This window comes from Mustela lutreola, chromosome 9 (genome assembly GCF_030435805.1).
Source record: "Mustela lutreola isolate mMusLut2 chromosome 9, mMusLut2.pri, whole genome shotgun sequence".
Lineage (NCBI taxonomy): Eukaryota > Metazoa > Chordata > Mammalia > Carnivora > Mustelidae > Mustela > Mustela lutreola.
The window spans coordinates 20,706,867-20,777,308 of NC_081298.1; the positions used below are offsets into that span (position 1 = coordinate 20,706,867).

A 70,442-nucleotide genomic window follows, 5' to 3' on the forward strand; every position below is an offset into this window, starting at 1 on the left:
GTATAATTAACATATTATGTTTTTGTTTATGGCCTCTCTCTCCCCACTAGAACATAAGCTTTACGGAGGTGGGGATTTGGGGGTCTGTTTTGTTTACTGATATAGGCCAAGTACCATAACAACACCTGGCATATAGTGCAGACTTAGTAAATATTTGTGGAGAGTAAATTTTTTCTCTTCCTCCGTTGGCATGTAGATTGGGGAAATTGAATGTTCTAATGGAAACAAAAAGAGTTTTTCCAAATAATTGAACACGAAAAGAGCCAGCACCACCTGATTCTCTGCCTCAGCACATCTGAGACTCACAAAGGCAGTCAGGGGTGGTCTTGGGGGAGCTGAGCAGCCTGGGACATTGCCCTGAGGAGGACATGGGCACCTGGGAGTACAACTTCCAAGGAACACTTTGGAAGATATTCCTCTCAAAAGGATGCTTGGAACACCTGGGGCTATTTTGGTGCAGTCACTTTAGCATGATCATTTTATTTTTATTTTTTATTTTTTATTTTTTTTAAAGATTTTATTTATTTATTTGACAGAGAGAGATCACAAGTAGGCAGAGAGGCAGGCAGAGAGAGAGGAGGAAGCAGGCACCCTGCTGAGCAGAGAGCCCGATGTGGGACTCGATCCCAGGACTCTGAGATCATGACCTGAGCCGAAGGCAGCGGCTTAACCCACTGAGCCACCCAGGCGCCCAGCATGATCATTTTAAACACCATCAGTATCCTTATCCCAGCTGAAACCCCCCCACCCTTGGGAGGTTGACATTAGGCGCCCAGTTTATGGATAAGGGAAAGAAAGCATGGAGGAGGTGAGTGTATCAGTTTTTGAGTGCTATTGTAAAAAGGATCACAAACTGGGTGGCTCAGACAACAAATATTTATTGCCTTTCAGTGACGGAGGCCAGAAGTCTGAAATCAAGGTGTCCACAGGGCTGCTGCCTCCGAGACTTTGGGGAGAACCTTCCTTACCTCTTCCTAGCTTCTGTGAGCCTCCAGAATTCTTCAGCTTTTGTAACTACGTCAGTTCCAGCTCTGTCTCTGTCATCTGATGGCTGTCTTCACATCTTGCCTCTGTGTGTCTGTGTCTGTGTCCAAATTTCCCCTTTTAATAAGGGCACCAGTCATATTGGATTAGGGCCCCTCCTCATGACCCTATTTTAATTTGATGACTTCTATCAAGACCCTATTTCCAAGTAAGGTCATAGGGTCAAATTTGGAGGTACTTGCCCTAAAATTCAGCATATCTTTTTTTGGAGGACAGAATTCAGCTCATAGCAGTAAGTTGTTTCACATCATGGAATATTAGCATTAAAAGGGACTTTTGTTATTGGAGCCACCCCACTCTTTACTCCCTCTACATGACCTTAACCATGAGTAGGGTATGATCATTCTAATGTGAGATTGAATTTTCTTTGCTAATATTTTGTTGAGGATTTTCACATCTATAATCACCAGAGGTGTTGCCCTATAGTTTTCTATAGAGAAAGCTTTTTGGAGCCACCCACTCTCTACTCCCTCTACACGACCTTAACCATGAGTAATGTCTCCTAAAATGGAAAGTTGTCAAGGGAATTCACCAAAATATTAACAATGGCAAAGGTCATTTCAGTCTACCAGGTCTCCCATCTCTGCAGTCCTCGACTGGCCTCCAAAAGGCAGGCCCTCTGGGTCTTCTCCTGTTTTTTTCTGCCTTGGGTTTCTATCCTCCTGACTTAACATTTCATGACTCATCTCCCTCCCGAGTACCCTCTGAGCCCCAATAGACAGCTTAGAACCATCAGAAAGAGTAGAATGGGGGGAGACACCCTTTGGGGAGCTCTGTGATTTGAACAGGAGAAACATGAAAGTGAAATGCAGGGACTACTGAGCATGTGCAGCACAGGCAGAGGTAAAGATATGGAGATGATTAACAACTGACTATAAATTGGAGGAGCTATGTGAGAAGGGCCTAGGGCAGCCTGTAACTGGGGAAAAGATTGGAGTATTAGGTTCAGTGCTAAGAGACTTCAAATCAAATCACCAGGTACTTATTAAGTGCTCAACTCAGTATTGCAATAAGACATGGGTGACACAAAGACATACAATATCTCTTTCCTGCCTTCAAGGAAATTCTAATTTACTTAAGGAGGTTAGACATAAAACTCAGGAAAAGTCAGACAACAAAATATTTAAATAGTAATCTACAATACACAAGATCAGTTGTTAAATGAACTGTAGAGCTCATAAGAAACTTTTAGAATTCTGAACCAGGAGATATTATTTGCTTACCTATGATCTAAGTAGGTGCATATTTTCTTGCCAGAGAGAGGAAGGGTTAATTGAACAGGGAAAACCAATGAAACAGAGTTTTTTGTGTTTTTTTGAAGCAGAGACCTACAAGATTGATAAACCTGTAGTCAGACTAAGAAAAAAAAGAGAAGACTCAAAATCAGAAATCAAAGAGAAGGCATTACAACAGATGACACAGAAATAAAAAGGATAATAAGAGTACCATAAACAATTATATGTCAGTAAATTGGGTAAGCTAGAAGAAATGGTTATGTTCCTAGAAATATACAACCAACCAAGACTGAATTATGAAGAAACAGAAAATCTGAGCAGACCTATAACTAGTAGGGAGATTAAATCAGTGATCAAAGTTCTCCCAGCAAAGAAAAGCCCAGTACCAGATGGCTTCACTGAGAATTCTACCAAACACTTAAAGAATTTATGCCGATCCTTCTCAAACTCTTCCAAAATACTGAAGAGGAGGGAACACTTCCAAATGCATTTTATAAGCCCAATGTTACCCTGATACCAAAGCCAGACAAAAACAGTACAAGAAAAGAAAACTATAGGGCAACATCTCTGATGATTATAGATGTGAAAATCCTCAACAAAATATTAGCAAAGAAAATTCAATCTCACGTTAAGGTGATCATACCCCATGACCAAGTGAGATTTATCCATGGAATGTAAGGATATTTCAACACATATAAATCATACAACATATTAACAGAATGAAGGATAAAAATTGTATGATCATCCTAATAGATGGCAGAAAAAGCACCAAGTTCAACACTCTTTCATGATAAAAAACAACAACAACAACAACAAAGGAGGAAAAGAAGGAAACTACCTCAACATAATAAAGCACATTGTGAAAATTCTACAGCTAATTGTACTCAATAGTGAAAGACTGAAATCTTTTCCTCTAAGATTAGGGACAAGGCAAAGTTGCCAACTATCACCACTTCTATTCAACATAGTACTTGAAGTCCTACCTTGAGCAATTAGGCAAGGAAAAAAAAAAATTAAAGACATCCAACTCAGAAAGAAAGAAGTAAAATGACCTCTGTTCAAAGATGACATGAAGTTATATGAACCCAAAGGTTCCAAACAAAAAAACCTGTTAGAACTAATAAACAAAATAAGCAAAGCTACAGAATACAAAGTCAACGTACAAAATTCCATCACATTTCTATGTTAAAAACGAAAACTCCAAGAAAGAAATTAAGAAACCAAATCCATTTACAATAGCATCATAAGGAATAAACTAATTAGGAATAAACTTAACCAAGGAGGTAGAAGACCTTGTACAATGAAAACTATAAAACATTGCAGAAAGAAATGAAAGAGGACACAGATAAATGGAAAGACAGCCCAATTTCACAGATGGAAAGACTTAATATTATTAAAATGTCCATACTACCCCAAAAGATCTACAGATCCAATGCAATCCCTACCAAAATCTTAATGGCTTTTTTTTTTTTTTTTTTGCAGAAATAGGAAACAACAACAATAACCCTAGAATGCATATAGAAGGATCCCAAGGATCCCAAATAGCCAAAAAATCTTGAGAAAGCAGAACAAAGCTGAATTCAAAGCAATTTACACTTTCTTAATTTGAAGCATATTACAAAGCCATGGTGATCAAAACAATACCGTACTGGCATAAAGACAGACATCTACACCAGTGGAAGAGGATATAGAGCTCAGAAGTAAACTCATGCCTGTATGGTCAAATGATCTTCAAGAAGGGTGCCATAACTACATAATGGGGAAATTATAGTCTTTAACAAAAAGTACTGAAAAAACTGGGTATCCAGATACAATAGAATAAAATTGGACTCTTTATCTTATACCAGACACAAAAATAAATTGAAAATGGATTAAGGACCCAAATGTAAGATCTGGAACTATAAAACTCCTAGAAGAAAACACAGAGGAAAAGCTTTGTAACGTTAGTCTCAGCAGCAATTTCTTTGATATGGCACAAAAAGCACAGGGGACAAAAAAAATAGACAAATATGATTATATTAAACTATAAAACTTTTGCATATCAAAGGAAACAATCAACAGAGTGAAAGACAGTCTACAGAATGAGAGAAAATATTTGCAAACTATGTATCTGATAAGGAGTTAATATCCAATATATGTTAAGGAAATCCTACAACTCAATAGCAAAACAAAACAAAATAAAACAGATAACCCTACTAAAAATGGGCAAAATTTGAATAGGCATACAAATGGCCAATTAGTATATGAAAAGATGCTCCATATTATTAACCATCAGAGAAATGTAAATGGAAACCACATGAAATATAACCCCACACTTGTTAGGATGACTATTATAAAACAAACCAACAAACCATAAAATAACAAATGTTGGTGAGGATGCAGAAAACTTGTAATCCTGGTGCTCTCTTGGTGGGTATGCTTAATGGTCCAGCCACAATGGAAAACATAGAATTTTTTGGAAAGAGTAAAAATAGAATTCTCATATGATAGAGCAATCTCCTCTCTGGAGATTTATCCAAAGGAATTGAAAATAGTACCTCAAAGAGATATTTACACTCCCATGTTCATTGCAACATTATTCACAATAGCCAAGGGGTGGGAACAAACAAAATGTCCATTGATGGATGAATAGATGAAGAAAATACAGTGTTTACAATCAATGGAATATTACTGAGCTCTGAAAAGAAGAAAATCCTACTATATGCTACGACATGGATCACCTCTGAGGACATTATACTAGGTGAACTAAGACAGTCATAGAAGGACAAATATTGCACAATTCCACTTATTATCTAAAGTAGTCAAACTCATAGAAGCAGAAAGTGGAGTCATGGTTTCCAAGGGCTGGTGGGGAGGGGAAAATTAGGGATTGCAGTTCTTTCCAGTCATGCAAGATGAAACAGTTCTAAGGTTCTGCTGTACAGCAATGTATATACAGTTAACAATACTGTACTATGCACTTAAAGATTTGTTAGGAAGGTAGAATTCATGTTTTGTGTGTGTGTGTGTGTGTGTGTGTGTGCATGTGTATGTGTGTATGTGTGTTTTATCACAATAAAACAAATTTTAGAAACAAAATAAACATCACTATATCGAAGAATGACTGAGCAGGACAATCACAGAAAGCTCTGGATGGGGAATCAGAAGACAACTTGAAGCCTAAGGCGTGTGTTAGCCCTAATAATTGCTCCTGTTTATTGAACCCTGACTGCAGACTCAGCAGTTAACTTTGTACGGAACTCATTTAACTCTGTCAACAGTTTCATGGGTTGCTATTGTTACCTTCTGCAACAATTTAAACCAACTCTAGCGTCTGTGATAGATAAATCCCCAAAGCTCATGCTAAATAGGGCAGAAGTTCATTTCTGCTCTTCTAAAGTCTAAAGGATGGTCGGGATTGGCTCTGCTTCTCTGCTCTATACAATCATTCAGAGACTCAGGCTGCTGGAGGCTCTGCCTCAACACATTTATCTCAAGTCTCCTTGGGTGTCAACATCCAGCTTCAGCTACAGGGAAAGTTGGGGTGGTGGGGGGCGGGGCGGGAAGAGAGAGAGGGAGACAGAGATAGAGAGAATCATATTGGTGGTGCTTTATGGGCTCTGCCCAGAATGGCACACATTACTTCTGCCCCCAGTCCATTTGCCAAATGGTCACACATACTTAAAAGGGAAGCTGGGAGACACAGATGTGTGTCCGGGAGGAAAGATTAATGTTTTGTGGATAGCCATCTGGTCAGACTCTCCCACACCTTCCTTTTTTCAAGGGAGGGAACTTGGACTCAAGGAGGTTCAAGGTCACACAGTGAGTAAAGAGAAGTCAAGAGACACCACTGAAACTAGTTGATGGAGCAACAAAATAAGTTGAGAATATAGTATCTAAAATTATGCACTTTACAACAGAGGAACAAGAAATATTAAGTTACATAACTAGCTTGAGCGACGGCTGGTCGCTCAAGGGACAGTTTCATGAGCTTAACCCTCATGAAGTTGGTAATTTTGTTTAAAATTGGTAAATTTTAAAAACAGAAAATGGAAACATTACTTGATATTTGGAGGTATCCAGAACTAAAACCAAACATTTAAGGAATTAAAAGTTGTTCCTTCTGTGACCATTGCTTCTTATAGAGGCCCTTTTGTACATTTGAGTTTTAAAGCATTTACTCTGTTACTTTGATTGACACGTTTAAATTTATATTTTGACAAAATATAAATAACAATTACTTGTGTAAAAAATTCAAACAATACAAAATGGCACAAGAGGGGAAATCAAGACCTTACAACTTTATAAACCCTTTCTTCCCACTCTCCAGAGGTACCCTCTGTTTCCAGGATTTTGGGTAAACTCCAGGAAGTTTCCCTATACAGCCAAGTATGCGTGTATGTGTCCCTATCATTTTAGATAAAAGAAGATAATACTGTACTTTCTGTCCTATAGTTCACCCTTTTCACTTGCCTTGATATTTTTCATGCTTGCATGCAAAGTCATTCTTCTTAATGCTTTCCTTTGCATGGATGCATCATAATTGGTTTACCAGTCCTAATCAAAGGTCACCTGGATTGTTTTCAGCTTTTGTTCTTGTTTTGCTATTACAAATAATGCCATAAAAAGCAACCTATGCAAGGTGTCCATCTCTGTGTGTTAGATGAATAGAGCTGGAGAAATGGGATTTTGTGCATTAGGAGCCCAAGTAATCAAAGGCACTGTAAGAAGTCTCGTAAATACAGATGGAATCATCTTATGTATTCTTCTTGGAAGCAAAACATACATGCAGAAAAAGCATAGAAACAATAAGTGTATGTTCACAAAGTGAATTCACCCAGCCAGCACAGGGAACAAATTCCAGAGCCCAGGAGACCTTCCTGTCCTAGTCTAGTTACCCATCCTCTCTGGCATGGCACACACTCTTCCTGACTTTCACTTCCATATGAATTAATTTTGTTTTTGAACTCTGTGTCGGTGGAATCACACGGCATGGACCCTTTCATGTCAGGTTTCTTTAACTAAGCCCTCTCTTGGCAGGATTCATCTACATTATTGCCTGTAGTTGAAGTTCATTTGTGTTCACTGCTGTATACCATTCCATGGTTAAATATTCCATAATTTACCAACTGTGATTGACAGACATTTGGGTTATTTTCAGTTAGGGGTTATTAGGAAAGGTGCTTTATCCTGGTAGGTATGTATCGTTTGTTGACCGTGTGAAGGCATTTCCACTGGGCATCTACAGAGGACTGGAATGGTGGGGTCCTGGGCATGTGTACGGTCCACTCTGGGACATCTTTCCCGTGGCTGTGCCAACTTACACTCCCACCAGCAGTGGACATGTGTTCGCGCCAACATTCCACGTTCTTGCCAACACAGATTTTTGTTTGTGTTTTTCATTTGAACCATTTTGTATTAACTTAAAATGATTTTACGCAGGGGCAGGAGCAGTTCATGGAGCACTGCTCATGACTGAATGATAGGGCCTAGATGGCTTGTTAGCAGTGGAGGGGTGGGGATGGAAGAAAGCTGGGCTTTATTGGGTCTGGGGACTCAGGTGATGGCTCTGGGCCTAGCCCAGCACCCCAACACCCCAAGATAGGATGGAGTGACAAGAGCATCCTTGTAAAGATTTTATTTATTTGAGAGAGAGAGAGAGAGAGAGCATGCGCACTTGAGGAGGGGCAGCAGAGGGGAAGTAGAGCGGGGAGAGAGAGGGACAGAATCTCAAGCTGAGTGCAGGAGCCTGATACAAGGCTGGATCTCACGACCCTGAGATCATGACCTGAGCCGAAACCAAGAGTCGGACACTTAACTGACTGAGCTATCCAGGCGCCCCAGCAAGAGCATCCTTTTAAAAACAGCCTTCCCGTCCCTGGGATTTTTGCTGATAGGTCTGCACTAAGGGCCCCAGGAGATCACTTAAGGCGGGAAGAAAGCCTACCCTAAGGGAAGTGGAGATGTGAGCCCTGGATTCTTTAGTGGTCCCGGGTGGGAAATCGGTTTCTTCTGGCCCATAAAGCAGTTGTCTGTTCTGCTGTGTTTTACTACCAGCGTGGCCTGGCAGGCTGCCAGAAGCAGACCCAGGGGCATGTGCTGGGATGTGGGATGTCTGCAATAGACCCCAGGGAAGCCCTCAAGATGCCTTTACAGATGCCTTTGTCACACAGGCCCCATGTACCCCCCAAACCCAGTCAGACTGAGGGGTATGTCCAGCCTGCAGTTAGGGGACAGGTCAGAGTCTCAGGATAGATCTGGACTGAAGACGTAGACGTCAGAGTCATTGCAACCAGTGACGGTCTTCCAGGCAGTGGGGCCTGAAACCCCTTTCCTGCCTACATTGACCAGAGTGGATTCTGAGGTTTGCAGCGCTCACAAGAGCAGAGCTGAAGATGAGTCAGCTGGCAGCTGAAGTGGGGGCCCTCTGGTCCCCAGAACACACCTAGCATCTGAGGCCAGCCGTGTGGCTGGTGGCCCACGGAGCCAGAGAACAGAAGACCCCTTGAGAAGTGAGAGGTAGTGCAGCCCCTAAGATCCCCCTCCCTTCGGACACCCACCGCAAGTTGGAAGGTCCCGGAGACCACCCATAGATTTTGTAACTCGCTAAAGGACTTCTAGGATGCACAGAAACCTATTCATCTCGTATTGACAATTTGTTAAAGGTAAATGATGCCATTTAAAGTCAGCCAAGGGAAGAGGTTCATAGGGCAGAGCCCAGAAAAGTTCCAAACACAGAGCTTCAGTTACCTTCTCCTTGTGGATACTTGGACTGGTTTACTCCCTCCCCCCACCCTTCTACCCCCCGCATCAGTGCATAACAAGGTACCCAAGGTGTTGCCTACCAGGACACTCACCCAAGCCTTGGTGTCCAGTCTTTACCGGGGCTTCATCCGTTGGCACTACTGACCACCTGTGTGGGTGACTGCCTTCTGCCACCCCTTCAGGGATCCAGCTGATGCCACATAACCCAAAGCACCCACCACAGATCACACTGCTCCCCTGGCTTGGTCCAATGCCCCCAGGTAGACAAAGAAACTCTGCTCCGGCAAGACTTCCTAAGGGCTTAGAGATTAGCTCTTGGGCTGAGGACAGAGATCAGACCGCTCTTCAAGCAAGACTGAATTGTTTACTGTAGAAGCCCCCCACTCCACTGCCCGATTCCACCAGTGCTCAGGTCCCAGCTCGGGGTGGGTGGGGGAGAGTGTAAGAGGAGGGACCTGAGCACATACCCATGGGCTAAATGATGGAAGTGTCTCCTTCAATTGTTGCATTCCATTTCTGGGTTTTGATTTTCCAGCTGTATCTGTACATATACATGGAGGATGGACTAAAAGTGATGTTATGGATAAAGCTATCCAATAGCACTATGTGCTGTCCAGAGCTCTGCCGAGCTGGAGAGGGAGCTGAGCTGCCAGGTGTCGGAGATGCTGATCACAGCAACAACAAGCCAAAACAAGCGGGAAGGCTTCAGTCACTCCGATAGTGTAGGAAAGAGGCTCCAGCCGGATAGCACCGAGAGCCCCCTCTGCCCTTCCCCCTTTGAAATGAAATGCTGGTGGATCCGATGGATCCGTGTAGATGTGGGGACCATCTCACAGTTGAGGAAGCCCCCAATAAAAGCCTCTGGCAGTTATATGGACCCTGGGCCAGCGGGGAGTGATGGGGGGGATGGGCTGGGAGGGAAAGTGCTGAGAACTGAGTCATGGTTGGGGAGGAGTGTGTGCAAGGCGACCTCCTTCTCTCCCTGGGAAGGACCCTCCGCAGAGGCACCTAAAGAAGACCGCTGCTCATGGCTTCACCGGGAGAGACTTGGGGTGGAAGATGCCTGGGCCAAGAATGCAACTACGCAAATATGCAAAGAGCAGGAAGGGCTGGAAGCTTCCCCAGATACAACCGGCATTGGCTGCTCCCCAGGTCTGGGAGGGGAGGCCTGTCAGCTATAAAGCCTTTCTGGTTGCCTCCTGTCAGGCCTCAGAAAGCACATGTAAGGTTTGGGTGCAAATGCCAGAGTTTGGTTAAAATGAAGAGGTGGACTCCCTCTTTATAAAAACAAATTACTGGAAACAATGGAAGAGCCCATCAGTAAGGAATTGGTTGGATACATTGTAGCATCTCCCCACCAGGAAATCCTATGCTTCTATAAGAAAGAGGAAGTTGGGGGCGCCTGGGTCGCTCAGTGGGTTAAAGCCTCTGCCTTTAGCTCAGGTCATGATCCCAGGGTCCTGGGATCGAGCCCCGAATCGCATTGGGCTCTCTGCTCAGCAGGGAGCCTGCTTCCCTTCCTCTCTCTCTGTCTGCCTCTCTGCCTACTTGTGACCTCTGCCTGTCAAATAAATAAATAAAATCTTAAAAAAAAAAAAAAAGAAAGAAAGAAAGAGGAAGTTGGGGGCGCCTGGGTGGCTCAGTTGGCTAAAGCTTCTGCCTTGGGCTCAGGTCATGATCTCCCGGACCTGGGATTGAGGCCCGCATCTTGGGTCCCCTGCTCGGCTGCTCTGTGGGGAGGCTGCCTCTCTCTCTCATTTTCTCTCTCTCTTTCCCTCTGCCTCTCTCCACCCCTCAATCTCTCTCTCAAATAAATAAATGAAAATCTTAAAAAAAAAAAAAGAAAGAAAGAAAGAAAAAAGAAAGAGGCCGTTGTCTTGTACATACACAAGCATGCAATTCTGTGTAGCTGTAAGTGGGGGTGGGGTGTGGGGAAGTCAGGGAAGAGGAGAGGGGAACTATAGCTTGCAGTCAAGAGGAGGGTCTCCAGGGGCGCCTGGGTGGCTCAGTGGGTTAAAGCCTCTGCCTTTGGCTCAGGTCATGATCTCAGGGTCCTGGGATCGAGCCCCACATCAGGCTCTCTGCTCAGCAGGGAGCCTGCTTCCTCCGCGCTCTCTCTCTCTCTCTGCCTGCCTCTGCCTACTTGTGATCTCTGTCTATCAAATAAATAAATAAAATCTAAAAAAAAAAAAAAAAAAAAAAAAAAGGAGGGTCTCCAGGGCAGCATCTTCGTTTGGCGGGAGGATGAGGTCCTTAGTGCACTGAGACTGTGGTCTCACGACGGTTCTTTGACAGCTTAGACTTCTGATCATTAATAGCCGAATGTCTTGTCCCAACGCCAGTCCTTCTCGACAGGTCTGAGCTCTCCAGGATCGTCAAATGCCCACAGTCAGACTTCAGGGTTTTAGAACCTGTTACGGGCCAGCTGTGGGTGCCCTGGACCTAGCCCAGCAAGACATGATGACATTCTGTTACAAAATGAATGTGTTTATTCTCACTGGGTTGGAACGACCTTTCCTTGCTTTGTGAATAACAAACGTTTTGTTCTTTTACAAGTAAGTGTTCTTTCCCTGTCTCATAGTAAAATGATTGCCCCATACTCATCAAGGACTTGCCTGGGCTTCCCTGAGTCTTTTCTTGGAGCTATCTCCCTGGGATGTGCTTGCAAACTAGCCTAAGTTTCTTAAAAAGGGAGAACACAGGAGAACAACTTTCCCAGGCATTGTGGCAAACAAGTTTTCTTTCTTTCTAGCACATTCAGGATTTTGAGTTGGTGAGCTCCTACTCCATTGGGGGACCATGTGCAGGCCGTGTCAGAGCCCCACCCAGCTTCCCATAGCCGTGCTCACCAACCTGATTTCTGCTTGCTGGCGCTTGTATTTCTTTGCCTGAGAGCTTTCTGTTGCTGCTAGGGCCCTCTCTTAGAAGACTAGGAGAACCAGAGAACTCAGGTCCACCAGAAGCCCTCCCCACCACCCAGTGAGTGGTGGGAGATGGTGTATAAAGATTCCAGCTCCTGTGGCCCTTGGGTGTATACCCTGAGAAGCAACCTGGGCTGGCTCCCAGAGTTTCCCCAGCAGAACTAAGCTGAAGTCACCTTTGGTTTGATCATATGCCCTTTAAAAGCTGCTTTCTTCCACCCATCCTATTTTCTCTCCTCCAATGGAACTTCCTGGGCTCTTCTTCCAAATAAACTACTTGTACTCACCTCCTTGTACCCAGGGGTGCTTCTGAGGAGCCCAAAGTTAGGCAGGTGATAATCGCATCAGCCGTTGACCAGCACCTAGTATGGCCTGGGCAACCCCGAGGGCTTGATAGGAACATGGAGTCCCCAGTCACCCTGCAGGATGGGATTCCCAGACACAGCTGACAGGTGAGGACACAGAAGTTGCCCAGGGGCTCAAAGCAAGTGCACTGGAGTCCAGGCTGGTTCTTTCCACCAATCCTGAGGCAACACTCTTAAAAGTGGGGACTGAAACTGGGTCCGTGCTGCCTCTACTTCCTCCATGCTGAGTCTACAAACAGGAGATGCTCGAGAAGCACGTCTGACCAATCAGTATCAAATTCCCAGTACGGCTAAGTAAGTCCTTTTGGGTTGATTACCTAATATCACCATGACAACAGGCTCCAGAAGTGGCTACTGTCATTATCATCCTTATTTTATAGATGAGAACCCTGAGTGGGGGGAAGGGACCTGCCCAAGGCCACCTGGCTTGTCAAGGACAAAGCCCAAGTCTGTCACCTGTCTACCATAGGGATGGATGACGGAGGTGGACAAGTGAACCAAAGGAAAGAAGCCATGGCCTGCCTACCCTGCCGACAGCTGGGTGACAGCACATTGTCCCAACTTGGAACGTATCTCTGTCACACACACAGGGTAAATGGGTCTGTTCCCTGTGAATTATCTGTTAGCCGGCAGCTTCATCCAGCTGCTCATTAACACAATAAAAAAAATATCAAACGAGCCTTCTGATTCCCAGTCCCCGGGGCCCCAACTGCGTAACTTGGAAATGACTTTTTAGTAAGTCTGATCAAAGGCTGGTTGTTCAGTAATTAGAAATCATGGCCTCTTCCTCTGGGCTTGGGGCTCATAAACAACAGTTGGATGAACTCTTTATCTGGGTCGGACCAAAAACCTAGAGGGATCCATTTCCTCCTAATTTACACCCGTTTCAATGGGGGCACAGCAGCAGGAGCTTGCGTTTCTGCTCTGGGAGACCCACTGGTTCCCTTGTCTGCAGCAGGCAGGGAGAGAGGGAGGGAGCACACATCAAAGTGAGCCCATGAGCTGCCCATGCACTGAGATGGTCAAGCACCTTCCAGAGGGGGCCTCAGAGCCAGATCCAGGGCTGGGTGGGCCTCTGTGAGACCACGGATGGGGCTAACTCTCCAAAGAGCCCGCAGACAAAAGAGGCCGGGTGGTAAAGAGGTTTAGCTAGAGTACCAAGTGGTTCCTTCATTGAACCATTCAATAAATATTTATTGAGGATCTACTCAGTGCCAGGTATAGAGATCAGATGGTGACTAAAAAAGATGATGCCTGCTTTTAAGGAGGGTACAGGCCAGCCCAGGGAGATGGGGGCTGGAAAGCCCAGGGGCAGAAAGGGTGGGGGTGCACTCGCTGAAGAGGCCCAGGGCACCCCAGTGGACCTCTCCCCCAGAGTTGGGAACAGAGAAGTCTTCATCTCCCCTGGAAAATGCTGCACATATGGAAATACAATTTGCCAGTCCAGCTGTGGGCTCCAAACCCTAGCTGGGTCGTGGCCCTCACGCTCTCTTGTACTGGAGGTTGGTGCCCAGGAACAGGAAATCCTAGGAGAGACAAGACAGGATGGCATGGGAAAGCATTCCTTACGCCACAAAAAAAGACTCATCTCCAGGATAAAGGGAGACCCACGTCTGGGGAAGCGTGAGCTCTGCCAGAAACCACGTCAGGTTATACATCTCAAACACGCCTCCATCCCTAAGGTCTCCATAAAGCACAGCTTTCTCCAGCCACCTTCTCTGACGTGGTGATTTATCTGTCATTTCCCAAGCTGCTGCTTCCAGGCAGGCCCCATATAAATGTCCTTTGTGTCACCTAAATTTTCTCTCCCTCGCGAATAACACAAAATTGTGCACCACTGAGGTTTACATTCCTACCGCCTTAGTAGTTTCCATCACCTGAAAGGGTGGGAACTCTGAACCTGAGCCAAAGTCCAATTCTCTCCCACACTGACCCAGCCCTTGCCTTTGGGAGTCAAACAAATGACCTCAAAAGTCTACTGAACATGAGAGTCTATAATAAATCTTCTGATGATTTCTCATGTGCCCAGCTGAGGCCAGCTGCATGAATTGTCGGTCCTCACTTCAATTAACCAGCTGTCCGAGTCCTTGTAAACTCTCAAGAGTAGGATGTTGAGCATCCTTGGGTCCGAAAGGACATTGGATATTAGTCTTTCAAACAGAGTAGTGGGTCAGTGTGTCCATGTCCCTGACCCGCTGTTGCCCTTCCATGTCTTTTTATTTTTTTTAAGATTTTACTTATTTATTTGAGAGAGAAGGAACACAATGTGGGGAGGGGTAGTGGAGAGGGAGAAGCAGATTAACCTGCTGAGCAGGGAGACCGATGCGGGACTCGATCTCAGGACCCTGGGATCATGACCTGAGCTGAAGGCAGATGCTTAACTGACTGAGCCACCCACGTGCTCCTGCCCTTCCTTGTTTTCAGCGGCTGTTACTTGCTGGAGATTGACAATGTCCCAGACACAGCACAGCATCTCCTTTACTGCTCACAGGGCTCCCGACCCAGTCATCCCTCCTTACAGACGCTATTCCAGAAAGATAACCTGAACCATGGGCACAGACACACCAGAAAATGCTTGATCAGAACCGTGGCGTGGAGAGCAAAGACTCAGATGTATTCCTCGATATGGAAATGGTTCAGTAAATGATGTCTCTGATGGCTCAAACTTTCGGTTCTGTTAATGGTTCTGTTAACCGACAGTTAAGTGTCTGCTTTCAGCTCAGGTCATGATCCTGCTTGTTCTCTCCCTCTTTCTGACGAATAAATAAATACAATCTTAAAAAAAAAAAAAAGAATTTAGAAGAAATTTTCAAAACTTCCAAATGGCTCTCAGAGCCTGTGCTGTTGCCATGACAGTATTTTCAAACTGAGCTGGTGTTGAGGTTCCCTCAGGTCACCCACAGGGGTGGGGACGTGGAAGGCAGTGCGGCACAGGCTGTGTCCAATGCCGGCTGCCCGAGGAGGGGTGCCACGTCTGAAGAACATGTGGGTGGCTGCATGGCATCTAGCGTGCCTGGGGCCTTCCTCCCCTTTCTGAGTGGCAGCGCTGGATTGAGTCCCACCCACTAAGCTGCGGCCTCTGAACCTGGAAAACAAACCAGTTGCCCCCCTCCCCAATTCCTCAAAAGCCCGTCGGAACCCACTGACCTTGTGGATCTCGAGAACAGGGTCATAGAGCTGAATATCCTTGAGCAGCGGAAGGGGGAAGCCTTCTGCCAACTTCTCTGGAGGTTGAGGCATAGCACGGAGAGAGATTTGTAAATAAATAATAATTATAAGTAAAGTCATAGAAAAAAAGAAGCTTCCCTTGTCCAACTCTGTGTACAGTATACTCCCATTTAAAGATTATGAGGTAGATAAGATTATTATTTCCATTTTACCGATAAGGAAATTGAGGCACAGAGTGGCCAACTAACTTGTCCTAGGTCACACAGCCAGAACTGGGATATCAACCCCGGCAGGCTGCTCCAGGAGCTTGAGCTCCCAGCCCTGGTGCTATGTGGGAGGAGTGGGAGGTATGGGGAGGCAGATACTCATGGTAAGAAGCTAGTAGGCACCTGTTCTCTGCCCTTACTCTCATCCTGCTTTCTGTTGCGGCCAAATGAAGCAGGACTTCATGGAAATGGTGTTTAGAGCTTGATGCTTTATTTTCTGACTAGGGAGTTGGCCATTGACTGGAAAATGTGAATTCAAAGATGGGCTGCCCTGTGCCCGCTACTTTAGCTTCATCCTTAGTCTTTTACCTGCCATTTCAGGGCATGGGGGCACACTTCTGTGAATCCCTCCTTCTCTTTTAGGAGGAGGTTTTCCCTGCCCCAAAGAGCCGCCTTAGTTCCTAACCCTCACTAGAGCCCTGGAGGGAGAGGAGTCCACCTTCAAAACTCCCATCTCATTGCCCTCTTTGAAGCTCAAAGAGGGCAACTGACTAACCCAAGGTCACTCAGCCTTCAGGAAAGCCATGTTTCCCATCTCCAAGCTCAGCTCCTTTTCCCTCAAAGAGCACTGTCCTCCTTGACATGGAAAAATCCCTTATGATTCTTACCATTGACCTTGGGGTAGAGGGTGTTGAGAATGTAGTAGTTGAGTAGCGCCTCCAACAGCTCCACCTGGTGGAGAACAGGAGAGATACACAGTGACCACATGTGCCATTTTGCCCACCAATAAACGTCCCCATGTCTGCATGGGGCGACATGGCGAATAAGACTGAAAAAAGCGAATTTCAGATAGATGCCTACAACATGCTACTGTTTTATATTATAAAACTATTTTAAGAAACACCTTTATTTGTGTACAAAAGGATAGAAACCCTTGGAAGATTATTCACCCAACCGTCTTCTCTCTAGGAAGAACGTCAAGGTTTGACTTAGCTTTGTCTTTAATTTTTTTCACAGTTTAATTTTTTTCCACATAATGTTTTCCCAATTTACTTATGTAATAATTTCTTTAAAAAATTTCAAAACAAAAATCATGAAATACAATTTTATAACACTCACCATGTAGATGGTATAGGGCTCAGAACATTACATCTACACCGGACTCAGTTTTCACAATAACCCTTTGAAGTTGATATTACTGCCTCCATTCCACAGACCAGAAAACCGAGGCCCACAGAATGAAAGTGACATTTAGAAATGGGGAAGCTGGGGCAGAATTTGAGTCCAGATTTATCTGATTCTATAGTTCTTGTTTCGGCATTCCATGCTCTGAACACCCGATAAGATGACTTCTTGTGAATCTTTACATATGAATGTTTTACCTCATAGGACACTTATACATGCCATGTACAGATGCAATATTAGTGTGTCATTAGTCACTTCCTCCTTCATTCCCTGGAAGGGGTCATCCTTTGGGATCCCTGTGGGCAACGTCTCTCTCCACAGTTTATGTGGTTGTTTCTACTTCGTAAGTCGGTAAGGGAGGGTCTGGGCAGCGCAGGGCAGGGGGACGCTGGCCAGAGGGGTCAGTGTGGGCAGGATGGTAAAAAGGAAGACAATTATTGGAGGTTAAGGTCATCCATCTCCTCCTTGGCCTGTGAGGAGGAGCTGTCATCACCCCGTCTTCCTTCTTGTCAGAAATTTCTCCCTGATCACATCAGCCCACACTGATGTTCCCACTGTCTTTCTTATTTCAAATAGGGGCCATCCATTTTGCCACTTGTTTCTCCTGGTGGAAATCACTTCTTGGTTCAGCCAGGCCAGCAATTAATTCCTCTTCTTTTAATAACAGAGTCCCAATTTCCCCCTGGGGAACTCTCCTTTCCAATCTCAGTCCATGTGGCTTGGGACCACACATCCTGGCTCCCGGAGTGTAGATGAAACCTATGTTCGGTCAACTGGCCTTGTCTAATTTTTAGCCACAGTGATTGGCTAAAGAATGGTCACATGACTCAGATTCACCTAATGAGAGCTAACACCTAAATTTTTAAAAAATTAAACTACAAAATGCTGATGTTTTCTAGCAGTGGGAAAAATCAGTCAGAGAATGAAGTCAACATGGATGAAAGCAAAGAGGAGAGATGGAGAGAGATTCTTGATGCACTAATTTGAGCACCTAGATCCAGCTATGCCTGAAACCTCATTTTTAATTTAATTTAATTTAAATTCCTCCTGTTGGCTTAAGGCATTTTTAGTTGGCTTTGTATTCTTGTAGTTAAAATAATTCTGTCCAACAGAAGATTTAATTATAACTTATCTTCTATTGCAATGTAACTGTTCCTTGGCCCTTGTTCCATGCCCTCAAGAACTACACTTGTTATGGCAGACAGTAGCTCTTCTCACTTTTCTATTTTCTTCTATAGGTGCCATAGCATTGCTTAGGAAACACACTAAATTATATTAAATAAAAACAATGATTACTTACATTGAACACCCCAACTTTAGATTCTTTCAGTTCCACTTGTATCCTATAACAAATCAGGCAAAAGTCAGAGATGCAGGCATGATACCCATGGGACACCTAAACAATGTGGGGGTCCCCAGAAAGGAGGCTCTGGTTTAAGAAGACACAGAACCAAGGATGGTGTAGTGATGGGACTGAGAAAGATGACTAAGAACCAAATCAGCGATGCAACCTTACTGGGAAGACTCACAGAGGGGACGTGAGTCATGTATGTCAGAAAGTCAATATGGCTAATGTCAAAAATAAGAAAAATCAGTATTAGTAAACTCTTTAGAAATTTGGAAGTAATGGGAATTAGGCAGAAAGGACGTTTGGGAGGCACGACCAGTGGGGGAAGAGAATTGAGCTAACCGAGGTAAAATTTAAGTTTCCTTCTCCAGTGATAGACCCCTAACATTGAGAAGAAGATCTGCTCCCATCCCTACCCCCAGCTACAGAGAATCAGCTACAATGTCCAGATGGAAGGAGCCCAGTTGAATGCCTCCACGGGGGCAGGAGGCTGACTTACTTTCCCGGTTTCAGGAACCCAGTGATCCTGCTGGTGTTGAAGGTCAACATGGCAGAAACATTAGTAGCCTGGAAATTCCAGTAGAAGAAAACAGGTTTAAATGAGAAAGGCAGTCAGGGCACCTGCGTGGCTCAGTGGGTTAATGCCTCTGCCTTCAGCTCAGGTCATAATCCTAGGGTCCTGGGATCAAGTCCTGCGATGGGCTATCTGCTCAGCAGGGAGGCTACTTCCCTCTCTCTATCTGCCTACTTGTGATCTCTGTCAAATAAATAAATAAAAATCAATAAAAAATATTTTAAAAAAACAACTAAATGAGAAAGTCTGTCACATATAGGAAGGATAACTATTAGGACCAGCTGTTTCCTTTAAACAAACAACTTGGTGAGTTAAAGCAGGAACTTGTGCCCTAACTGTGGACTCCCAAAAGGTTCATCATAAGTATTCAATACATGTTTGAACTTGGACTTGAACATTTTTTACTTGAAGTTGGTGACTGTGATAGTGACTGAACTTTGAACAAACAGACTACCAAGAGGTGTAGAGTACCTATCCCTGGAGATCTCTAAAGGGATAATTTCTAGCTACCTCACAGCTAAGAGTCTATCCTAGTGGTGATAATAATAAAAATAATATTAATAATATTTTAAAATTTATAATATATTAATAACAACAAATTTGACAACAATAACAACAATATCAAATTGCAGATATAGCATCTAGGAGCAATTACCCTTCTAGAAATTTGTCTTGTTGAGTTTCCAACCTGACACAAGAGAACAAAGTTCTCCATTCAGTGAGCAGGAACCCAAAAGGACTCAGAATCCCTTCAATGTCAGACAGAGCCCATTGAGAAAGGAGAGAACCCTCTCAATATTTAACCCACAGGGCCTTTGATATAGGGAGGTGCTTACACAAGTGATGGAATTGCTGAGAAGCCAAAGAGAGCTAAGGGGATGACTTAGAGACCAGCAGAGGAAGGAAGCTGCTTCCACCCCAGGACTGAGAGAACAGAGGAGGGATTGGGGTTAAGGGAACCACCATGGAAGTGACAGAATCACTGCCTGAGCCTCGGACCAGGACAAAGACAGAGGAAGAAATATTCAGGCTTCTTCCTTCCTCCCGCCATCTTGACAGTGTTTTCCATTGGCTAACTTTATTAGAAGTCAAAGTCCAAGGGAGCCTGGGAAATGTAGTCTTCAGGGGTCAGATATAGCTGCAGAGCAAACAAGTCCAGGACCCTTATGCCTTCCTCCCAATAATATCCCTGTCTCAGTGTTTTGGAGATACAAACATTAAGCAAATAAACAATTACGTAAGCATCTTTATAATAAATGCTATGCAGGAAAATAATAGCGTGCTTTAAGAAAAAAAAAAAAGATGACAGGGAGCCTAAGGTGGTAAGAGGCAATCAAAAAAGTCCTCTCTGAGGAATGGATACTGAAGTTGAGATCTGAAGGAAGGGGGAAGAGCATGCAGAAAAAGGGAACAGCATTTGCAAAGGCTTTGAGCCTTACCACACCAAGCCGGAAGACAGGCTCCTTGACGGAGCTGGGCAGGAGGACAAAGCCTTCGATCTCCATCAGGGGGGTCGAGGACAGATTCCCAGGACTGAAGTTCAGGGATGGGGCAGAGGCCATTGCTCCCTGGAGCTCCAAGTTCATGTTGGGGTACAGTCTGGCTAACTGGGGGCAGAATGAGAATATTATGACAAGAGAAGGAAACATGCAGGTTTGCCGGGGGAATCCCGAGGGAGTCAGAGAAAGCTGAGAATGCTTTTCGATTGATTTTATTTTCACAAACGCTCTGTTTGCTTTTCTCTTAATGGTGCACCTGGAGATCTTGTCTTGTCAGACATCTGGAGTTTTCACGGCTGCATTGGGTTCCATTGGGCGTGGGCACTGTAACAGATCTAACCACACTGGGCATCAAGTGGTCTCCAAGGTTTTGCTCTTATAATGACCACTCCTGTGAGTACCCTTGGCTATTTTGGGAGGAGGGGGTACATTCCTAGAAGTGGAATTGTTGAGTCAAGAACGGGATGGGTATTGTCAAGCCTTGGATGTTCAACATGACTGCCTGTCCGAGACACATCTGGGGCGGGGGAACTGGGAAGGTGTGGGAGAGGACAGATGGATTTCTGTGGGATTAAATGATGAATTTAGCCCCGTGATGACAGGGTTGCTGTAGCAACTGCTGGAAACAACCACAGGTCCTTCCTGGGAGACTGGCTGAGCCAACAGTGATGAGTCCGTACGATGGCAGGCTGGGTGTTCATGAGAACACAAGTGAGGAATCTTCTTTTCTACTTCTGCAGAGTGAGCTCCCGGGACAGTAAGGCAAAAAAGTAAGGTACAAAATGGTGTGTATGATATGCCTCCATTTGTGTTCAAAAATGGAAAGGATTCACAGCAGTTGTTGGCATATACATAGACTATCCCCAGAAGGAGGTAGGCTATGGATGGGAACTGGGTGGTTAGGGGCCAGGAGTGGATGGGAAATTTTCCACTCTAGAGCCTTTTATGTCTCTTGGATGTTGAACCATGAGCATTTATTATCCTTTCAAAACATAATTTTTAAAGCACCAAGAACTGTGCCTGGTCCCTAGTGTGTCTTCTCTAATTGTCTGATGTTATTAATTAGGGTGCATTTGGCGGGACATGTTGGCATTCCCTGGGATTTTTCAGATATCATTGGTGAAAGACTGGGCGACTCATGTTCCCAGAGACACGAGGCTCAGCCCTCTGTTGGGCTTTGGAGAGAAGGGGCCCCGAAGCCAGCAGCAGGAAGACCTTGCCCTCCCTGGGGGACTCACTGCCAGCCTTCTGACTCTTGGTTAAGCTGAGAGAAGCTCCGTGGTTTTAAAGGGAAACCCCTGGAGGCTAGTGGGGTTGGCTTGCACCTGCCAAGGTCTGAGAGAAGGCTTACCCTGGGGACGAAGGGGCGGAAGGACTTGGTGGTCAGCCGGATGTTAGAGCCCTGGGGAACCTGCAAAGAAACACGAAGTTTTAGGGCGCTCCCACCAGAGAGCTGAAGGTCTGAGAAAGATGGAGAGGTGGGTGGAGGATGCTCAAGACTGCGGCTCTTGACTACCTGGGTTACCATAACAACAGTGAGGTGTCTGCACTCACCAGTTGCCAGGGCCTCAGCTGCTCTCCTGGGACACAGGTGACATGCAGGACGCTTACAGAGGATCCGTGAGAGTGAGATTTGCAGTCATAAGGACCTAGGTATGGTTCCTGGCTTTGTTGCTGTGTGGTCACAGGCCAGTCCCTTCACCTCTCTGAGCCTACCAGGCCATCGCGAGGGCTGATGGGACGGTGTGCACACAACACCTACATGGGACCCAGCGCACAGCTATTATAAAACACAGTCATTATGACCCAGTCTGCTAAAAGAAAGGACTGCACCATTGGAGGGGTGCCTTGCTCAGACATGAAAATAGAAATAAAAGGCGAGAAAGGTGCAAAGGTGAGAAATTACCCAAAAGATCGCAAGCCACTCCCCCACCCACTAGGTGGCATCCCATCTATCGTCAGAGCCAGCTGGACCACACAATGGGGCTGCGCTGTTGCTGTCATCATCCTGACGTTCACGAGGCCTCAGCTTTACAAAAAGCTACAAGAAATAATTTTCTGAAACCCAGGAATATTAAAGAAACTGGAGAATTATTAAAGATGCAATCCACTTAAAAATTTAATATTCCTTATACAAAATCCCGTTTGAGACTCTTGTTTTAGATGTACGTTGTAGAAAGACTGCTTCCTTTCACCACGAATCACTAAATCATGGACCTTTTTCCTTTTGGTTACAAGGTAGTTTCCAAGTAGATATTTTATTTTAAATAAATTCAACTATGGGCACAATGTTTTCATGGTAGTGTTTCACTTTTAACTTGGTTTCATTTCCTATTCAGTATAACTTTATGCATTAAATTAGTGTATCCATTAACCTGCTTCATTTACTAAATTTTTAAGTTTTTTTTTAAGCCTCTACAAACTAAGCATGAGGGAAAATATGAATTAGAACAACAGGTCTAGACAGGGGCAAAAGTAAAACCCAGACAAAGAAGTCACAGTCTTTCTCAGTTCTAATGGAGAAAGGATATTTGACTCGAGCTTCCTGGTAGCTGAAGTGAAAAGGGAAATTGTACTAATTTATATATTTCCTTGTCTGAATCGTTCTTCTCAATAATTTCCTATATCATTGATATAAACGGGGTGGAAAGGAAAGAAGAAAGGATAAGCCACCCTGTCATTTGTGCATGTTTTTCTGTCATTATCCTCACCATGTCATCTGTGATGGAGAAGTTCAGGTATCCGGACTCATGATAAACCAGGCTGGCTGTGTTGAAGACATAATCAGAGACGGCAAAGTAGACCATTCGGTCCTGTTGCTCAGGAAGACTCATGACAGGAGCAAGGAAGGTGACTGGGGAATAGTGATCACGGCTAAAAATTTCACCCTGGAGAGAGAAATGGGATGCATTTGAACTTTTCAAAGTCTACCCCAGTGCTGGACATCCGAGCTAGGCAGTTGCTTATACAGCCTGAGTAGGGGGTTTTGGAAAGTAATTGCCTGAAACTCTACCATTAAAACACAACACATCAAAGTGTTGTGTGTCCAGAATCTGTAAATGAAAAGCTCCCCAGCTTTGGCATTTTTAACCCATTAATACCCTTTGCACCACCTTGCCCAGTTCTGATTGACCTCACCTACGTGATGGTCAAGATGACGGAAGAGAAGAGGGAAGGTTTCAAGGCTGAAGACTTGTAAGACTCCTATTGGAGCCCTGGTTGTTGAAGCACTCCCCACCACTCCATATTGCCCTGCCCTCAACACAGCCCAAGCCACTGGGGAGATGAGGACAGATCTGAAGCCAGAGAGACAGGAGACCCCAAGTACGGGCTGGCCTTGAGGGTATGCTCTGCCGGGGCCGCACCCACCCTCGCCCCTGCTCTAGGACTCTCACCTTAAACATCACGTCCAGCATTTGGGCTGTTGCCCGAGGGGCTTCCATTAAACTGTAATCAATGCCAGCAAAACTGTCGATCTCTGTTGTGACTGTGAGCCAGGAGAGGGGAAGAATTAGAAGCCAGGTGATGGGGGCTCTGACTGATCCACACTCTTGTGACTTTCTTCAGGGGCGCCTGCCCCTCTGCCAAGACCTTCTACCCAGCCCAGCCCTGGAGCAAAAAGATATTCCTTCAAGAAAGAGAGGACAGGGGCGCCTGGGTGGCTCAGCGGGTTAAGCCTCTGCCTTCAGCTCAGGTCATGGTCCGGGGTCCTGGGATCGAACCCTGCGTCGGGCTCTCTGCTTGGTGGGGAACCTGCTACCTCCTCTCTCTCTCTCTGCCTGCCTCTCTGCCTACTTGTGATCTCTGACTGTCAAATAAATAAATAAAATCTTAAAAAAAAAAAAAAAAGAAGAAAGAGAGGACATGTTTCTGTTGTCCCTCTGGTAGGTTAGCCATGAAGGGGGTGGTATGCTCAGCCTGGGACCTGAGTGGTTTCCATGGTCTCTCTCTCTCTCTCTCTCTCTCTCTCTCTCTCACACACACACACACACACACACACACATACACACACACGCATGCACACACATCAGAGGGCAGGAGGAGCCCAGGTCTGGCAGCCCTCCACATCCTCATGCCAAAGAAGCCACAGAATGGGGAGAATTCTCCAATCAAGGTTATTATTTCCCAGTTTCCAACTGAAGCCTTGATCTTCAGGGAAACTTGCCTCTTATCCACACACACCAAATAACCAGGAAGGTCAGGCCATGTCCAGAAGGCCCAGAAACTCCCCTTCAAAGCCCTAGGGGAACGAGAGTCCCATGTCCCACGCACTAGGCTGTCTGTGCCTGCCTGAGCCTCCCCTGAAAGACAGCGGCCAACGAGCGAGTGGGGGGCCCAGGGGCCAGGGCATTACAGAATACCTCAGACACATCCGTATGATGGATTACACATATGATGGAACTACACAGCTACTAAAACGAAGTCTTTTGCAAGCACCTCGGGAAACGGGAAGGATCTGGTCATGCAGAACCCGTAACGGTCACGTGAGCCTGCTGTCCTTCTCCCAGATATACACCCAAAGACATGCGTCCGAAGGTACTAGAACATTCATAGAAGTATCAATCATGGGGCGCCTGGGTGGCTCAGTGGGTTAAAGCCTCTGCCTTCGGCTCAGGTCATGATCTCAAGGTCCTGGGATCGAGCCCTGCATTGGGCTCTTTGCTCAACAGGGAGTCTGCTTCCTCCCCTCTCTCTCTGCCTGCCTCTCTGCCTCCTTGTAATCTCCTGTCTGTCAAATAAAATAAATAAAATCTTTAAAAAAAAAAAAAGAAGTATCAATCATAATGGTCCCAACAATCAAAATGGTCTTCAACAGCAGAATGGGTACGTAAAGGGAGGGACCCCCACACGGTGGAGCGGCGTCCAGCCAGGACCATGAATGAACTCTCACTCTTCATGCAGCACTATGAACCAACTTCATCTTTTAAAGTAGAGCCAAGAAAACTCTCTTCTCTCTTTTTTTTTTTTTAAGATTTTATTTATTTATTTGACAGAGAGAGAGAGAGATCACAAGTAGGCAGAGAGGTGGGGGAAGCTCAATCCCAGGACCCTGAGATCATGACCCGAGTCGAAGGCAGTGGCCTAACCCACTGAGCCACCCAGGCACCCCACTATCTGCTCTTGATAGAAGACCTGAAATACGGCGTGGTGCCATTTACCTACAGCGTGCAAAACTAATCTTTGTTGGAAGAAGTTGGGATAGCGGTTTTCCTTCAGTGGGGACCCGTGGCAGGGGCTCACGTGAAGGAGTTCTGAAAGCCCCATCATGTTCTGTTTCTTGCTTTGGGAGCAGGAACGTGCCTATGCTCAGTTTTGCAAAATTTTTTGAACTGTTCACTTACGACTTGAGCACTTTTCTCTCTCTGTAAACCCCCACAAAACGTTTCTTTTTTTAAAAAAAAGATTTACTTGTTTATTTGAGAGAGAGAGAATGAGCAGGGAGAATGGCAAAGGAAGAGAGAGGGGGAGAAGCAGACCCCTCGCTGAGCCAGGGGTCCAACGCGGGGCTCAATTTCAGGACCCCGAGATCATGACCTGAGCTGAAGGCAGAGGCTGAACCCACTGAGCACCCCCAGGGGCCCCCAAAAGGTTTTTTAGAAAAATGAGATAAATTTATGTGCCCTAATACAGAAAGATGTCCAAGGTACACAAATCACAAAAGAGAAGAAAAGAATGTGTAGAGTGATATATACTCCTAATTGGCATATGCATGTGTATTCATGAACAAAAGGAATATATAATGATTGTATGTTTTTGTATCATTATGTATATTTATATTTTTTCTAATTTTTTAATTTTTTTATAAACATGTAATGTATTTTTATCCCCAGGGGTACAGGTCTGTGAATCACCAGGTTTACACACTTTATATTTATGTTTTTGTATAGGAAAGAAAATATCTGAGAGCTGAAATCCCAGAGATTATTATCTCTTGGAAGAAAATCTGGGGAGAAAAGGATACTTCAATTATGACTTTCTACACTGCTGTCCCATTTAATGTTTTATAAGGCATGCTTATCTGCTTATAAGTATAAATATAAATTAATAGAGTGTCCCCCGCATGGGTGGAGTAGCCTACCTGGCAGAGTTTGGAGATAAGGCTGCAGGTCCGAGGTCACCGAATTCTGGAGCATTTCGCAAACCTGAAAAACACGGAAGGAGAAAGCCTGAGTGGGTCCTCCCCCCACCCCCACCCCCGCCGCTGGCTTTGGTCTGCCACTGTGCTAATTGCTCTAGTCACTGTTTTTCATATATTAGTCCATTGATCGATTCTACAAAAATGTATCAGTGCTCACATGTGCCATGTGCCAGGGAATAGAAATGATCAAAAACATGCAGGTCCTCATGTGGATCTCAATAGGGTCCATCCGGACATCTCCAAGTTGATCCCGGTGTTGGATATCTGAGTTAGTCTGCTACCCAGCCGGGTCGGGCACTTTGGCTGGAGGCACTGCCTGAAATTCACCTTGAAAGATACTTTCTAAATTCCCCCAGAATTTAGACTTGAATAGGAGGAACTAGATGGCCAGTAGAAATAGCCAGCCCATAGGTGTGTACTTAGTAGGTACTTCTGAAATGCCATCCATTCACAGGCTGGCTGGGACCCATCTGTATTTCACGTTTCCTGTGTTCCGGAGGCCACCACATGGTAGGCACACACCCTTCTTGGAGACAACTTGCGTGGCATGTTTCTCAAGAAGAGAGAATATGTGTTCCCAAAGCTGCTGGTTATACATGCTCTTGTAATCGCTCAGAATATTTCTTGTGTAAACCAGTGAAATACGACTGAGAAAACCTAAGTACTTGGGAGAGGTGAGCTGCTTAGAGAAATTTCCCAGTGTGCACAAGAAAAGGCTTAGGAGGAAAAAAAAATCATGAAAATCTAGAAGGATTCTGCACCGGGGATTGCTTTGTAAATGTCTTTGAATTCTCATTGTGGTTAAAGAAAGCTGAGCTGGAATTTGTAGCAGATCAATGTTTCGTGCACGAAAGACAAAGTCCAATGTCAATCAGGAGACTATTTTCAAAGAGCAGTTTCTATGTCAAAAGACGACAAATGGATTTATATTTATATTTATATTTACTATATCTTAAAACATTTGGATTTTCATTGTTCGTGTGTGGACGCGAGTCCCCACGGTCCACAGTTGTTTTAATTAATGGGTCACACCCCCTGTGCGGAGGCATCCATGTATATAAGGAGGGAGAGGTATATGGGGGAAGGAAGGCTCCACAGGTATGGGAACTGGCATTTTAAGGGCAGACAAAAGGGTGAGCTGTCACAAATCAGGCATGGAGGTGTGGGAAGCTCTATGCTGGGGCTGGGCAGGCAAGAGGTGAAATCTTAATCTCCCTTTGCTGCTGGCTCAGTGTGGTGAAGGACAGACACATTTGATTTCATGGGAACCAGGAAACTGCTAGCCTCACTCAAGTCCTCAAGGAGACTAGTCCCTCCTTGCTTTTCCTTCAAAGGCCCACCAGATCTTCCTGAAGAGCCCCCACCCCTGAGCGGACCTGCATGACCGTGGAGGGAAGACTTTCAGCCCTCAGTCCCAGACCCATCACAGGGCCTCCTAGAGAGGCAGGTTAAGGGTGTCATAGGGGAGTTGAACAAACCTGGGTTCAAATCCTGTCCAGTCCCCTACTGGCTGTGTGACCTTTGCAGAATCTCTCCCTGCTTTTGCGTCCTCATCTACAGGATACAAGGCCAAGGCCAAGTGCTTCCCAGGGATGTTTGGGGTGGGGTGGGGGGTGAGGAGACTAAGACAGTGAGTTTATACGGCTCAAAGAGCAAGCAGGCACGAAGTGGTTCTTCTTAGCCTTGCTGGTCAGATACCATCAGTGGGGAATGTGAAAGGGTCTGTACCAGGCTCTTTGTTTTCCTAGAAGAAGGAAATTTCTGAGGACCCATAAGGGTCAGGGATCCAGGGAGGTCTCCATCTTTCCCAAGACACCCAGCCCCTAGAAAGCCTTTGGTACAAGCTGCTCCGCCTTCTAGGAAGTTCGAATGCTAACTCAGCTCCTCACCAGCAAGGTGACCACTGGGCAAGTTTCTCCACTGCTTAGAGCCTTCTCGGTCAAATACAGAAAACGGCACTTTCTTCAAAGGTTGTGGCTAAGCTGGATGACATATTTAGTGGTTGAATGCTTAGCACACTACTCCTGGCCAGATCACAGGCTCAATAAATAGCCGCCATTGTTACAAATAAGAATAGTTATACAGTGATATATTCTGCATCACGTTAATTACATTAATTAATCAAAGCAAAATTAATTGTATATATCAAAATTAGTTGTGATATATTACTATTATTATATAATATTATTGATAATACTTATTTGCACCGTCATCAGCAGGGCAGTAGAAATCCACACCAATGAAGAATATTATGGCCTACTGAGAAAAGCATGGCAACACGGAAATGAGATGCTCAAGAAGGAGGCTGTCATATTTCCTAAGCTCACCTAGACCCCAGGACCCCAGAACAAGACAAGGAACAGAATGCACTCTGCCCCCCTGGTCCGCCAGCTGTGGGGTCTGTCTGCTATTCTCACTTCAACCACTAGGGGCACTCAAAACAAGACCAGTCCGTGGGCCCCAGTGAAGAGAGAGTCTGTGTGTCTGTGTGTCTGTGTTCCTCTTTCCGCCTTCATGAGTTTCTCCATCGACGCTGTCATTGCTACAGACACAGCTCCAGGTCCACGATACCTCAGAAATGGGATTTTTGGGTGAGGTGAGTATTTGTTAACATGAAACCTCTTAGTTGTAGTCAGAGATTTCAAAATTCGGAGATCTCACGTAATTTTTTTAATGGCAAAAAATGACGCTCTGGGGGCACCTGGGTGGCTCAGTGGGTTAAGGCCTCTGCCTTCGGCTCAGGTCATGATCCCAGGGTCCTGGGATCGAGCCCCACATCGGGCTCTCTGCTCCGCAGGGAGCCTGCTTCCTCCTCTCTCTCTGCCTGCCTCTCTGCCTACTCGTGATCCCTGTCAAGTGAATAAATAAAATCTTTTAAAAAAAAAAAAATGACGCTCTGTGCTGCCTTACCCTCCAGGGCAGATGCTTGTGAGCACGCCCAGGTAGGAACCAGAGTTCCAGTCTGGTTCTCACATTTCCCGTGTCCTGCTTGGGGTCTGCTGGCACCTAAGTGCTGATTTCCTTTTTGGCCTTATGGAGCACAGGGCAGTGCGGGAGGGAGGGCAGGGAGACAGTGAGCAAGGTCAAGGAGAGGGAGGGGCAGGAGTCTCTGTTCACCCCCGCTGTTTTACCGTTGCCTGAACATTGAACCATTCTCTGCCTCACTAAACACACTTGGAGTCCAGGGACCTACAATTTGCCCCAGCTTGGCCATGCTCCATGACCTTGGACAAATGATTTGTCCTCTCTGGGCTTTGGGCCTAAATATGTCTGGGCCAGTCCGCCTGGCCATCCTGGGCCAAAGCCCAGTGAGGGCTCCCACCTGGCCCTTGAGTGACACAGCAGATGCCAGCAGCTTGGACATTCCTACCTTGCTCTCCAATACTCTGCGGAATTTGGATTCAATCTGGTTGTGGAAGAGATTCAACAGCCACCTGGAGAGAGGAGCACAGTGGGCGGTGAGTTCTGTGCCACTAAATGCAGGGACAGTGAGGCAGCTGAGAAAGCTTGGCCCTGGCCTTTGACAAGGCCGGTCCCTAAGGGATCCCTCCTCCCCACCGTTCTGGGACCCTGCTGTGTCTCCAAATCCTGGACAGGATGAAAATGCAGAGTTCCAGCCCCCAACACATTTGTTGACTCAGTGTATCTGGCTTCCCAGCCCCCTGTTGCCCCAATCAGATTCAGTGGATTTAGGGGAGAGGCTTGAGAATCCACATACTTCTAATCAAGCAAACTGAGACTCAAAGATATGTACCCACAGACTCGTACATTGTCCGTGCATGCTCCTTCGGCCAAACGCCCTTGTGTTCCTCTAATAGATTTCATTCACCTGATGGTGGTCCCCACCAGTATTCCTGGCTCGAACCTGTATCTGTTAATCTCAGCAGGGTCCCCCAAAGAATGACCTCCAAGTACCTGTGATGTGCCCCTGCATTATACATGGGCATTTGTGCTTATCAGAGGCCAGGCGTTGGGCTGGATGGGACTCGGGCTGCAGGCAGGGGTCAGGCTGGGCAGTGTCCCCGTGGTGACTTACCCCAAACCTCCCGATATGTCCACCTCCACGTCTTGAATATGGCTGCTGCAGCCGGAGGCAGTGATGGTGGGCCTCCCAGAGGGCTCCCTGCCCAAGACAAGACTGACGGAAATGGTAATGCCCTTGACCTGCACATCAAAGGAGCCATGTAGTTTCCTGGAGGAAATAAGAGAAGCAATCAACCATTCCTAGACTAAGATCAGCCACCATGTAGGAGTAAAACATGAAGCTCCATTCTTACCCCAAAATAAGAGGAGCTGGAGCAGAAATTTAATTAGGAAAATTATTACAAAGTAAAGATTTATTACAATTAAAAACATAGATGGTCAGGAAGAGAGCCTGGGTCTAGTTATTGATGGGAATGGGGGACCAAAAGCCTTTCTACATAGAATCCAAGTCTAAGGAGGTTTAAAAGAAATGGTTGATAAACTTGCCAGCATAGAAAATGAAAATTTCAGTAAACAGACAAAAAAGAAACAAAACGAGGGGCACCTGGGTGGTTCAGTGGGTTAAAGCCTCTGTCTTCATGATCTCAGGGTCCTGGGATCAAGCCCCACATCAGGTTCTCTGCTTGGTGGGGAGCCTGCTTCTTCCTCTCTCTCTCTGCCTGCCTCTCTGCCTACTTGTGATCTCTGTCTGTCAAATGGATGAATAAAATCTTAAAAAAAAATACCATATTCAAAGTAAACAAAAAAATAAAGAAAGAAAGAAAGACTCTGCATGGTGAGCTGGCCTAAAAGCTAATTCCTTAATACACAAAGAACAAGCTCATACAAACTAATAAGGAAAAGACAAAGCAACCCAAAAGAAAAAAAAAAGGGGGGGGTATTGAAGATATATAATAGGAAGTTCAATTGGAAAGAAGCATATGAGACATATTAAAATTAAAATATAATTAAAAATAAAAATAACAGTAATGCCAGTTTTCCCCTGTCAGATGGATGAAAATTCTGAATCTTGAGCAGGTGCGTGTAAACAGAGTTTCCAGGGGCTGTGGTGGGGAGATCCCCTCTGGAATATCCATGGCTGGGATCCAGCCTCTCACACACGCGTCTTTGGCCGCGGAGGTTTACTTCTAAGGCTCTACTCTGTGGCCTTCCCGTCTACATATATGCATGGGGCGGTTCACGGAAGCATCACGGGTCACAGCAAAAAGTGACGAAGCATCTAAAGGTCAGCTAATAGGGACAGGTTCAGTTAAGTTGTAGGCATCTATGCTATGCAGGCTTTAAAGAGAATGAGGGTAGGGGTGCCTGCGTGGCTCAGTCAGTTAAGTGTCCGACTCTTGATTTCAGCTTCTGTCCTGATCTCTGCGTCATAGGTCGAGGCCTGTGTTGGGCTCCCATGCTGGTTGCTTGGGATTCTCTCCCTCTCTCTCTGCCCTGCCCTGCCCCTTTCAAAAAAAAAAAGAATAAGGATGAACATGGTCTAACTACACAATGAAATATTACTTATCCTTAAAAAAGGAATAAAGCTCTAATGCATATGGAAGAACTTCAAAAATCTTAGGCTAAATGTAAGAAGCCAGACATAAAATATCACGTATTGTATTATTCCATTTGTATGAAATGTCCCAAATCGGCAAATCCATAGAGAACTAATATAGATCTGTGGTTGCCGGGGGCTAGGGCACCGGAGGGAGGAGGAGGATGGGAACATTCTGGAACCAGAGGGAGGTGGTAGTTGCATATCATTGTGAGTGTATTAAATGCCACTGAATGTCTCACTTTAAAGTGGCTAATTTTACAGTGTGTGAATTTCACCTCAATAAAAATATTATGTTAAAAAAGGTAAAAGAAAAAAAAAAAAAGAATGAGGTAGATTTTCATTTGCTCGTACAAAAAGATCTTTGAGATACTTAACTGAAAAAAGCCCAGACAGAGTGGCTGGCTTGATTCTTTCTGTGGAAATGGAATGAATGTGCCCTACACAAGTGACCTGCATCCTGAGCATCTTTCTCCAGCAAGATGGAAACGGAACGTGAGTCCCATCGGTAATGAAAACATTTTTAGGAGCCACATTCAACAAGGCAAGAAGAAAGAGGTAAAATTAATTTTAATTTTAATAGCGTAAGTTGTCACTTCAACCTAACGACATAAAAATCACCAATGGGGTTTCTTCTGTTGTTTTTCATACCGAACCTTCAAATCTTGTGTTTCACACTTAGAGCGGGTATCAGTTTGGACCAGCCATTTTTTGAGTACACAGTGGAGACACGTGGCTAGAAATGACTGGATTGGACAGTGCAGGTCTAAAATATAAGTAAGATCAGCTCACCCAGGAAAGGCTGGCCCACCGTTCTGTTATGGGCTGAATTGTGAACCCCTCACCCCAGATTCGTCTGGTGAGGGCCTTAACCCCAGGACCTCAGCATGTGACTACACTGGAGGCAGAGCCTTTGCAGAATTGATGCCATTACACTGAAACCATTAGGGGGACACCTGGCTGGCTCAGTCAGGGGAGCAGTGTTCTTGATCTCGGGGTTGTGAGTTCGAGCCCCATGTTGGGTGTAGAGATTACTTAAATAAACTTGGGAAAAAAAAATTGAGGCCATTAGGGTGGGCCAGAATCCTGACTGGTGCTCTTCTAAGAAGAAGACACGGATTGACACTTGGAGTGCCTGCACACGGAAGGATGACCATGTGAGGTCACAGTGAGAGGGCCACCATCTTCAAGTCAAGGAACAAGACCTCAAAAGAAATTAGGCCTGCTGACACCTTGATCTAGGACTTTGGATCTCCAGAAGTGTTGTTGAAACCACCTAATCTGTGATATTTTAGTATGGTGGCTCAAGCGGATTGATCTACCTTCCATCCAAGGATTCTGGAGGTTGAAAACAGTTCAAAATGCTAGGGAGTTCATGCCCCTGGGAGCCAGCTGCCTTTGACCAACGGCAAACAGGAGGAAGGGTCATAATGGCTGAGTTGGGGAAACTCAGAGGTGTGCTCTGCCTACATGGTCTCCTGAGGTCCCCAGTCGGCTGCCCAACTGATTTCCTTCCCTCCCTACCTCCCTTCTCCACCCCCATGGACGTTTCCTTATGTTTTTTCCCAGATAAAGTACTTACACTTGAACTCTTGTCTCTGGTCTGCTGCTGGAGAAAGCAAACTAAAAAGATACAGAATTCTCTCTTTCAGCTCGCCCACAACGCATGAGAAGGGAAGAGAATCAGAATCAACCAAGAGCCAGGCCTCAGATCCCTGTGTGCTCTTCTCATCCACCACCTGGCCTTTCCAATGAGCTAGGAACACGTTGGACCCAAGAAGGATGGGACAAAGGCCAAGGCCAAGGGCCCAAGAGCCTGGGAGCAGAATCTACTTACACAAAGGCTTTGCGCGCCTTCCACTCTCCCTCGACTCTGATGAAGGAGTCAGAGATGCTGAGGCTCAGGCCCTGGCCGGGCAGGGGCCTCAGAGTAGAGCCACGCAGCTCACAGCTGTGGATGCTCAGGCTGAGGAGAGAGACACAGGGAGCACGACGTCAGCCCCAGCTTGGGTCCAGCCGCAGCGGGGCTCTTGCTCCAGCCCCTGCCGCCGCCCCTACTCTCACCCCACGGGGACTCGGCTGGCAGAGCCGGCTCCGGGCCATTGTGAGTCTCCCCCAACTTCCTGAGCACCTGCTGTGTGTTCTGTGCTGACCATGCGGCCATGCTAAATGCATTGTCTCCTCTATGTCACCTGCGCCTCTAGGAGGGACAGCACTGTTCTTGTTCCCTTTTTACAGAGGGGGAAGTAAAACCACTCGGAAGAGCTGCATTTGTCCAAAGTCACACCATCGGGATCAGAGCCCACGAATCTCAGGATCCTGGGTGAGATCTGGAATAGGACACAACAACACGCCCCTTTGGGTTTGTAACTCCTTTTTGGGGCCATCTCTCCCTCAACAGATCCAAGTAGGGGGAACGGATTCAGGGGAGGCTGAGGCCAACCCCAAGAAAAGACACGAAATGCTGGGGAAACAAACCAAGATGACACATATTGTGGGGGCAATCGGTGGGAAAAGAGTGATCAAGTTCCATTTTATATGCCCAGCACATAGTAGGTGCTCAATAAACGTTCGCTGATGGAGTGAATAAAAGAAAGAATGAGTGGAGCCATGAATGGTAGTGGGCAGGGAGGGGTGCTGAGCGGTGACTCTATTGTCCTCCTCCATCTCCTGTTCCTCCACAAGTGTTTTATGCCTTTTTTTGGCATCAGCTGCTCATGTATAATGATCCTTTGAAGACTCAACTCAAATGCCACCACCTCTTGGAAGCTTTCCTGATGGACAAACCTCGGCTCTAACAGTTGGGCTACTATATTGAAAATTTAAGGTCTATCTTCTCTTCCGGACTATAGGCAGGGGCCAGACAGAAGCCTGGATTATCACAGTGTCATCTCCATCTTGCAGATAAGGAAACCGAGGCTCAGGTCACACAGCTAGTATAGGTCTCCGTTGATATTTGCTGGATGAATGAATAAGTCGGGGGGACCTACTTCCCTCCCAGGACTTCGCTCTGAATGTTGTGAGGAATTCTTCCATTACTGGCCCAGAAATGTCCTGGAGAATCTCCCTCTCCTCCCTCCAAAGCCCCACCCCCACCCCCAGTCACCTCAGGGCCCCAGCAGAAGGGAGCCTCACCTGTAGAACTCATAGTGCCCTCGGCCAAAGGGCTTGATTTTGAAGTCCCCGGTGAAGTCAGGCAGTGTGATTCTGAGCAGTTCCTTCTGCAGAGCCACTGACCCCTCCCTGGCCACTGTGGACAAGAAAAAGCTGCAAGTCAGCCTGGCCTGGCTTCCCTCCCCTCTAAACCCTTCAGTGGCTCCCACCTGCTCTAGGGAGAAAGGCTGACTTCCTTGTAAGTATTAACAACAGTTACAGACTATTGAGCTCCTGTTGGGTACAAAGTGACATGAGAAAGAGGTGCATCACTGTGTTTCACGCAGTGCTATTATGTGGGTGCCCAGTTTATGGATGAGGAAACGGTGTCTTTGTCAGCAACCCCACAAGGGGAGGAGTACTGTATGCATGGGTGGCAGGGCAGGTGCTCCTCTGTCCCGTCCTTCTCGGCATCTAGGCTGTGCAGAAGACACTGTAAGCATCTGAGGGATAGAATCCTGGTGTTGGCATCTTCCTAGCTTGGTGACCTTGGGCAAGGCTTCAGCTTCGCCTTCTCCATGGCAATGGCAACAGAACTTTCTTTACTGGGCTGGCATGAAGATTAAAGGAGATATTGCAGAGCAAAAAGGGGGTTGGGGGGAGGACACGCACTCCTAGCTTGGTGCGTGGCCCACGGCAGGCACTGAGCAGATGCCTGGAATGGCAAAGTGGGGTTTATGTTATTAAAAATATGGAAAGGACCAAAATGTCCAACTCTAGCCAATAGGCTAAGAGAACATGGCACAATCAATCACACAGTGGAAAGGAACCAAAGGCAAATTTTGCCTGATTTAGGATTTCAATATAAACAACACTTGCTAATACCCTCTGTTTGTTGGGATACATGAAGGATTCAGGATTCTGCTTTCAGGGAGTGCATGTCTACACAGAAGACCAGGGGACTCCCCTCTTTCCAGCTGGCACTGCTCCCTTGAGAGAATGGCCATGCCAGTCCTTCTGCCAGAACGCTAACCCTTATCCCTGGCCAAGTGTCCCTTATCTTTTGTACCTCTCTGAACCTCCTCCAAGAAGCCTTCCCTGATTTCCTTTCCTCTGCTCCGAACAACCCTACCTGGAGAAATGTTATTACCCCATTGAACAGATTAGGCAGTTGAGGCTCAGGACTGTGAGGAGAGCCCTGGTTCAGTTCCGGGGAGGGTGGTGTAGAAACTCCTCAGCTCCCTACCCTCTGGATGGGCGAATCCTGACACTTTGTTTCAGCATCTTTTTTCAAAAAGTCATCTTACTTTTGTTCATTCTTTCTAGTGGAGATATAACGTACATCAAAGTCCCTGCCAGATAACTTTTGAGTGTTGAAGCAGCCCCCCACCCACCCCCGGAACTGGAGGGGACAGAGTCTCAGGACCCCTGCAGGCTCCCTCCTGCCCTCTCTGGCTCACCACCAGTCTGCCTTCTAGATTTAAGACACATGTTTTCAAACTCAACCAAGAACTTTCCGGTAGAATTGCCCCGGTCAGTGGGACTCATAACACACTTCCCTGTCTTCTGGCTGCTCTCCATCTCCTGCGCCGTATGCTGGAAGTTTTCTCCCAAATTGATTCTTTCTCCAAATCCTTCTTCCTGGCGGCTGGTCACGGACCCCCACTCTGACAAGTAACCTGCCCAAGCAGCACTGGGGGTGGGCACCAAGGTGAGACTTGGAGCCAAGGCTGCCAGACCCTGGCTCACCACCCCGAGGGAGAGTGCCCCATTGGTGTCCCCCGCTGTCCCCAGAGCAGTCTGGCGCCCAGCAGTCCAGCCAAGTGCAGCCAATAGCCACAGCTTCTTACCATACTGTAGGCCCTTGTCAGTGATCCTGGCAACCAGGCCAGGGTTGGTGCCCAGGGCGCCCGGGGTGGATGTGAGCAGCAGTCTCAACAGGAGGGAAGGCAGGGCCCCAGCCAAGGGCTTCATCCTGGATTCCCAGTGCGGTGGCCCAGACGGGGCCCCGCTCCCTTAAGTAACAAGGGGGTTGGGGCAGAGGTGGCTCCTGAGTGGGGGCGGCTCCTGGGATCTGGTTCGTGGCATTGGGAATGGGAGGCACAGAGACTGGAACTGGCTTGCGACATTGCTGGGGTCACGGGTCATGCTTAGAAGCCCGTTGCTGCTGATCCGGGTCAGAGGGTGGGTTGGCCTGGCCCCAGGTGACAATCTCTGTCCACCCTTCCCACAAAAAGACCCCACATTCACTGCTGGCAAGGCCCGGTATTACAGACTAGGAGGCTCAGGGAGGTCATGTCCCTCCCTCAAGATCCTGCACCTGGCAAGTCAGGGAGTTGGGAGTCAAAGCCATGTCTGGCACCAGCCGAATTCTTTTCTCTTTTTTAAAACAAACAGAGTTGAGTATGAAGAAATCTTTCCCCCTTCCCCCCTTGGGAAACCAGGCTTTCTCAAACCTTGCTGGTGGTAACATTTTCTGGAAAGCAACTTGGCAAATCTTTAAACGTTTGCATGCCTGGTAACCCTGAGTTTCTGCCTCTGGAATGTTAAGTACATAATTATGTCAGGGGAAAAATATGTCACTGCACCAAGGTGCCCAGCACTGTACTGCAAGAAGCAGGCAGGGGAGCAGTGGGACCCAACCTAAAGGGTCCAACGAGAGGACGCTGGCCAAATTAATTATGGTACATTTAAAGTGAGGCTGCAGAAACCAATGTATTTCTTGATCTGGAAAGATGCACATGAGGGGCTGGTTCCCAAGGACACCATACAGCAAGGTTCTGTACCCATGTCTGCTAGTCTGGACAATTTTTAGCAAGGAGTTATGAAGGATTGTCTCTGTTTGGATGGCCAGGATTATGAGTGTTTTAAAAATCTCTTTGTTTGTTGGTACTTAAAATTTTTATTTTCTTGGGGGACATATTGTATTCACAGTAAGTAAAGATAACAAAATTTCATGGAGGGAACAAAATTTATAATAAGGATTGTGCCTAAATACAGGATTCCCCCCCCCCCACCCGCCCAGGGATCCTATGTGTGTGAACTTTGTTCTGCCCCCACCTCCAGGAAGCCTTCCCTGATTACCCCCGCAATTCCCTGGATTAGAGGGAGGTCCTCCTCTGAGGTCCCAGAATATCTGCATTTTCTTCATCATAGCATTAACCACTCTGTGGCTTATGGGGTCCTTTTTAAAATATGTCCACAAATTCTTTTACACTCTTCCATCAACAGGTGGAGTCTCTGTATGCTCCCCTTGACGTGGGGTTGGGTCTCTGTGACCACCTCAGCAGACGGAATGTGGTGGGAGTTAACAGTTCTTCCCCAGTGGGCCAGACAAGGCACTGGAATTGAGGTTAAGATCAGAACTCCCCCCTGTCGAACACAGGAAAGCCTACAGCCCAGACCCTTCTGCTTCTCTGTATCCTGTTGTTGATGTTCTTGGGGTTGAGGTTTGTTGAGGTCCCTTGCACACCACCCCCGGTCCCAGCGTGGGTGCTCTTGAGGGCAGGGCTGAGGCTTTGGAATCCTGTGATCCCTGCACGTGGGGCAGAAAGAGGCAGGAAACCAGGAGCTGTGAGCTCCTGCTCTGTGCGGGACCCCGAGCTGGTCGCCCACACCTCTAAGCCCTCTAACGCGGGTCTGTCTTGTCTCATTTTAGCTAAAGGATCTGAGGCTCAGGGAGGTGAAATGCTTTTGGTCACAGTCAGCCTGCAGGGATTTGAACCCAGATCTGTGGCTGCCATTCCAAAACGATAGTCCAGGAAGTCTTCTCAGAAGGGATGTGCTGAGCTGAGACCCCAAAGATGAGTAGGGGCCAGGCTTTGGAGGAGTCATTCCAGGCTTAGCTGAGAGCAAGGACAAAGCCTGGCAGCAGGCAAGGCTTCCCCCTGAGCCAGGGGCATCTGTTTCCCGGACTCAGCCTGTGGAGGTGGGGAGGGTTCCTGGACTGGGAGCTGGGAACCAAGGTTCTGACCGGGCTAAGTCCTGCCTGGTGTGTGACCCTCAGCAAATCCGCGTCTCCTGTGTGCCTCAGTTTGCCTCTGTAAAATGAGGGAGACAGAGCAAGTGACTCCCGTGCAAATTAAGAGAGGACAGTCTGGAGAGTGGGGACCGCCTGGGGACACGGGTGTCACCCCCAGTGCAGCAGTCTGGGGATGTCCCAGACATGGCCGTTGACAGGGGCGGGAATTCCCAAGCAGTGAACTTCGGACCTTACACCTGCCCAGCCAGCCAGCGTGCCTCATGGCCCCAGGCCAGGCCTCTACCCCCATGGGTGTCCTTTTCTAGCTCAAGGTCCCTGATGGTGACCCCGGACCCAGCAGAGGCTCCTGGGGGCAGCATTCTGCTTGGAACCCCTGGGTCTTTCTCCTCCCAGGCTGTCCATCCGTTTTGAATGACAGCTGCCCCGGCGCTCCTGCCTCAATCCAGTCCTACAGCAGTGCTCTCCCTTTGAATAAGAACAGTCTTCGTTGTGTTCTGATTACAAAAATGTTGGCAGAAAAATCCCGAATGTAGAAACCGCAGTGCCTGGAATACTGAGCGGCATATAGGAGACCACTGCTGAGGGAGGGAATAAACATAAAGCAGGAAACAGTGTGAGGTTAAGGGCATGGACTCCAGGACCACCTGGCTTGCGTCGAATCCTGACTTGCCCCCTGTGTGACCTTGGGCACTCTGTGACTCAGTTTCCTCATCTGTAGTTGGACTCAGCTAAAGAGTAATAGGACGGGAAGTCAGAGGTCTGAAAGAGAGAGGGAAGAAGGTACTTCTCAGCTTCCTCCTTGCTTTGGATCTCAGTCAGACAGTAGCCATGTCACTCCCCCCAAACCCCTCACCTGTGGCTCCAGCCCGCCCTGGGCTTGGACACCAGACTCCTTTCTTGACTGCTTTAAGCCAGAGCTAGGGATGCTAGTTCCTGGGTCCCTCAGCATCTTCTGCCAGTGTCCTTAAGCCTGTCCCCCACCTCTATAAATAGCCCCTTAACTCAAATCCCAAGAACCATCTGAGTGGGACTCCTTTTTCCTGCCTGGACCCTGGTGGACGCAATTAGCACAATGAACTTTTCGTTTGCAGCAAATGCCTTCCTCTTGTGGAAAGCTTTGAATTCTTTGCCCAAGTCTGCACAGGTCTTTTGCAGGAATAGTAGACTACGAAAGACAGTACTAAAAATACACAGCAAGCCATGCTGTGCCATCAGGGGAGTTTCTGGGGGCCACCGAGGAAGGCTTTGTGGAGAGGTAGCATCCTGCAGCGTCCTGAAGGTCACGTCGAAGTTTTGCAGAAGGGAGAGCAGAAGGCAGTCCAGGAGAAAGAAGCAGCGTGGGCGAAAACACAAAGCCATAAAGTAGGAAGGATTAACAGCAAGGAAGCCCGGATCCTTGTCTAGGCTTTGCTCCTGGAAGGCTGTGTGACATGGGACAAATCATGCCCCCTCTGATCCTTGCTTTCCTTGTCTGCCAATTACAGACGAAGGCATTAGGCTAAGACAGCATTTCTCAGATCACTAAGGAATCTTGTTTACTTATTTGTAAACTTATTTGGGGGATATAATCAGGGATATAAATCTAAGGTCTACAGTGTGTTGATCTGATACGTTTACAGTTTGCAATATGATTAGCGTTGTAGAGTTAGGTGGCCTTCTATCGGGTCGTGTAATTATCATTTTTTTTGTGTGTGATGGGAAAAATTAAGATCAGTCTCGCAGCAACTTTGAAGTTCATGATACAGAACCGCTGTCTTTCATCTCATTGCTGTGCATTGGGTCTCTAAGACTTACCTACTTGTTCCATGTTTGTCTCCTTAAATGACATCTCCCCGATTCCCGCACCCCAGCCCCGGGTAACAACCGTTCTGCTCCCTGTTTTTATGAGCTTGGCTTTTTTTAGATTCCACAAATAAGTGGTATCACATAGTATTTGTCTTTCTCTGTCTGACTTACTTCACCTTGTGTGACGCCCTCAAGGTCCGTCCATATTGTTGCCAATGGCAGGCCCTCCTCTCTCTCACTGTGTGTGCGCGTGTGTCACATTTGGGTGTGGAGATAATGGAACCCTTGTGCACTGTTGGTCGGAACATAAACTGGCGCGACTAACCTTTTCTAACTGTGGAAGACAGTACGGAGGATCCGTGAAAAATTAAAAATAGAACTACCTTACAATCCAGCAATCCCACTTCTGGGCATATAGTCAAAGAAGATGAAAATGGGATCTCAAAGAGAACTCCGGGTTTCTTGCAGCATTATTCCAGGAGCAAAGACAGGGAAACAATCTAATTATCCATCAACAGGAGAACGATAAAAAATTGTGGTATATATATACCAGGGGTCCTGTCAACAGCAATTCTGATTCATCGGGTTCCTCTGGGGTCCGAAACTCTGCATTTTTTTCTTTGCTTTTATTTTTTACTATTTTGTAAAGATTTTATTTATTTACTTAACAGAGAGAGACGTAGGAGAGAGGGAATACAGCAGAGGGAGTGGGACAGGGAGAAGCAGGCTCCCGTGGAGTAGGGAGCCCCATGTGGGGTTCGATTCCAGGAATGACCTGAGCCAAAGGCAGATGCTTAATGACTGAGCCACCCAGGTGCCCCTTATTTTTTTTATTTATTTTTTAGAAGATTTTATTTATTTATTTGACGGAGAGAGAGAGATTGCAAGTAGGCAGAGAGGCAGGCAGAGAGAGAGGAGGAAGCAGGCTCCCCACTGAGCAGAGAGCCTGATGTGGGGCTTGATCCTAGGACCCTAAGATCATGACCTGAGCCAAAGGCGGGGGCTTAGCCCACTGAGCCACCCAGGCACCCTATTTTTTTAATTTTTTTAAAAGTAATCATGATCATGATCATGACCTGAGCCAAAGGCCAGGTGGGGCTCGAACTCACGACCCTCAGATCAGTTTTGCATGCTCTACGGACTGAGGCACCCTCGAGATTCTGCATTTCTGACAAGCTCCCAGATAGTGCCAGTCTTGGACCGTGTTTCGAGAACAAGGGGCTGAAACAAACTCGGATTTCCCTCCAGGCTCAGCGACTCTAGAACTCTGTTCTAGAACAGAGCACCGGCTCTGGCTGAGAGAGACCACTGTTTCCGGACCCGCCTCTCTGGTTCTCGTGGGCTAGTCTGGAGCTGAGAGTGTGACATTTCTGGCAGCCCCTTCCCTCAGCCCCTTCGCCGGCAGATCTGTGTGCTCAGATTTACAGAAGAAATAGTACTGTCAGTGATGATCCAGTGTGGTTTGAAAACTGTGTCACCTACTCGTGCGGCTGGATTCACAGTCGCTCACCCAGGGGAACTCTGAGGAAACTGAGGATGCTCCCCCATCTCTCTCTCAACCCTCTCTCGGCCTCTGCGATTGGCAGCATCTAAAATCCCAGGCTTAGCCTCCTCTCGCTGGATCTTGATCGCTTTTGGAGGACCCTAAGGAGCTTCTGTGAAAATGAAAACTTCTCAGGAAGGAAAGATTCTTTACCCTTGCCAGAACTCCCTTTATTGGATTCCTTTCCGGGAATTCCAGAGGGCCCTTGCTTTTACGGGGAGACGGGGAGACCGAGACCGAGACTGGGAGAGGGGGAAGGACTGGCCACACCAGGAGTTCCTCATTGAGCCCAGATTTCTGGCCAGCCGGTGGTTGGCTTCTTGGGATTGGGCCTGTGGAAGCAGGCAGGCCCAGATCACACTTTGAAACCCGTGACAGGGTGGCTTTGAGTCACACAAATGTGGATTCAAATCCTAGATCATTAAAAAAAAAAAATCAGTATTTAGGGCGCCTGGGTGGCTCAGTGGGTTAAGGACGCCTTTGGCTCAGGTCATGATCTCAGGGTCCTGGGATCGAGCCCTGCATCTGGGCTCTCTGCTCAGCAGGGAGCCTGCTTCCCGCCTCTCTCTGCCCGCCTCTCTCAGAGTAGCTCAGTCAGGGGAGCCTATCAGCTCAGGTCTTGATCTCAGACTCGTGAGTTCAGGCCCCACATTGGGGTCCATGCTGGTCTTGGAGTCTACTTAAAAAAATTAAAGAAGTGCCTGGGTACCTCAGTAGGTTAAGCATCTGACTCTTGGTTTTGTTGTTTGTTTGTTTTTTGTTTTCTTTTTTTAAATCTAATTTCTTTTCAGTGTACCAGAATTCATTGTTTATGTACCACAACCAATGCACCATGCAATACATGCCCTCCATAATACCCACCACCAGGCTCTCCCAACCTCCCACCCCCAGCCCCTTCAAAACCCTCAGATTGTTTTTCAGAGTCCATAGCATCTGACCCTTGATTTCAGCTCAGGGCATGATCTCATGGGTTGAGAGATTGACTCCCACATCAGGCTCTGCTCTCAGCTTCGGGGGAGGGATTCTCTCCCTCTGCCCCTCCCCCTGCCCCACAAGCACTCTCTCAAATAAACAAATTTTTTTCTCAAAAAAAAAAATTTTTTTTCAAAGTTATTTATTGAGCACCAACTGTCCGGCAGGCATTGGGAATATAACTGGAAAGCCGGACACAGTCCTTACAGTATAGTGGGAAGTGCTGGGTATATTAATAGGAAGAACTTACTTTGATTTCTACTTATCAGGTCCTGTACCCCAGGTTTCACATATGTTTGATTCTCTTTACCACTCAGTGAGGTAGGGACTGCTGTGACCTCCCTTTGCAGGTAGGAAAGTGGAAGGTCAGCTAATTGCCCAGGGTCACACAGCTAGTAAATTGCAGGGTTGGGATCTGAAACCATCGTGTCTGGGACCACGGCTCATGCTCTTAACCACCACTGTGCCACTAATTCCTCTCCAAAAACTCATGCCAAAGAGGAGGGCCAGGTTTTATCTGTACTTTTCAGAGAAAGAGCAGAGAGGTTAAGTAATACTTGGAAAGCTGTGCAGCCCACGAGGGGCTGGGTTGACCTTTGAAATCAGGCTCTGAGCTCAGTGACTTTGGGTGGGCCCCTCCCCCCAACTGTCTACCTTTGGAAGTGGCCGTGAGGATTAAATGAAATCATGAGCGAGAAGACATTGGCAAAATAGGATGAGGCAAAATGGAGAATGTCCTGCTTAGTCTCCCTGGGACCCGCCTCCTGTTCTCTCCCCCAGGAGGGGACACCTCCTGCATATTTAACAAGTTAGCCTTTCCCAGAGGAACCCCCAGAGGCCATGGCTAACCCAGAAAGGAAGATGTTTGAATGGTGAGCTTTTAGGCAGACTGGAATGGCGATTTAAACAAAATTTTTATGGACATATTTTTCAACATACCATCATGTTCACCGCTCAAGGGCATGGTTCCGTGGTCTGCTGAGATTCGTGTCACCATCACCACCAGCTAATTTTAGAGCTCTTTTCTACAGCCCCCCAAAGAAAGCCCATACACTTTAGCAATCATTTGGAGCTGACGATGCTTAGCCTGGAAGATGAAGTCGCTCAGACTTGGTTTTGTCGGAAGCGTGGCAGGTCATTGGAGCATGGTGGGGGATTCCCCCCAAACCATACCTCAAACAACTGCCCATTTCTCCCATCAGAAAGCTGTCTATGGGGCACAGTGTCTTCTATTCTCTAGTCTTTAGAAATAATGACATTTTTTTTTTTCCTGTAGAGAGTAGGGCAGGGGCTTCCTGAGGGTTTGGAAAGTAGCTGGTCATTGTGGGAGGGGCCAACGACCCCAAGGAGGATGGTGGAGAAGGAAGTGAGGGTGGGGAAAGGCAGGGCTGGGTCCCACACTTAGCAGCCAGGCTCCCCTCCCCCACCAAATGGATCTTTCAGAATTGTGACTTGGATCGTGTTGTTTTCCTCCTGGAAACTCTCCAATGGCTTCCCTTATTCTTTTGGAGGAAAATCCAGAGTCCTTAGTAGTCTGAAGGCCTCCCAGCTTCATTCCATGCTGTGTTTCCACACACGCTCTTCCTTCCAGCCTCACACGCTGCTTTTCTGTCCCTACTTTGCCTCCATCAGCTTTGGGCAAACACAAAAATGGGCACTCCTGGTAGAACAACTTAAAGAAAAGATTTTGCTCTCTCTGCCTGATGCCTTTTAATAGCACACAACCTATGCAACTGAACCTAGCAGTCCTGCCCTAAATAGGCCAAGCTGCCAACAGGCAAGATGTTGACATCTAGGAGGAGTGGAAAGACTCCACGGGGGGGTTGGGGGGCGTCTCTGAGGGTGGGAATCCCAGCTCTGCTACTGGCCCGCTCTGTGGTCTACGGAGGGTGATTCCATCTAAAAGGTGTGAGTGATCCCCACCTTGGAGGACGGGGAATGCCCTGAAGATATAATGAAATCATTGTTGTGCTGGGCCTGATGGGTGCCCCAGAATCCCACTTCCATTTAACAGAGAATCAGTGATGTCAGCAGCGCATACACATTTTTCCATAAAAACACAAATTTTTGAATGTCTTTTGTCTGCTTCTCCTCACTACAAATGCTCCTCCATTTTTACTAAGCACGCTGGATAAAGCCTAAATGACAGCAGACTCCTAATTTGTGCCCATCCCCTTCCACTCTTACCCCTCCAGTGCCTTCAGGAGTCACAACAAAACATGTTTAAAACCAGATCTGACCATGTCACCCCACACCCCACTGCCTGCTTCAAATTCCTCATCATTCTGTTCTCCGACCAAACGTCAACAGTGAAAGAGCCTTCCAGGTCTGCTCAGTCAATGCTAGGAAGACCCGGCTAATGGCCTGAGATGGCCACAGCTGGTGTTGCCACTATGGGAAATGGCCCAGAGCCCCCAAGGAAACTCACCAAGGGCCCAAGGACAGTCTGGGCTGGTTGTGTGGCTTCCATGCCAGCCTAGAGAGTCATGGGGAAGAACTAATTGCAGCTGAGGATGTGACTTGCTAAAACCTCTAATGGTCTCTGTCCCCTGGCCCAGTGTTCTGCTTTGGGCTCCACGGCTGGACAGGAGAGCTTGGAAAAAGGGAGCCACATCGCGGAACCCAAGCAAGGGTCAGGGAGACAGGCCTCGCAGGGTAGCCGTTCAACAGCGACACCGCGTGGTGGCGACAAGAGCAACAGGCGCCCGATTTTGAGGATCGCACAGGAAGACAAAAGGCTGAGCAGCCTAAGCTGCTCAACAGCGACACGGTGTGTCAGTGGCAGGAACGGCAGCCTAGTGGATGGATTCCCCCCACCCCAACCCGGAGACCCTCTGGGCCTGAAGCAAGACTTGCTCCCTTTGGACTAACTAAACCCCAGACACTCTTGGAAGTGTGGAGTAAGGGGTGTCTCCAAAAAGGGACAACAAGGGTCCCCTGGGTGGTTGAGGGCTCTTGGCTTCAGCTCAGTTCTGATCCCAGCATCCTGAGATCAGCCCTGCAGAGGGTTTCCTGCTCAGTGGGGAGTTGGCTTGGGTTTCTCTCTCCCTCCCCTTCTGTCCCTCCCCTTGCTCTCTCTTTCGAAAATAAATAAATAAATAAATAAATGTAAAAAAAGAGAGAGAGAGAGAGAGAGAGAAAGAAAGGGACATGAGACTTTCTGCCAAGAAGGTGTGTGAGGGCTCAAGAGATTCCGTAGAGGACTGGAGAGAGATGATTTTACCTGAGCGCTGAGCTCATGCTGCAGGGCAGGCTGGGTCCAGCCAATGAAACAAAGAATGAACAAAACCCAAGAAATAATACCATCACACAGAACCGCACAGAAAAAGAAGCGTTTTTTTTTGTTTTGTTTTGTTTTGTTTTTTGCCGGGGGATGGGTATGAAGCACGTTGAGAAATAGCGTGGTAACAACTGGAAAGCGATTCTTGGAGGAAATCTATGTGCCCACTTAGCCCTTGTGGGAAACGCATGACCCCGAAAGTACACACGCCACACACATTCTCAAGGAACAGAGTTTCTGTATTTAGATCATTTCTGAATCTGAGTTCAGAGAAATTTGTGAGGGACTGTGGCTCAAGGGCTGGGGAAAGGCAGCCTGTACCCTCACAGGCACGTCAGGAGTGGATAGATGCCAACCAGGCTGCCCCTCCTGGCAGGGCTGACCGCTTCCAGCCCTGGGAGGACTTCACCCGTAGTGAACATCTGCACCAAACAGCAGGAAATTCTAGGGAGAGAAGAGGGAGCCGTCATCCGTGGGGAGTGCACCCTGGTCTCTGAGCAGGGAGCTGCTGAGGTTTTTGAAGGAAACTTGGGGAGCAGCTGCCCCACCCCCACCCTGGGAAGGGGAGCCGAGTGGGGCCTGTCTGTGGACACAGAGACAGGAGTGAGAGGGGGGCTCTCGGAGGTGTCGCCACTGGGGTCTTCGTGTCAGCGGCTGCTGGCACTGTGAAGCCGACTGCAGCCGGCCTGGCACCTGTTCCCCTCCCAGATGGACGTGGAGGGTCGCGGGCCACAGGCTGGGCCTTCATTTGTCATCCCTGCTTCACGGCAGTTCAAGGGACCCTTGTTCCCATCAAGGCTGCAAAACCACTTTCTTTACTCCTTCCTGCCCCTCACTGAGAACTTTCAGAAATGAAGAAATTACATTGTGCCATGGGGTCATTTTTTTGGTTAAGGACGAACTTGGTAAAACGTGGGGTACCCCGGGGCTGTGTGTGTGTGTGTGTGTGTGTGTGTGTGTGTGTGTGTGCTGTCTCGGCTAGTCTATGGTCTCAGCCCTGGGGAATAACCTGGTCTGAAGAATTGGGGGCTGGGGGCTGGGGGCTGGCTGACTGGATATTGGGGCTGAGGGAGAGCAGGGAATCCGGGTGATGTGGCCGCTTCCTACCAGGGCCACAAGGTTAGCAGGAGTGCTGCTGAGCAGGGTGAGGAAGACAATCGTGGCTGGCAGCCTCGTGGCCCAGTTACGGGCTTTGCTGGCACACACGGGACTTAAAGGGCCACAGAGAAAAAACTGGAAGTTTGGCTGGGTTGCTAGGTGGCAACAAGCCAGCGGGGATGAAAGCCAGTAGAGAAAGCTGACAGTGGGGAGGACAGAGGCCTGGGCAGGAATCCTGGAGGACTCCTGCAGGGCGGGAGAAGGAGGGGCCGGAAGGGGGAGGAAGAACCAGTAAAGAGGCCTGCGTTGACCAGGGAGAGGCGTTGGGGAAACCAGGAAAGGGAACCTTCCAAGCTAGGAGAAGACATTCTTAACCAGTCTCAGAGGATGTTGTGGGTCTGGCTGGGGGACAGGCAAGAGAAGGTCATCCATTCTGGGACACAAGTCTCCACTTTGTGCCTCCCTTTTTACTCCCGGGGCCTTGGGAGGCATGCCACACACATTTGTCAAAGATGTAAATGCTTATAAAAGAGGATCTGTGGCGACCAGTGGAGGGGGGGGGGGTCCGTCTTTTACCGAGCGGAGTGTGGGAATGCTTCAAAGCCACTGGTTCAAAGCAGGGACGTGGCTGTCAAGTTGGACTTCCCTGAGAACTGTGTGGCTTTTCCGAGCCTGACTCTTTCTTCCCTGTTCATCAAGAGCCACCCACTTCTTAGGGTGCTGGTAGGGCAGAGGGTGCTCAATATGGGGATTTTTGGCAACAGGTGGCTGTTGTGGAGGGACATTGGGTGACGAGGGACGTTTGGACCTACCTGGTGGGTTTGAAGCACCAGGTTGGAGAGCTGGATGTCAGCGGGCAGCGGGAGAGGGAAGCCTTCCAGCAGCCGCTCTGCAATGGAGAGTGAAGTCAGCACGAGGGGAGGGAAGGCGGAGGCCAGCCCCAGAGAGCTGGGGGAGGGGGGACAGCCTCCCTGAACCTGTGTGCCTGGCTCTGGGTAGGGCCGGCAGGTACCTGCAGGCTTGAGGAGTAGGCTGTCCTGGAGACTGTCACCACGCTCCGAGGACCTGGGAGCCTGGCCATTCCACTCCATCAGCCCCAAGCCCACATTCAGGACCCGTGCAAGCCTTTCCCCCAAAACAACCCTCCTGGGCGTGACAGCAGTGCTGGTGCCCACGGCCAGCAGTAGACAGCCCGAGGCATGTGATTGGGGGTAGCTACTGGTGGGCACATGAAGACCCTCAATGTTCAGGGTGAAACCAGAGATGGGCAGTAGCCAGGGGCCCGCTTCCTGCCGTACTGCCATTCTCTGACGTGGGACTCTAGAGAATTCCAAACTCAACACTATTCTCCCCAGGTCATTACGAAGCTACATTTGTCAAGGTAGGAAGAGGAGTTTGTGGTCTTGATTTATAATTTCTAACTATTCTTCTGGTCCCGCAGTCTGTGGATCTCTCTGTGCACTCTTGCCCCTGGCTCTTCGAAGGTGAAGCTTCCATCGGTGTGTGTGTGTGGGGGGGGGGGGGGGGGGCTGAAGCCAAGAGCCAAGCCGGGGTTATCCTTCTTCCCTGTCGCTTTGCTCCGAGGCATTAGAAAGGCAGAGGGCTCTGGCTTCGGAGCCGGGTCCAAGTCCCAGCTTCACATCTCACCTTCTCTGTGACCTGTAATAGTTAGGCACCTGACTTCTCGAATCTCCCCTTTCCTCCCAGGACAGTCCTCAGCTCATGGGGCTGTCTTAAAAACTGGATAGAATAATAGATGGGCACATAACAGAAGCTCAACCTGTGGGTGTCCCCTTGTCTCCATTCCTTTTCCGGGATCAGGTGCCCTTTGATGTTCCTTTGAGGTGACCATCTTCCAGCCTCCATAACTAGGGCCACATACCAGGTGACTCTAGGACTGAACTCCACCCGCCTCCTCTAGGACTACAAGTCATTCATTTCTCCAAAGCTCCTTACCGTTAACCTTGGGAATCACAATCGTGGGCAGAAGATAATTCATGACAGCCTGCAGCTCCGTGACCTGGAAATCAGGAGGATGGGACCCGCGTCAGGGCACCTTGGTGTCATCCAGCATTCTCCGCCAGCCTCCCTCCCCCGCAGGGCAACCTCAAAGCTGGGAAAACAGCTGAGTGAGGGACACAGGGGATAACGGGAAAATTCTGCAGCCCAGTCACGTCACCCAAGTGATCTCTTTGGCTCTCAAGTTTCCAAATGTAAAGCATGTTCTAGATGTAGGTTACAAGACAGAGGAAAGGAAGGTCAACAGAGTATTTAAACATGAACAACTCTGTATGAGAAAATGCATGGTCTCAGACACTTCAGGCTACAGGACAAACTGGCTCAGGCTTTCTGAGATTTTATGTGCCCATGCTCAGCAAAAGCCTTAAAAATATGTGTGCCTGGGGGCACCTGGGGGCCTTAGTTGGTTAAGCATCTGACTTCAGCTTGCGTCATGATCTCAGGGTCCTAGGATCGAGCCCCTCAGCGAGTCCCACATCGGGCCCTGCTCTAAGAAAGGAGTCTGTCCCTCTGCCTCTCGCCCTACTCTCTCTTTCTTTCTCTGTCTCTCTCTTAAATAAATTTTTTAAAATGTGTATGCCTGGTGGGCCAGCAAATATGCCTGTAAGGCATTCGCCCTAAGGAAATGATGTAGGGTGCAGGCACCAGAGCCATAAATTCAACCCAAACAGTAAATTAACAACAACCTATATGTCTAACGATTGGGGAATTATCTGGGGGACCTGGTGGCACTTTGGATCTAGGAAATACGATGCAACTCTTAAGAATAATATTGTAGGGGCGCCTGGGTGGCTCAGTGGGTTAAAGCCTCTGCCTTCACCTCAGGTCATGATCTCAGGGTCCTGGGATAGAGTCCCACATCAGGCTCTCTGCTCATCAGGGAGCCTGCTTCCTCCTCTCTCTCTGCCTGCCTCTCTGCCTACTTATGATCTCTCTGTCAAATAAATAAATAAAAAATCTTTATAAGAAAGAATAATATTGTAGGAATTTAATTATTCACACAGAGACATTCATGCTCTATTTTTGAGTGAGGAAAAGCAGATTATGGAAACCAAATAATTCTATTGTCCTATTGAGTATGCAGAGAAAAAGGTCAGGAAGGGTATACTCCAAGTGATTAAGTGGCAAAAACAGGAATGGCTTCTATTCTCTTTGGCTTGCAAATCTGTATGTTCTGTTTCTCTATAATGCAGATGTTTTACTTTTACAATAGTAAAAAAAAAAAATTCAAAAATAATGTAGCGCCCTCAAGATGATTGCCTGGTGACATTAAAACTTGTAAATATGTCCTTTTTTTTTTCCTGGAACAATTGAGTTCCCTTCCCCAGGCTAGAAATCCCTGGGCTCCTAAAATGGGGTGCCCTTCTTTCTATGAACCTGAGAACTTTAATTTTTTGTTTTCTGCAGAAGCAGAAGTTAGTTACCAGCTGAGTCAATCCACCGTCAGAGCCCCGGCACCAATGAATCCGTGAAAATACAATGAGGTCGTTTGGGTCCTTCTGTTTGTTCTAGTCTTACCGGATGGAAAAGGGCTCGCTGGCCTTCCAGCCGATTTGGAGGGCATGTTGGGAAGGCCCAACTTTGGGCTTCGTGGCTTACAAGGTATCTACTTGGTGGGGATCTTTGGGAGGCATTTCAGGGATGGAAGGAAATGTTCTCCAGGCGTTCAACAAGAGACCCCCCCCCCCCCTCTCCGGGAGATCTGGACCATGGGTGGTAAGACCCTGTGGACAGAATCAGCACACCGAGGCTTCTAAGGGAAGTCACAGGAACAAGGCTCATTCGAGGCAGCTGGGGAAGAGCAGTGAGCTACTATTTTCTCGGGCAACTCCAGGGTCCCGGGGGGACTTAGGAGGGAAGCAGGGGGAGTCTGCTCAGTCACGGTCAGTGAGTCCAGGTAGTGGAATACTTGCTGTCCTCCCTCCCACCTGCCCTTCCCCACCTCCACACTGGCTCTGCCACTCACCCAGTTGTTCAAGCCAAAAATCTAAGAGTCCCTCTGCATCACCCTCACCACATAGACCACCACCCTCAGCAAGCTCCATCTAACTCCACTTCCGAAGTATGTCTCCCGTCCGCCATCTTTCTCCTCTTCCTAGACAAATGCACCCGCCTCTCACTGATACATATGGTCTCTTGGTCCCCCAAGTTCCATTCCCTCTCCCCTAGCCTGGGATACCTTCTATGAAAGCCTAAATCAGATCCCCTCTGTGTGGAGAAGCTCACTTGCTTCTCATGGCCCTTTGACCACAATCTACTCTAGGCCAGAAGGCCCAGGATGAGCTAGCCTTGCCTGCCTCTCCAGCCACGTCTCCACCCCCAGCTCTCACTGGTCCAGCCCCGCTGGCTTCCCTTCAGTCCCTGAACATGTTGAACTTGTTCTCACCACATGGCCTTGCTCCTGCCAGTCCCTCTGCCTGCAACAGATCCTCCCTTTGCTGGCTCTTTCAGCCCACATATCACCTCCTCAGAGAGGCTTTCCTTGATTCCATGATCTAACCTTCATCCCTCTCCATCCCTTGCTACCCCATCCTCATTTTGTTTTTCATGATGGTGGAAAAGAGTATGCTTAATTTGGGGAAGATGTGAGGTCCAGAGGAGGAAATGACTTGCCCAAGGGCCACAGTTAGTAAGCATGGAGCAGGGACTCTAGCTTAGGTCTGTGGGCCCACAAAGCTCCTCTGGCCATTACTTCACATGCAAATTATATGCAAATGAACAGGCAGCCTCCAGAAATGATGGAGAGTTCTGAGCAGACCACAGGACAGTTAGCTTTAGATCAAGGAACAGGGAGCCCCTGAGGGCCTCAGACTCACCGAGAAGGGGCCGACGTCTGAGTGCTTCAGTTCTAGGAGCAGCCTGTGAGAAGGGGAGCAGAAAGCAGAGAACACCATTTGCCTGACCTGTGTTAGAGTCCAGTTGCTGGGCGAAGGGGCCCCCTCTGGTAGATGCTGCCTGGTTTCCCACCCAGTATCCATTCCCTTTCCTCTGGTCACAACCCCTAACAGTTCCTTTCGGGGCATCACCCATTCCCTACATTGTTAGTGCTGTGCTCTGGGGTAGGCTGGCCAAAGGGCAGAGTCCACCTCCCCTACCACAGTTATTGTTGGAAGGATGGACCTGTGACCTATGCTGGTTCAATGGGAGTTGGCCCTAGGACTTTTGAAAATACTGGTGCTGCGGTGTTCTCTTTTCTCCAGGAAAACTAGGCAGCTGCTGGTGGCCATTTTTGTCACCAATTGGTGACAGCCTGATGAGAAATGAAGTCAGCTTAGGGGAGAGTAGAACCAAGAAATGGGAGAGTCAGAATCCCAAAGACATCATTTGAGCACCTGGATCCACCCTTGCCTGGAACCCTTAGACTTATCAATTACCAGAGCCAATGAACCATCCCCTCCTTACAGTCTTTAGGGCATCCTAACAGAGATCTAAAGAAATACGGAAATAAATGGCTACTTATTGAACCCTATCACTCACTATGTTGTGTGCTTCGCCCCATGGAAATCCTCTAACACCCCCAGAGGCAAGGGCCATCACTCACATTTTACAGATGAGGATACTGACACTCAGAGATGTCAGACAACTTGCCCAAGGTCACACCAAGAACAATTAGCAAAGCAGAATTTCAACAGATCTCCTGATGCCTGAGCTCTTGTCTCCGATACTCTACAAAGCTTGAAAGCTCACCCTTCTTCATCAAGAGTGGGAGCCCCAGGACTCCTGACCTGTGGACTCTTACACCCCAGGCCGGCATGTGTGAGCATCTGCTCAACCCTCACCCAGCTGTATCCTCTCTGACTCCTCTACTTGAGGGCTCATGGGTGTTCAAGGAAAATTAAATCCACATGTACCCGAAACAGTAACACTTGTCAGAGTGATGCCAGGAGAAATACGCAGCGTGTAAACCTCAGGGGCCATTCTCAAGGTTAAGAAAGACAGCTCTGTGCTGCAGAGAAGGCGGAAATGGACAGGAATGTAGGTCAAGACTCAATTTAAACAGCGTGAGCGTGATGAAGAGGCAGATAGCGGGTCTAACCGCTGGGGGTCATCGTGTGGACTCTGCAAGGTTCTCCCTTTCTCCTCCTCTGTGTGTGTCCTTCCCTCTCTCCCCCTTCTGTGTCTGTCTCTCTGTCAGTCTCTCTTTTGCTCTCTCTTTCTGTCCCTCTGTCCCTCTGTCTCTTCCCTCCCTCCTTTTATGTGTCTCTCTGTCTCTGAGAATCTCTCCATGTGCCTCTGACTTTCCCGGTCTCTCCCCCTTATGGCTATCTGCCTTGTTTCTGCGTGTCCCTCTCACTCCTCCTTGCTGGCATTCTCCACACTTCAACGCATGTGAATTCCTCATTTCACCCTCACTACAACGCTCTTGGCAAAGAACAACCATCGGGCTTGTTTGTTTCTGTTACATCAGCAGGCTTCTTTCGAAGCCGGGGCGAGGGAAGTCCGATGAGTAGGATGTTGGCTGAGGGGGGCTATGCTTGGCACACAGGCAGCCCCCCCGCAGAGCCGGCGAACCTAACCACAGCCACTGCCACTGGGGCTCTCCTAGCACCAAGTAACTGATCACGGCTCACGGATGGGCCATGAAGAAATGGAGGTGGGTATCCCACGTGCTAAGGCAGGCCAGCGACCGGGGCAGCCGAGCCCTGCTGAGGGTCAGCGTGGGGTAGAAGCACCCGTTGGGCCTGCACAGCCATGAGTCTGCCTAGGACCAAGGGGTATCCTGGGGTACAGTATCTTCTGTGCTAACACTGGGGGACCGCAGGCAAACCACGATGACCAGTCACCTGTGGTGTGTGACCTTGGGCAGGCCACTTCATCTCTGAGCATCAACAGAGCTCTGGTGCCCACCATGCACCATCTGAGGCTCACACGTGACAGATGAACAGGAGAGCAATGACATGGAGCTTGGTGTGTTGTAGGGCCATCACTGGCTCATGCGCAAGGGGGTGGGCAGCCACCTCCCACCTCCACGGGCTCACTTACCTGTTCAGCCTGAGCTTTCCGATAAGCCTGTCAGGCGTGGTGCCGACCTCCACGGAAAAGTTTGTGCTCTGCAAAGCAGTAATCCAAAGAGTGAAAGCCCCCGACCCAGGGGCCAGGGCCTTGGCGAGGTCTCTAACATGGGAGGGTCAGCTTCACAAAGGTGTGGCAGAGGAGCCCACACGGCCCCCAGGGAGGAGGGGCTCTTCCTTTGCTTTGTGCTTGTTGGTGAGTCCTGGGCTGTGCACCAATTACCATTTTCTCCCACTGCCCTAGGGACTATTTCAGATCTCCAGGCCATTCACATGGGCTGAGCGAGACTGACCTCAGGGCTGGAGTCTAGGCCAGCCCTATTCTCAAGCCATTCATTCATTCATTCATTCATCCATCAAATATTTACTGAGTCGGAAAACTGAGGTCCCCACCTCAGCTTCTGGGCTCACTGTCTGCGTGATCAGGGCAGACCCCTCAGAAACCATTTAAATTGGCTAAGTGGGGAAAATAGGTCTTAAATTAAGAGAGGGCAGACCTGCCCGAGGCCTGTGAGCGCCCCCTGGTGGGGAGAGAGTCTGGCCTTCCCCTCCGTGGCCGCAGTGGGAGCCACCAATGCCACCAAATACTTGGAGAGTGACAGAGTAAGCAGATGAAAAGAATGCGAAAATCAGCAATGGACCAAAAACTTGAATCAGCGAAGGATTACACCCACAAACGGAGGAATAAACAAAGGTATGCATAAATGAGTAAGCGATGAATGAGTGAACAAACAAATAAGCAAATGAATACTTAGACAAAGGTGTAAGTAAATGAATAAATGCATAATGGAATAAATTAATGCACGCATGAACCAGAACAGGTCTAGCACATTTCAAGTGAGCAACCTAAGGAGTAATTGAATGAATGAACAAATTCACAAACGCATACTTGGGTGACCACAGGCATGAGTGTATGAACCAGAACCAGTGCACGGATTTCAAGCCAGTGATGGAGGGCAGAACTGAACCCATGAACGCCTGCAGAAGCCAGAGGCAGCTAGTAAAGGGGCTCTGGTCTGAGGCCCCGGAGCATCTGAATCTGGGCAGGATTCACCCTGGTCCCCCAACCCCGAGGCAGTGCCCTCATCTGCCCATACCCGGGAACAGCTTACCAGCTGAAGCTCGAAGAGAGGAGCCAAGGAGGAGTTGGGGAGCACAGCAAAAGCCTGGGTCTCCAGGATAGGGGTGAAGACAAGGCCAGTAGGGAGCACGGTGAGGTACGGTGGGGACGGGGCCCCAATGTTGAGCTGCATGGTCATGTTGGGGAACATCTTGGCCACCTGCAGTCCCCCAGTGGGGACAACAAACAAAGTGACAGTTTTATTCCACCTCTTCTAAATCCCATCTTGTCTTGACCCTGCGTGAACACCTCCCATGTATTCCTGTTGCTTCTGGACTAAATCCTAAAGACTGCACTGTCTGCGACTCAGGGCCTGCAGCCTCCCCTCACCGGCCTCTACTTCTTGCTCTCCGGCTCCAGCCGTGTGGGACACCTTCCTGTTCCTCAAATATATGACCCACTCTGTTCCCGTCTAAAAAACCCTTTGCACTCTCTGTTCCTCTGGCAGAATGCTTGTCCTCTCACTGTTTCCCAGCCTGGCTCTCTCCCTTCCTTCAGGGGTCATCTCAAGTGTCACTTCTTCACAGAGCAGTGGTGGCCTCCTGGGAGGAACTGAGGACGGCTTTGGTGACAACCGCATCTCTTCTGGCCTCCAGTCCTCCCCCAGGTAAGCTCGTGGTCTCAGAAAAACAATGTGATTGTTAGGCCATAAAGCTTCCAGAGGATTCTCCTGATTCCCTGACCAGTCATGCCTCCCCACACCAGTACCCCTGTATAGAATCTTCTGGAAGTGACACCACTGGAGAGGCTGTTGTGGGTTGAATGTTTGTGTCTCCCAGACTCGTATTGACGTTCTTACTCCCCAGTACAGCTATAGCTAGAGACAAGGCCCAGAAGAAGTAATTAAGATGAAATAAACTCATAGAGGTGGAGCCCTAATCTAATAGGATCTATGTCCTCATAAGGTGACAGCAGAGCTTGCTTGCTCTCTCTCCATGTGAGCTCAGAGGAACGGCCATGTGAGGACACAGAAAGGAAGTAGCCATCTATTAGCCAGGAAGAGGCCCTTACCCAAACCCAAATCTGTGGGTACCTTGACCTTGGTCTTCTCAGCCTCCAGACCCCTGAGAAATACATTCCTGGTATGGGGCCCCCCTAGCCTGTGGCCCTTTGTTACGGCAGCCCGATCAGGCCGAGTGACCTCATCCATTCACTGACTTCATGTCTCATGGTGTGCACTTTCTTTTGGATTATTCTGGGTCATTCTGGAGGATCATTGTCTCTCTTCACCGGAGTAGGCCTCCAGGAGGGCAGGGATATGGTCTGCTTTGCTAGATGCCAAGAACAGAGCCCTGGCCATGTGGTGAGCACTCAATAAATATTTTTTGAGTGGATCACTCCCCATCCCCCGCCACGTCTGCCCTCACGCCTGGTCACTTGGGTGCTTGGAACCCTTCTCTGCATGGAGGAAGGGCCCTAAGGCTGTTTCCATTCTCAGGCTGGGTTGCCTCTGGATCTGGGGGGGGGGGAGGGGCTCTCCTTGGGCTACACAGCAGAACTCAGTCCTCCCCGGCCCTCCTGGGCTGCCATATGAGCGGACAAAAGGGGAGCAGCCTCTTTCTTACCTGGGGTATGAGGACTCCAAAAAATGTGGTTGTCAGTCGGAATTTGGATCCCTTTGGTATCTGTGGCAAGGGAAGAAGAGAAAAGGACTTTGGGGGATTATGTTAGAGATTTGGGGGGCAGAGTCCATATGAGGGGTGAGAGACTGAACACACAAGCAGACAGCAGACAGCTCATTCCTGACAACGCTGACCCACAACGTCGCAGCCATCAGCTCAGAACAGTCAGGATACAATCAGGGACTGCCAGCTTTCCTATTTCTTTTTTTTCTTTTCTTTTCTTTTTTTTTTTTTTTTGCGCTGAAAATATGCTCTTCAAACTGATCATGTAGGATGTCCTGCTTCTATTAGCTCACATCCAGGACCCCCGTGCCCAAAACCTCCACAGGAGCACAGCTGTAATGGTATAAAGCCATCAAGGTCCCCCTCCTCCTTGTGCATTCGTCTCTACCAAGTCCAAGTGCAGGTGGCTGACTCTGCTAGCCTGAGGAGCTCCCATTCTGGTGGTCTTGGTTACTTCCAGGGGACATGTCAGGGCTTAGCATCCCTTTGGTGCCCCTACAGAGAAGGGGAGCCCGGCCCCTCTTCCAGGAGCAGTGGCGGAGGAATCCCACGTGGTTGGTTACCAAGCTGTACCTGGACTCTGGACAGGATGGTCATGTCCCCATATTACAGACAGGTAAACTGAGGTCCAAAGCAGGACTCAGCCACGAACATATCGACAGAGATACTGATGATGATGATGACGGTGATGTGAGACTGAGACCGGATTCTGGCATGTACTTAGGCAGTGTTGGCTGTAACATTTACCCTTCGTGGAGGACTTCCTGCCTGTTCTGCACGTGCTGACTGCTTCTGGCACATTCATACCTCATTCCACCCTCTCATACCCTCGGGCGAGAGATACTGGTACTGGTGTTTTACAGGCGAGGAAACAGGTTCTGAGAGGTTGAATGACGGGTCTAAGGCCACCCGGCTAGGAAAGAGGGGGCCGATATTCCAACTGCGGTCTGGCTGCCTCCAAAGGCTGGACTACAATCCCCACCGCCGTGTGAACACAGGTTCAAGCCCAGACGGCCGCTGCGCTCTGAACCCCGCGCTCATCCCTCATCCACTCCAGCCCGGCCTTACCATGTTGTCCGTGATGGTCAGGTGTAGGGCCCCTGCCTGTTGGTACACGAATCCCGCTGTGTTGAAGAAGTAGTCGGAGAGCCCCAGGTACACCATGCGGTTGCGGTCAGCTGGAAAGGCCAGCACCGGCGGGGCGAAGGGAGGGGGGCTGGGGTGGGCCACATTGAAAAACTCCCCCTGGGGGTGGAGGAGACATGGTGAGCCTGGGTTTCCTTCGGGTATGATAAGTTAACGTCTTCATTCCAGGAAAAAATGGGTTGCGGAGACCAATCACGCACTCAGAGAGGAGGAAGCCATGACCAGAAACCAAGAGTGTCATGCGTCTCCTGGGAGCTTGTTTCTAGGGGCTTTTCCTGCCAATCCTGCAAGGCAGGTGCAATGACGCTCATTTTGCAAGAGAGGACACCAAGCCGCAGGGAAGTTGGGTGACTTGCCCAAGGTCACTTGGCAACACGCCCAGTGGCTCCACCGGCTCAGCCCCGCCCTTGCCAATGAGCATAGAAGTGACACCAAAAGAACAAGGAGATTCTGTTTGTTGTCAGCTGTCAAATTAGCAACGCTTTAAAGAGAGAGGTAAACTGTTTTTAGTGCACTCTCCAGTTTGGGGTAAGATTATTCCTACGCTGCTGGGGAATATATATTTAATAAGTTTCTGAAGAGCAATTTGGCAAATGCACTGCCGGAGCAGATCACTTATTTAGCCAGAAAAAAACAACGTTGAGTTATAAAAAAGCAAATTGTAGATGGATACATATGGTAGAATACCACTTATGTAAAATTTAAAGGCATATAAAGCATACTAAGCAAGAATTATTGACACATGCAGATACATAGTAAAAGTATAAAAACCGCAGGTAGGACGGATACACACTGGCATCATATTCGTGGGATTCCCTGGGGGGTACAGGGGACCCCGGGGGGCCTCAGCGATTTATTTTTAGACTATTTCATCTCAAAAAAAAAAAAATCAAGACAAATAGGACAAAAAGGCAATATTTCTTAAATCTGGGTAGTGGGTTCTCTGTACCTTTGAATCATCTCATTATTAAAAATTAAGCACCATGACCCTCGTCTTACAGAATACCATGCCACTCCTAAAAATAGTAAGTGGACCCATGTGCCAGCCAGGAGCCAGCTCTAACGCCTATCTTTAGATACGCATTAATAAGTGAAAGCCTGATGTGTATCCATTCATGCGAAGGGATTATTAGCAAAACCAGGTGGGTTTGGGAGGTTAACACTCCCCCGTGGCTCATCGCCCTTACCTCTGGGAAGGACCCTGGAGGGCCAGTAAACAGGACATTCTCATTCACTAAGAATAATTATGTATCATTTTAATCCTTTATTCCATTGTATCACTTAGGTTTTTTTTTTTTTTTTTTAAGTATACTATTCGGTTTAGCAGTGCCATTTCCAGGAAATAGTCAACAATGGGCAGAGATCCAGATGCAAGGATGTTCATGGCAGGTCTGGTTACATGTGTGGAAAAAATGGACAGAGACCAAATGTCCCAGAAGGAGGCACTGGACAGAACCTTATCCCAAGCTGTCCACTGGAAAGACCCAAGAGCCAGTAAAAGGGCTGTTGGAGGGAGATTCATGGGAAGGTGTTCACTTTACACTGTTGTGTTTTGAAAAGCTGTGAGATAGTATGTGTAACACAACTCATATAAATATAGGTATGTGTGTACTTATTCCTATGTCTATATATGTGGGGTTTTTTATGCATATGCATGTGTGTGTGTGTGTGTGTGTGTGTGTGTGTTTGTGTGATTTCCTATGTCTTGGTAGAGATGGGTTGGAGGGAACTAATCTGTGTGTCAATAATGTGTATCCCTTCTTTCTTTCCTATTTATTTCTCTGCTTCCCTGTAGTTTCTAGATTTTCTTTTTTTTATATCAAATGTGTCTTAGAACAAAAAAGTAAACAGTAACAAACAAGTCCGTCACCCGTAGTGGAGAGACTGAATGAGGCACATCCAGAGGGAATCCAGAGATGGGACCTACTCCAGCTGGGGCAGTCAGGGAAGGCAGCTGTGGGAGAAATATCCAAGCACAGACGCCCCTGGAGTCTGTGTAAGTAAGAAGGGAGTGCGGGGGAGAGGGGCATGCCAGGGAAGGCAGTTCAGGGGGAGGGAAGAGGTAGGACAAAGGCCCTAAGGTGGGAATGACTTTAGTGTGTTAAGGAAGTGCAAGGCCAGTGTGTCTGGTTGGAGGATGGTGAGTGAGGGGTCAGTGGCATGAAATGAAGCTCCGTCCATCCAACCATCCATCCAATCAAAATATTTACTAAGCAGCTAGTGGATACCAAGCACATCTCCAGGTGCTGCACCAGCAATCAGGAACAAAACAGCCATAGCCCCTCCTCTTTCATCACAGAGGGATACTGATAGGTGACTGTGTGTGTGTGTGTGTGTGTGTGTATGTGTGCATGCACGTGTGCGTGTTGAGGAGGGTGTTAGTAATAAGTAATGCTAAGAAAAACAGAACAGGATATGGAAGGAAAGGAGGGAACTATTGCAGTGAGTGTGGTCTGGGAAGTTCTCTCTAGGGAGAGGGATGTTTGAGGAAAGACTGGAAAGATGGAAGGGAGAGCCTATGTGAATATCTGGGTGACAGCTTCTGGGCAGAAGAAGGAGCAAATGCAAAGGCCCTGGGGCCTTTTGCATACGGTGGTTCAGGAGAAGTGAGGGGGCCAGTGTGTCTGGAGCAGGGAGAAGGAGCTGAGATGAGAATGATGTGGAGCCCTGGGAAGGTCCAAGACAAAGGCCTGAGGGTCCCCCTGTGTAAGTCTCACCTTTAGCTGCCCATCCAGGTTGTCAGCTGTGATTGTCGGAGGGGCCACCAGTGAGTAATTGATCCCAGCGACCTTATCTATTTTGGTTGTCACTAGAGAGGCAGAAGACAGACCATGAGCTGGCTCTGCATGGCAGCATCTTTGGGGCCTGAGATGCAGCGTCGGCATCACCCAAAGTTGAATCAAGAACTGCAGTGAGGGTTCCATTCCCTCTTCCTCCAGGGAGCCCTCCCTGAGGGAGGGAAATAAGCCCATACCCCACATAAACAGACATCGTCTCCATCCCTTCTTCCAACAGCCCTGAGATACAGTCAAGGAGCAGAGGGCTTGATTTGAACTCTCTGGGACTTTGGACAAGTCCTTTCATGTCTCTATGCCACTTTTTGTCATTTGTAGAGCAAGATAATACTAGTGACCTCACAGATGTCCTGTACGTGGTAGGGGATCTGAAGCTGAAGGGATGATTACTAGCAGTGATAATAGCCCAGGCAGAGCCCAGGCTGGCTCAGGTCCGATTGGTTTCTGTGTTTCTCAGCGGTCATCAATGATAATTCAGTAAATACCGGTCCCTCCTTAAGGCGCCCCCTTCCCGAGTTAGAGGGAATGAAATGAGGCCCAGAAAGGTAACTTGTCCAAGATGGCACAGCAGGTGACTGATGGATCTAGGACCCCAACCCACATCATTTTCCTGTCTGCTGAAGCCAAACCGTGGATACTGCAAATCCCTGGGGAGGCTGGGGAGATGTCTGGGGACGGAGGCACCTTAAACATGCTCACAACGTGCCGCGGAGCCTCCTCCACAGGGAGGGAGCCCAGGTAGCAGTTTGGGGCCCGGGCTCAGGAGGAAGAAAACCTGAATTTGGATCCTGTATCTGCTTCTTTCTGGCTCTGTGACCTTGGGCAAGCCACGGCTCCTTTCTGAGCCTCAGTTTCCACCGTGGTAAAATGGGTAGAATGCACCAACCTCCACGGGGGTGTTGGGAAGTCAGGAGGAGACAGTTCTGCAGGGTGCATGTCTCATGGCAAGGGCTGGCCAGGGGAGTCCTCCCCTCATGGACAGCAGCTTGTCACTGTTTACTACGTACTTAGGGATACAGAGAATTGCCCCCATTTTTAAAACTATGAAAACGGAGGCCCAGAGAGACGAAATCATCAGCCTCAGATCTCAGGCCAGCTATGTGTGTCCAGTCTCAGAGCTGGGAGTATTTGGTGGCTCGGCCCCTGCATGGGTAGGGGAACGACTGGGTGTGGGCTGCTCTCGCACTTGCCACTAGGGCCAGGCCCACTGGGCATCTGATGCTGACTTCCATTTGCAAATAATCTGTTCTACCCACTCCTTCCCCTGGCCCCAGCCAGTCGCAGACACTTGCTGGCTCCCACACACGGTCCTATTTCCCTGTCCCCTTCCCCCTTGTGTCCCTTGACCTCACCTCGCAGGGTCTTTAAATAGGACTGCAGCTTGGAGGACACAGAACTGGTCACCACCTGGCAGATCTGGAGAGAACCAAAGAAGTGATCAGAGAGGGTTGCCCATAGTGGAGACTGTCCTTTGTGAATAAGGAATCTGACATGTTTTCCTTTCCTTGAATGTTTCTTTGAAGGCGGGAGGGAGGGAAGGTAGGAGGGGGAACTAGAAATGTAGGAGGGAGAGAACACTGGTTTCCTGAAGCATGTTTCTATCACACCAGACTTGTGACTCTGCATGCCCCAAGAATATCATCCTCGAGGAGCCTGTGCCTCTGCCAAGAGGGGGGGTGGGGGGGATGGGGGGCAGCACATCCAGGAGCTGGAGCCCGGCTGAACACCTAGGCTACTGCCCTCCAAGTCCGCTCACTCAGGAGGGCCACCAGATGGCTCCAAACCACAGCAAATCACACCACATCCCGGAGCCGGGCTTTCTGCTGCTGCCCCTCTGTGCTCCATCCTACCTGCCCTCCCCACTACCCCCCACAGACCCCTGAGCATCCCTCAGATACCTAGTCTTCACTCTGCATTCCTGGAGAGCCAACTGCCGAGCTCATACCTCTTCATTTCCAGCCCTTGCTACTATCATGGACCCCTTGGCACCTCCTTTATCTACCCCTCCATCCCTCCATCCATCCATCCCTCCATCTATCCAGCCACTCAAGCCAGTACTCTCTCCTAAAAGATCTTGTTATGATTAAGAGCTTCACCTCTGAGATGGGATGGCCTGGATTTGAGCCCCAGCACTCTCACTTCCCTCTCTGTGCCTCAATTTACTTATCTGTAAAATGGGGAAATCATGACACCCCTCCTCCATCATAAGGAATTTGTGTGGGTTAAGTGCTAGGATCCTTGTAGAATTCTAGGCATCATGCCAAGCCCACCCTGTGTCTGTAGTACCCTCTTGTTCCTTCTCCCCATCACCACCGCTAGCTGACAGCAGCGCATTCTTACTTCTTAGCTTGGCTGCTTTTAAGGGGCCACTCTTATAGTGTCACCAAGAAATACTCTGTTTTAATAGCTCCAGTGTTAAATGCTTTCCCCTCTTATTGTTACTTGATTACAAAGACAGTTGAGCCATGGCTTAGCCAGGCTAGGGGGTGAGCCCTCAATAATTCTTCCAGCAGCTTGGTGCCGGAGGTATTCGTGTCCCCATTTTGCAGATAGTGAAACTGAAGTTCTGATATTTGCTCAAAGTTACAAAGCTAGTTAGGCCCTGGGGCCAGGACTAAAACTCAGAGATTCTGACTCTAAAAGCCATTCTATGATCTACTGTGTTAATATGCATTGTGACAACCATGCACTGGTTTTTGTTTTTGTTTTTGTTTTTGTCTTAAGACTTTGATAGAATGCCTTCAGATGGATGATCTGGTTTGACTGATGTCTCCCTATCCCCATGGTCAGTGCCTTTGCCTGGGAACCAGTGACTCCCTTCCAGATGACCATATAGCTTCCTCAGTCTCCCTGACACACCTTGTCCCATCTTCTGGTCCCTCCAGTCATTCTCATGGCAGCCACAGAAATTCCTCTAAAACACAGATCTGGCCAAATCTTGACTCAAATCTTCAATGGCTCCCTATTGCCTTTGACTCACTTGGCCTAGGGCAGACAGACTAGGGCATTCCTGGGAGCTAATGGTTCATTCATGGAAAACCAGTCCAAGGAATGGCTCCATTTCCAAGCTGAAGAATCTGGTCTGGGTGGATTCAGGGTGAGGGGAGGATTGGGAACGTTGGTTGGTACCAGTTCCAGCCTTAGGGAACAGTTTGCAGGCACTCTAGCCTAGCAGCTTCCTCAATGGAACATCAACACCCTTCCAGAAGGGGGTTTGGCGTGAGGTAGGGATTGTAGAGCTGGCCAGAGGGCTTTGAGAAGGGCATCCGGGGCAGGGGAGGCAAGAGAAGGTAGTTTGCCTGAAGGGAGGAATGTGGAAAAAAGAGCGGGGGTGGTCCAGTGGGAGCAGGGCAGGTGCGTTGTAGCTGTATGCTGGGACCTTTTTTTTGGCTCTTGCTGGACTCCTCATGACTGGTTTCTAAGTTAGACCCATGATTTTAAAGAACCGTGAGGACCACTTCCTGTCCTCTGGGGCGAGAGCAGAAGCATCCAGTGCTACGTACACTGAGGGCCCCACCCTCTCTGAGCCCACCTTACCTTGCTCTCCATGGTCTTTCGGATTGAAGACTCAATTTTTTTGTGGAAGAGTTGGATCAGCCACCTGGAGATTGACATGTGAGGACAAGCATGAGGCTTCTCAGGTGTCCCTGGGCTGCATTCGGGACACTGCCTCATGTGGAAAGCCTTCCTCCCTCTTCCAAATAGCCTTGGCACCCTTGTTCCTGAACTTTAACTGCACACACACACACACACAAACACCCATTAGATACTTGGCCCTCTGGGTGCAGTGACTTGTTAATGAGTTTATTTCTTCAATTGGTGCATAGCTGCCCCACCCCCAATCCCAGTCTCAGACTCTTTCCTCACTATTGCTCTCTGTCTTGGCACTCCAACCATACTGTTTTGTTGTATCCTCTTGTGTTCTGTGCTGCCTCCCACCACAGGGCCTTTGCACATGCTGTTCCTCCTATTTAAAACACCCCCTGTCTGCAACATCCACCTAATTAACTTCTACATCTTCTTTTCATTTCAATTCAAACGTCATTTCATCAAGGAAGAACCAGCCAGCTTCCAGACTAGGTCAGATTCTCCTGCTCTATGTGTTGGTAGGACTTTGTACCTCTTTTTCTTATTTCTTCTATCCTTTTGTAATTCGTTGTGAACCATTGCCTAGCGCATTGATTTGATTAATGTTCATATTCCCCACCGAACAAGAAGCTTCAAGAGAACAGGGACTGTGGCTAAGAGTCTGCAGTCAGATAGCTCTGAGCTGAATCCCTTTTCAACCCTCACTAGGTTGGAAAATTCAGGATATTTCCTATTCTCTCTCCACCTTGGTTTTCTCCTCCAAAAACAGGGGTAATAATAAACTAACTTCATTGTGTGGATTGGTTGAGACGATTCACAAGCTTAAAGGAATGCTTGGCCCACAGTGACCACATGCCACTGATGTTAGCTACTGCTAAATTTTAATTGGCCATTACTATTTCTTGGGCATGAGCCTGGTGCACAGAAGATGCTTAGATGACATTTGTTGAGAGGATGAATAAATGCCTACGGATTGGTGATGAGGACCGTATAGTTTAATGCACATCAAGTAGGTAGCCCAGAGCCAGGGAGTGTCATATGTGCTCAGTAAACCTGTTGAATGAAGGTTGGATGAATAAGTGACTCCTTGAGGCAGGGAGGGGGTCTGCTCTGTCTGCGGACCCCGTCCTCTCCTACATCTGGGCCCCTGGAAGAGACCTGGCAAGGAGGGGGCACTTGGTATGGTTTGGGAATACACAGATGATTAGGACGGTGCTTCTGGAGGTCCCGCCTCCCACCCACCATCCCAGAAGATCATACCCCAGCTTGCTGCCTGAGATGTGCACATGGACAGCGTTGATCTGGTTGCTGCAGCTGGAACAGGTGGCAGTGGGGAGGCCCGAGGAGGGGTCAAAGCCCAGCTGCAGACCAGCCGAAATGGAGATGCCCTCCACACTCAGGTCAAAGTTGCCGCTGGTTTTGCTGAAGGAAAACACGAACGAAAGAATTGGAGCAAGCATTTTCTTCCCCGCTGCCATTCAAACGACAAGCCTGGGCTGGTAGGTAGGTTTTGCTATTTGAGATGGTGTTCAGAGAGGGGAGGCAGCCTGCCCAAGGTCACACAGCACTCAGGGAAGTGTGGGTCCATGTTTGCCCAGCAGAACGCTGTTCTTACCCACTGCCTCTGCCCTTGCCAGTGGCTTTGGGTGTCTTAACTGCTCTGAGGTCCAGTTGCTTCCCTAGACCCTTGGCCAACAGCGGAACATTGGCTTTGCCCCTAAAACATTGGGAGCTTGGGGGTGGGGCTGTCAGAGACTTTAATTAATGCTCTTATTCATGCAATGGGGTTAATAACTCCTTCAGGGATGAAACGAGTTTGGGTAAGACAGTGGACCTAAATGTATTTTGTCAATCCTCTTTCAATACGATGAAGTTCTGTTATTTATTTATTTTGCCATCAGTGAGTGAAATGGTAGATGCAAAAGAGCCCATGTGAAGAACCAAGGGATTCTTACTGTGGGGAAGGGACAGACCTGGCAGTCCTTGTATGGGAGGGCAGATTCTAGCCGCCTCCCCAGAGTGCCTTCTCCTCCCTCCGTTTTGCCCCCAGACTCCCCACCACGAAGTCTCCAAAGTGATTGATCATTCTGAGACACAACCACCAGAGGGCAGGCTCACTATGCAGTGAACCCAATATGTAGCTTTGGAATTGTAGTTTGGATGATTTGCCTCAATGTTTCACCCCTTTGCCTATCTTGGGGGCACCTGTGTGCATTTCCAGGCTCTTGACTTTGGGCTTGATCACGTGAATTACTTGGGCCAATGGCGTATGAATAAAACTGACCATAGTCCACTTCCGAGTCTAAGCCTTAAGGGGACCTGTGTGTTTCCAGTTATCCTGTTTGCATGTCTGCCATCGCCAAGGATCTGCTCTGAGTGGCCCACTGGTCTAAGGACGAGGAGGAAGAGATATACATAGAGCAGGGCTGCCTCAGCTGAGCCCAACCTAGATCAGCAGAACCCCAGCCGACACATAGATACGCAGAGATAATATGAGGCTGAGTTTGGGATGCTTCATTACACAACAATAGCTAACTGATAAAGGAACTAATGAAAGGTCCCACTTAGCCTTCCATCCTAAGCCACATGTACCAATTCTTGAGACTGTCTTACATTGTGATATGGGCTCAGCTATTAATCAAGGCTATGTTAAAACTTCACAGGTGAAAAATGCCCCCAGGAACCCTCTGGGGACAAGAGGTGGTGGGTAAGGCAAAAATTGGGCATTCTCATGATCCTGGCTCTCATCCCTTCCAAATGTCACCAAGAGATCCCACACACACTCAATAAACCCCAAGCTTGGAAACTCACATGAATTTCTTTCGTGCCTTCCATTTTCCACTGATCTTGATATTGGCATTACTGATGGAGAGATCAAGGCCCTTTTCGGGCACTAGTTTTATGTGCGAACTAGGAAGCTGGAATCCACGAATAACCATGCTGTGAAGAAGAAACACTCCATTAGCCTCCCGGGGGCCCACACAAGGACTCAGTTAATGGTTAGTGCAAACTCACCCCTTCCCCGGCTCCTGTACCCCATCCATTCCAGGAGAACCTAGAAGCTACAGGAGCAGCCTTGGGCAGAGTAGCTAGACTTTAAAGTCAGACAAATCTGCATTAGAATCCTGTTCTCCAGTGTACTATTGTGTGACTCTGGGCATGTCATGTCATCATCCTGAGCCTCGGTTTTCTCATCTATAACATGGGCACAATAATCTCCATCTTGCAGGAAGTGTGACAATCCATGAGGATGATACAGGTAATCTCAATGGGCTGCAAGTTCTGTAAAAGGCTGGAATGTGTCTCTCTCGGTTCACTATTCTAGCAAAGCCTGTTGTGGCACACACATAGTAGGTCCTCAAAAATGGTTGTTGAATGAATAGGTGTATAAAATTCTGTAGAGGACATTTTCTGCCCAGGACCCATCCCCCCTTCTCGTGGTAATAGAACTGCCTTTTTACTTTGGGGGAACCCCTGCCCCACCACCTAGTCTATGTCGCTCCAAAGAAAGCTGACCTCACCTCTGCTTTCGTGGGGGTGGGGCTTTGACCTCGGGCACAAGCTAGTTAGTATGGGCTATTCCCTGGCCACAGGGATTGGTTCAGGGTCGTGTGCATAACTGAAGATGGGACCATCACAGGGAATTTAGGGTTTGTGCTTGGGTTGCAAGGGAAAAGTGTTCTGTCTCCACAGGATTCTCAGGGCTGGTGGCCATCTTGCATCTTTGAGGGGACACCCTATCTGGGATTAGACTTCCCCAAGGGAAGCAATGTTGGAAAGTGGCAAGGCAAAGACAAGGTCTAGTGACATTTGGGCTTTTCTCAAGCTGAACCCAAGGCCAGACTATTCCAGAGACTTCTCATACATGTGAGTCAATAAACTCTGGCCTGGGCCATTTTAGAGTAGGCTTCCTGTCCTTAAACCCTTATCCATCTTCCAAAATCCTACTTGTTTGGGCATTCATGACACATTCCTCCAGCCTTGGGAGTCATGGTAGATACCTTCTGTGGCCTCCTCCACACTCAGCTTGGGGGATTATATCCCCTCGGGAGGGTGTCAACCCTACTTTGTAGATCCTAACCTCTCTGAGTTTAGGAATCTGGGGCTCTGTGATTCTAGGTTTTGACCCCAGGACACTACAAGTTCTGTATGCTAAGGATTGAGCTCCATGGGTCTCACCTGTAGAATCTATAATGCCCTTTCCCAAGATGCTTGACCTTGAAGCTTCCTGAGAACTCGGGTATCTTGATCTTCTCCAGCTCCTTCTGCAGCACGGCCACTCCTTGCTGGCAGGCTGAGGGGCGAGAACAGGGGCAATGGTCAGAGGCTCCACCTGTCCCTGTCCATACTGGGGGTCAGCGAGGGTTTTCTGAGAAGGTTCAGATGGTAAATATCTTTGGCTTTGTGGCTCCTACTGTCTCTGTCACACGCACCCGGCTCTGCTGGGATCGCAGGAAAGCAACCAGAGACAATCGGTACGTGAACGGGTGTGGCTCTGTTCCAATGAAACTTTACTGATGGACACTGGAATTTGAATTTCATATAGGTTTCACATGTTGTGACATATTATTCTTGTGTGGCTTTTTTTTTTTCCCAACCATTTAAAAATGTAAAAAGTAAATGCCATTCTTAGTTCCAGGGCCATACCAAAACACAGGGTGGGCCAGAGTTGGCCTGAGGGCTGTCGTTTGCCAATCCATGGTCTAAAATACTGCCTCAAACACCCAGTCATGGGTCCTAGCAGTCTTTCTGGAACACTGACTCTGAGCCACCTTCGGTTCTATGCCCTCACAGGGACCCCGTCTCCCTGACTTTTGGCCTCTCTCTGTAGGAACTTTGCTTGCGTCATTCCTTTTTTTTTTTTTTCCCTTGGTGACCCTGCCAGGACTCGAACCCATGCCATTCCTATGGCCTGAGAGACCTTTCCCTCTCACCCTCACCTGGTCAGCTTCTACTCAGCTGGACCATCGCTCCCCCCCAGGAACTTGCTCTGAGCCAGCAGATGGGAGCAATCCTCCTGTCGTCATTCTCATGGTGCATTTCCTTAGGAGCCCTCTTTCCTGTTGGGGACTATACATCTCTTCATGTGACTTTGGGGTTGCTCTCTCTCCCGCTGCCAGAGACAAGCCCTCCAAGCCTTGTAGTTCCGTCTGTTTGATTTACAAAAGTGGCCCCTGCATTTACCACAGTGATCAGCACTTACTATTAGGAAGTCCCCCTATTTGTGGAATGAATAAATGAATGAGTGAATGCCAATGTCAGGAACCCGGCCATCAGTCATTAAGTAGTTAGCACCATCCAAGAACCAGCTGGAAGGCAAGCTATGTTACTTGAGAAAGAGGAAGTAGTAAGAAGAGGGAACCCAGGCGTTGTGTTTTCCCGCATCACCATTTATGTGTGCCGGGCGCTGTCCTGGGCTCTGTACCTGTGCGAAG

At 48.2% G+C, this 70,442-nt stretch overlaps 2 protein-coding genes across 3 annotated transcripts in view; both read right to left on the reverse strand.

Moving 5' to 3' along the window:
• Positions 1-13,589: 13,589 nt before the first annotated feature.
• On the reverse strand, positions 13,590-37,104 carry LOC131807926 (lipopolysaccharide-binding protein-like). Of its 2 annotated transcripts, none has more exons than XM_059133703.1 (16): positions 36,893-37,102; positions 35,085-35,199; positions 33,787-33,915; positions 33,532-33,558; positions 30,465-30,620; positions 29,799-29,862; positions 26,369-26,432; positions 23,685-23,776; positions 23,001-23,177; positions 21,641-21,700; positions 20,230-20,397; positions 18,716-18,783; positions 18,169-18,211; positions 16,352-16,415; positions 15,457-15,533; positions 13,590-13,835 (listed from the first exon to the last, which is right to left on the reverse strand). In XM_059133703.1, the coding sequence occupies exons 1-16, from the start codon at positions 37,014-37,016 to the stop codon at positions 13,791-13,793; spliced, it is 1,473 nt and encodes a 490-aa protein (XP_058989686.1). In that variant the 5' UTR covers positions 37,017-37,102; the 3' UTR covers positions 13,590-13,790. The 2 variants fall into 2 exon arrangements, with proteins under 2 accessions (XP_058989686.1, XP_058989685.1); XM_059133702.1 differs by lacking the exon at positions 13,590-13,835 and adding an exon at positions 14,903-15,084 and having other exon boundaries at positions 36,893-37,104.
• A 9,718-nt stretch (positions 37,105-46,822) lies between these two features.
• The window catches only part of LOC131807666 (bactericidal permeability-increasing protein-like), a 25,235-nt gene continuing 1,615 nt past the window's right edge, over positions 46,823-70,442 (reverse strand). The window contains exons 2-15 of the mRNA XM_059133229.1: positions 69,187-69,301; positions 67,819-67,947; positions 66,268-66,429; positions 64,957-65,020; positions 62,772-62,835; positions 61,342-61,433; positions 58,547-58,723; positions 57,419-57,478; positions 55,846-56,013; positions 54,705-54,772; positions 52,538-52,580; positions 49,659-49,722; positions 48,515-48,591; positions 46,823-47,048 (exon numbers count right to left, since the gene is read on the reverse strand). Of these exons, the coding sequence (XP_058989212.1) occupies positions 47,010-47,048; positions 48,515-48,591; positions 49,659-49,722; positions 52,538-52,580; positions 54,705-54,772; positions 55,846-56,013; positions 57,419-57,478; positions 58,547-58,723; positions 61,342-61,433; positions 62,772-62,835; positions 64,957-65,020; positions 66,268-66,429; positions 67,819-67,947; positions 69,187-69,301 (1,322 nt within the window). The 3' untranslated portion in view covers positions 46,823-47,009. The remainder of the gene's footprint in view (positions 47,049-48,514; positions 48,592-49,658; positions 49,723-52,537; positions 52,581-54,704; positions 54,773-55,845; positions 56,014-57,418; positions 57,479-58,546; positions 58,724-61,341; positions 61,434-62,771; positions 62,836-64,956; positions 65,021-66,267; positions 66,430-67,818; positions 67,948-69,186; positions 69,302-70,442) is intronic.

Excerpts from the sequence above, each read along its gene's own strand:
- LOC131807926 (XM_059133702.1), bottom strand. The coding sequence starts at position 37,016 with ATGAAGCCCTTGGCTGGGGCCCTGCCTTCCCTCCTGTTGAGACTGCTG. Across the intron at positions 35,200-36,892 it reads TGACAAGGGCCTACAGTATG|TGGCCAGGGAGGGGTCAGTG; the intron begins GTAAGAAGCTGT and ends TCTTGTCCACAG. Across the intron at positions 23,777-26,368 it reads TTATCTCCAAACTCTGCCAG|TCACAACAGAGATCGACAGT; the intron begins GTAGGCTACTCC and ends CCTGGCTCACAG.